The 72,089-nt window shown below is 46.1% G+C and overlaps 1 protein-coding gene across 2 annotated transcripts; it reads left to right on the top strand.

Annotated features, from left to right (window-relative positions):
- The first annotated feature begins 19,645 nt into the window (after positions 1–19,645).
- Positions 19,646–48,176, top strand: LOC109769515 (pyrophosphate--fructose 6-phosphate 1-phosphotransferase subunit beta 1-like). 2 transcript variants are annotated; one of them, XR_012203911.1, is made up of 8 exons: positions 19,646–19,765; positions 19,835–19,960; positions 20,150–20,187; positions 20,332–20,385; positions 20,513–20,619; positions 21,068–21,173; positions 21,552–21,777; positions 47,637–48,176. XR_012203911.1 is itself a non-coding variant. In XM_073509622.1 (7 exons), the coding sequence occupies exons 2-7, from the start codon at positions 19,939–19,941 to the stop codon at positions 21,603–21,605; spliced, it is 381 nt and encodes a 126-aa protein (XP_073365723.1). In that variant the 5' UTR covers positions 19,646–19,765; positions 19,835–19,938; the 3' UTR covers positions 21,606–22,648. The 2 variants fall into 2 exon arrangements, 1 of the variants encoding a protein (XP_073365723.1); XM_073509622.1 differs by lacking the exon at positions 47,637–48,176 and having other exon boundaries at positions 21,552–22,648.
- Positions 48,177–72,089: the final 23,913 nt, after the last annotated feature.

Raw genomic sequence — 72,089 nt, 5'->3', positions numbered from 1 at the left:
AAACCAAACAAAGCAAATGGAAACAAACACAACGAAAGCACAAAGACACACTCGCAACACAACGACGCAAATCCCTAAACTCTCTCCCCCTTTGGCATCGAGACACCAAAAGGGGCAAAGAGCGCTCCTACGGCTCCAGGTGAGAGCATGCTGAGGATCTCGAACATCAGTACTCCGCGTGATCATCTGCACCGCCGTCCTCGGTCGGAAACTGCTCGGCATCTGAATCGGTCCACAGACAGTCCTGCTGGATCCACTCCTCCTCAGTGATGTGACCCTCAGAGCCGCTGGTGACTATCGCACCTAACTGACGCATAAGCTCCTTGTGGCGTCCCCTGGCATTCTTCTCAGCCACATGTGTCATGTACTGACCGTGAGACTCCATGCAGAACAGCTTCTTCATCTTGAGCTTGAGCTTCTTTGCCCAAGAGGGCTCTGCCTCAGAAGGCACATAGTCATGGTCAACACCAGTATCAGCCTCGCCCTCGGTCTCCATGGCAGCAGCAGAAGAAGGAGCCCCAGATTTAGGAACGGAGGTGCCCCAATTGTCCTTCTTCCTCAGACGCTTGATCTCATGAGAAACCAACTCTCCAGTTTCCAGCAATTCCTCGGGATAGGTACGTCTCCAGGCCTTCTCAATGAGCAACATGATAAACGGAGCATAAATCGGGCACTTGCGCTCAGAAACAGCAGACAGAAGTTCAGACCACATAACATGAGAGATGTCCAGGGACTCGCCAGTGTTTGCTTCCTTCTCACGCTGGCAGAAGAGAAGCATGTCCACGAGATAGGAGTGAACCATGTCCAGATTCCCGATACGAGGGAAGAGAGTCTCGCGGAAGATACGGTGAAGGATGTCCAGAAAGGCAGACAGCTCATAGGTTTCCTTCTTGGTCTCAGGGTTGATCTTTAGAGTACAGTAGGGCCAGAGGGCTTGCTTGTGAGTGGAGGTAACATTGTGGTGAGGACGGAACCCGACTGGAGTCTCGAGCCCTTGATCTTCCACCTCAAGCAACTCCATGAAGGCCTTCCACTTGACAACTAGCAACTTCCCATTAGTCATCCAAGTCAGAGTCCTGTCTTCATCAGTTCCTAGGTGGATAGTGGCATAGAACTGAGCCACCAAATCTGCATCAAAGTCCTTGTTGAACTGCATGATCCTGAGAATGTTCAACTGAGAGCACATCTGAAGGGCATCACCAAAGTACTCCGGGTCCTTCCCCATAGCATCCGTGTTGATGGAATGAACATTGACAAAGAGGTTCTTCTTAGCCTTTATCACCTCAAAGTAGGTGGCATACTAAAACCGGTTCCAGAACGGGCGATTGACAAGGGTGGATTCTTGGTCTTCCTCATATGGGTTGCGGCGACGCCTGTCCCAGGATTCCTTGGCAGTCATCTCAGTCACCTTCTTGCCACTTGACTTCGGCCTGTTGGCAGTCTTCTTCTTGAGATGAGGATTAGCACTTGAGGAAGCACCCACTGGCGGCGGGGGAGCACTGGAAGAACCACCTGCAGACTCAGATGAGCGGTACCGCTTTGACGTTGAACGCCCGGGGTTGACACGGCGGACTTGCTGCTCAGGATGTTCATCACCTGGAACCAAACACACGGACACACGAAACAACCGGAAGGAACAATCAAAACCAAATAAACACAACAAACATGGATCAACATGTGGTAGGGAATGATGGAACTGGGCATCCGGCGGTAGTACCGCGCCTGCACAGCGGCAGTACTGCTCCAGCGGTAGTACCGCGCCATATGGGCGGTAGTACCGCTTAGTGCCGCTCGCGCGGTAGTACCGCGCAGGAGGGGCGGTAGTACCGCCCGAGACGGGGCACGGAGGATCCCTACTTCCGTGGACAGATCCGGCACTACCGGGGATGCCAAATTCAAAAATAAACCTACCAAACATCAATCCAAAGAGTCTAGTTGCCTTCTCCAACCTACTCAAGCCTAGATTTGGCCAAAAATCTGGAGATGCAACCACTATTGCCCCTAAAACACGAGATCTGAAAACTAGACAAGAAGAGAAGAGGAACGGGGGCAATACCGACATCCATGGCAAGAGGGCGAGGTGGGGATCGACTCCACCGAGGGAAAAGGAGAGAAACGGTCCGGAGACGGAGGGCTGCCGGAGCCCTCCCGCGGCGAGATGGCGCTGGAGAGACGAAGAGGAACGAGGGGACGAAGCAAATGGGTATGGGGGGAGGAAACCACCCCTGCCCACGACTTAACCCCTGGTCCCGCCCCTTAGCGGTAGTACCGCGGTGATGGGCGGTAGTACCGCTTATGCACCTAAGCGGTAGTACCGCGCAGCAACAGCGGTAGTACCGCCCAGCGCAACTCAAAACTAGACTCAACAAGCATGGCACAAAAGAAAAGAAAAGAAAACGACGGCAAGAAGAGAAAACCAAGAGGCACCCAAAGAACACTAGGAAGAGGTCAGAAGACACACCCCTTCAAGAAAGGGGCGGTGGCCGAGGCCACCTATGTTTGAGTCAATTGGTATGGCACCGCGAAGAATTATCCTTGGGCCCATGACCAAAACTCGTCTTTGAAGCACAAGTACCATCAAAAATGGCTAATGTGAAAGAGTGAGATTAGTTTATGCATTATGGGGGGAGGAAGAGTTCATTTAGAGAACAACACTCCCCCTATGTCCATGCCTACACCTAGACAAGAATGCATGATGAATGTGAGGGGTGTGCAAAGGTTCAAACCACATTGCTCGAATCAATGATATTTAGCTCATGCCTTAACTCGCGAAATCTTGCTTCATCCAATGGCTTCATGAAAATATCTGCAAGGTTATCATGAGTGTTGACATAGTTGAGCTCGATCTCCCCTCGCCTAATATGATCTCGGATGAAGTGATACCGAATCTCAATATGCTTCGTCTTGAAGTGTTGCACCGGGTTGAGAGAAATCTTGATGGCACTTTCATTGTCACACCAAAGAGGCACTTTGTCACAAATGACACCGTAATCCTTTAAAGTTTGCCTCATCCATAAGAGTTGTGCACAACAACTCCCGGCCGCCACATACTCCGCTTCGGTGGACGAGAGAGACACACAACTTTGCTTTTTAGAAGACCAACTTACCAAAGAGCAACCTAAAAATTGGCACCCTCCGGAAGTGGACTTCTTGTCCACTTTGTCTCCCGCCCAATCGGAGTCCGAATAACCTACAAGCTTGAAGTTTGCTCCTCTTGGGTACCATAAGCCAAAGTTTGGGGTATGAGCCAAATATCGAAAGATTCGCTTGACCGCCACAAAGTGGCTTTCCTTAGGTGCGGCTTGAAACCGTGCACAAATTCCCACACTCAACATGATATCCGGTCTAGATGCACAAAGGTAAAGCAAGGATCCAATCATGGAGCGATATACCTTTAGATCCACCGCTTTACCATTGGGATCGATGTCAAGTTGGCACTTGGTGGGCATTGGAGTGCAAGCTGGCTTGACATCACTTAGCTTGAATCTCTTTAGCATGTCTTGAGTGTATTTGGCTTGGTTGATGAAGATTCCTTCTCTTCTTTGTTTGATTTCGAACCCGAGAAAGAACTTCAACTCTCCCATCATAGACATCTTGAACTTTGAGGTCATGAGAGCGGCAAATTCTTCATTGAAAGCTTTGTTAGGGGAACCAAAAATAATATCATCAACATATAGTTGGCATACAAACAACTCCCCTTTGACCTTCTTAGTAAAAAGAGTGGGGTCGATTTTCCCGATTTCGAATCCACGATCTTGTAACAACTCCGTAAGATGCCCATACCACGCACGTGGGGCTTGTTTAAGGCCATAGAGCGCCTTATGGAGTTGATACACATGATCGGGGAAATAGGGATCTTCGAACCCGGGGGGTTGTTTGACATACACCAACTCATTTATGGGACCATTAAGAAAAGCACTCTTCACATCCATTTGTTGCAACGTGAAATTATGATGAGAAGCATAAGCAATCAACAAACGAATAGATTCAAGGCGAGCGACGGGAGCAAAGGTTTCACCGTAGTCGATACCCTCGACTTGGGAGTAGCCTTGTGCCACTAAACGAGCCTTCTTGCGAACAATGATCCCATGAGCATCTTGCTTGTTCTTGAATATCCACTTGGTTCCAATGACATTATGGTTCCCGGTTGGCCTTGGCACTAATTTCCACACTTGGTTATGCTCGAAGTTGTTGAGTTCTTCATGCATGGCATTGAGCCAATCCGGGTCCTCGAGCGCTGCATACACCTTTTGGGGTTCGACACAAGAAACAAACACATGATGTTCACAATAGTTTGCTAATTGTCTACGAGTGCTTACCCCCTTTCTTAGGCTTCCAACCACATTCTCCATGAGATGACCTTTGGTGGAGAGCTTGGAAGCGATCTTAGCTGCACGACGCTCCAATTCCTCCTCGGAAGTGAAACGAGGAGGGGTTACTTGATCATCTTGAGCGTCGTCTTGAGCTTGTTCTTGATCTAGAGCTTGCTCGTGATCTTGAACATGCTCGAGGGGGAGAACTCGACCTTGGGCATCATTTGGTGGATCACCACCATCTTGAGGTTGATCTTGCCCTTGATCTTGTTCATGGGGTTGAGGGCCTTCATTTTGTTCTTCGGAAGTGTGTGGGTCTTGGGTTGGTGATGGCTCCACTTGAGTGGAACATTGTGCTTCTCCTTCGGCCACAAGGGGTTCCTCAATGGATAGGATATAACCAACACCCATTCTTCTTATAGCTTGGGGAGGAATTTCATCACCTACATCACAAGTACCACTTTGCTCCACTTGGGAGCCGTTATTCTCATCAAACTCCACGTTACATGTCTCCTCAATAAGTCCTGTGGACTTATTGAGAACACGGTAAGCATGGGAGTTTGTAGCATAACCAACAAATATGCCCTCATGAGCTCTAGCCTCAAATTTAGACAAACGAACACCTTTCTTGAGAATGCAACACTTACACCCGAACACCCGAAAGTACTTGAGGTTGGGCTTGTTACCGGTGAGTATCTCATATGGAGTCTTGTTCAAGCCTTTGCGGAGATAGAGCCGATTTGAGGCATGACACGCGGTGTTGATGGCTTCAGCCCAAAAGTTGTATGGAGACTTGAACTCCGCCATCATGGTCCTTGCCGCATCCATCAACGTCCGGTTCTTCCTCTCTGCAACACCATTTTGTTGAGGGGTGTAAGGTGCGGAATATTGATGCTTGATCCCTTCATCACTAAGGAACTCATCCAAGGTGTAGTTCTTGAACTCGGTGCCGTTGTCACTCCTTATTGTCAAGATCTTTGTATTGTGTTGACGTTGGGCTTCATTCGCAAAGTCAATGACAGTTTGTTGGGTCTCGCTCTTCCTCTTGAAGAAGTACACCCAAGTGTATCTTGAATAGTCATCCACAATCACCAAGCAATACTTCCTACCCCAAGACTATCAAAGGATGGAGGCCCAAAGAGATCCAAATGAAGGAGCTCCAAAGGCCTTTTCGAGTAAATGATAGTTGTGGGAGGGTGAGCCATCTCATGTAGCTTTCCTTCGATACAAGCACTGCAAGCACGATCTTTAGCTAAACTAACATTCGTTAGTCCACGCACATGGTCCCCCTTGAGAAGACTTTGCAAAGATCTCATATTGACATGGGCTAACCGGCGATGCCAAAGCCATCCCACGTCAACTTTAGCCATTAGGCATGTCGCGGTCCTAGTGGGTCGCTCCGAAAAGTTAATCACATAGAGACCGTTTTCGACATGCCCAACAAAGGCTACTTTAAGAGTCTTGCTCCACAAGAGGGCCACGGTATCAATATCAAAGAAAGTGGCAAAGCCCATGATAGCAAGTTGACGAACGGAAAGTAAATTGTATGCAAGGGACTCAACTAGCATGACCTTCTCGATCGTGAGATCATGAGAAATGACAACTTTGCCGAGTCCCAATACCTTAGAAGACGAGGCATCACCCCACTCGACATTGGTGGGCATAGATGGAATCTTGTGCACGTCCACCACCAAGTCCTTGCTTCCGGTCATATGATTTGTAGCTCCACTATCGAGCAACCATGATCCCCCACCGGAAGCAAACACCTACAAGAGATCAATGCTTGGTTTTAGGTACCCATTTTGTAATGGGTCCTTTGATGTTAGTAACAAGGGTCTTAGGAACCCAAATAGACCATTCAATATACTCATGAGGAGAACCAACAAATTTGGCATAAACATGCCCATCACTAGCCCGGCATAGCACATAAGAAGGATTAAAGTCGCCGGCTTTGTTGGAAGGGGTGGCATTGCCCTTCTTGACACCGCCACCCTTCGCATTGTTCTTCTTCTCCTTGGAAGCACCCTCTCCCTCCTTCACAAAAGTTTGCTTGAGAGGAGGAGGTCGTTTGGTCTTGTCATTCTTCTTCTTGTTCTTGGGCTTGGGTGCAAACCCAATCCCCTCCTTGGCCACAACTTCCTTTTGATTGCTCAAAAGGTCGTTGAGGTTCTTCTCACCTTGTATGCATGACACAAGGCCTTTCTCAAGTTGCTCCTTCAACTTAGCATTCTCCTCAACAAGATGCACATGCTCACAACAAGGATTAGTAGCACTTGAATTATCAACTAACACCATATGAGGAAAGGTGGCTTTCTCCTTAGTTGGCTTCACTTGGAGTTGATCATGAGACTCCTTGAGGATAGCATGAACACCCTTCAAGACTTTGTGAGCCTTGTCAAGAATGTCAAACTCCTCTTTGAGTCTAGCAAGATCAACCCCAAGCTTTGCCTTCTCGGAGTTTAGCACACGAGACACAACAAGAGCATGATCGAGATCTTTCTTTAACTTAGCATGATCATCGTTGTATGACTCCTCAAGAGCCAAACGAAGACCACGCTCTTTGTCAAGAGCATTGGAAAGATCCGAAATCTCATCGGCATAGTCACGACTATGCCCCTCCATCTTAGAGATGGTGTCTTCGTGAGCCTCGATCATTTCATTGGCTTCACCAAGTTGTTCCAAGAGAGCAACGAAGTGCTTCTTGGATTTACCCTTGAGTTTACCCATAAAGGTCTCAAACTCATTTTCCTCCACATTAGTCCCCTCATGTTCATCAATGCTACCCGTCGAAGAAGGATGATTAATGATGGTAGTTTTGATGTTGGGGGTTACCTTGTTGGTGGCTTTAGCCATGAGGCACTTGGCGGCGATGTTCTCATTGGGTGAGTCGAAGAGAGATATCCGTGGAGTCATCGCAATGGCCACAAAGGCCATGGCAACCGACTCACCGTCTTCATCATCGTCATCATCCTCGTTGTACTCTTCTTGTACGACTAATGCCTTGGAAGGAGTCTTCTTGGTGAAGTTGCTCTTGTTGGGGAACGACTTGGCCTTGTCCTTTCAGATGAGCTTGCCACCATTGTCTTCCCTCTTCTCGTAAGGGCAATCCGCAACAAAGTGGCTCACATTGCCACAATTGAAGCAAGTCCTCGCCCGTTGCTTGCCCTTTGCGCCACTTGAATTGTTCTTGTTGAAGTTTGGCCTTGAGTTCTTCTTGCTCCAAAATTGCCTTGAAGCAAGAGCCATGTGTTCATTATAGGCATACTTCGTATCTTCGAGGTTGCCCTCCTCTTCTTCCTCTTCGTCCTCTTCCTCCATACTAACCTTGGCCTTTAGAGCAAGGTTAGGCTTCTTTACTCTTTGAGAGCGAAGAACCGCATTGTCGGCGGTCTTGTCCAAGATGCTCATAGCAACGAACTCATCCAACACTTCACTTAAGGACAAGGTGTGGAAGTCCGGCCTTTGACGAATGACGGAGGACATGGCTTTGTGGTAGGGCATCATTGCCTTGAGTAATTTGCGCTTGATCCAATTGTCATCCGTGTATTTACTTTCATGATCCCGGAGAGAGACCGCGAGTTTGATTACTCTCCGAAAAAGCTCACGAGGTTCTTCATCTTCTTTCATTGCAAACTCATCGGCTTCATCTTGCACCACTTCATAGTTGGAGCGTTGAATGCTTGCGCTTCCCCGATAGAGGGAAACAACTTGGAGCCAAGCATCTTTGGCCACGGTGTAGGGCCGGAGATGAGGAAGATCTTCGGGTGGGATTGCTTCTTGGATGATGAAGAGAGCATTCTCATTGAATTGATGATCCACAACTTCTCTAGAAGTGAAGTTACTTCGGTCATGCGGATAAAAACCTTCTTCAATGATTCTCCAAAGGTTAGTGTTCACATGATTTAAATGATGCTTAAAACGATAGACCCAAGAATCAAAATCTACATTCTTCTCAATCTTAGGGGCCGGGCCGGCATGATTCAAATGAGTGGAAGGGAGCGGTCCACCATAGACAGGTGGAGGTTCCACATGGGCAAAGATGCCGGTCCCATTTTTACCACTAGAAGAAGGAGCTTTCTCGCTAGTAGCTTCCCCCTTGTCGGAGGTAGCATCCGTCACCTTGTTAGCGGGATCACCCACTTTCAACGGTGCGGTGGAAAGTTTAAGCCCTTCTAAGAATTTATTAAACATGCTTTCGACCTCGGTCGTCATGGAGGTTTTCAATGTGTCCAACGCCACATTGAATTCCTCACGAGAGACCGCGGTTCCCCCATCTCCCGTAGACGAGACCGGATTCACACCGGAGTGCTCCTCCACACCGTCTACGACGTCAACCATACTCTTCGGACGGTAAAGTCCTTAATAAAGAGACGAGGCTCTGATACCAATTGAAAGGATCGATATAGTTGACTAGAGGGGAGGTGAATAGGCAACTAACAATTTTTAGCTTTTCTTTACCAATTTAAACTTTGCATCAAAGTAGGTTGTCTAGATATGCAACTAGGTGAGCAACCTATATGATGCAACAACAACAAGCGCACAAGCAAGAAAGGGATACAACACAATATAAGCATGCACAAGTAAAGGTAAGAGATAACCAAGAGTGGAGCCGGTGGAGACAAGGATGTGTTACCGAAGTTCCTTCCTTTTGAGGGGAAGTACGTCTCCGTTAGAGCGGTGTGGAGGCACAATGCTCCCCAAGAAGCCACTAGGGCTACCATATTCTCCTCACGCCCTCACACAATGCGAGATGCCGTGATTCCACTATTGGTGCCCTTGAAGGCGGCGACCGAACCTTTACAAACAAGGTTGGGGCAATCTCCACAACTTAATTGGAGGCTCCCAACAACACCACGAAACTTCACCACAATAGACTATGGCTCCGCGGTGACCTCAACCGTCTAGGGTGCTCACACACCCAAGAGTAACAAGATCCGCTAGGGATTAGTGGGGGGAATCAAATTTCTCTTGGTGGAAGTGTAGATCGGGGCCTTCTCAACCAATCCTGAGCAAATCAACAAGTTTGATTGGCTAGGGAGAGAGATCGGGCGAAAATGGAGCTTGGAGCAACAATGGAGATTTTGGGGGAAGAGGTAGGTCAACTTTGGGGAAGAAGACCCCCTTTTATAGTGGGGGGAGCAATCCAACCGTTACCCCCCACTTCAGCCCCGCAGAGAGCGGTACTACCGCTTGGCCAGCGGTACTACCGCTTGGCCATATAAGCGGTACTACCGCTCCCCCTCGCGGTACTGCCGCTGGGCCCAGAGCGGTACTACCGCGGTGGTCAGGGCGGTACTACCGCACACGAGCGGTAGTACCGCCCCCACTGCCGCGGCTAGTACCGTAAAACCCAACACGGAAAAAGACCCCTCGAATCGAGGCGGTACTAGCACGAAGCCGCAGCGGTACTACGGCTGGGGCTACAAGCGGTACTACCGCTGTGGAGCGGTACTGCCGCTTGTAGCACCCAAGCGGTACTACCGCTCCGGCCCGCGGTACTACCGCTGGGACCAGAGAGGGCATATTGAGAGAGGGGAACGAGCTCATCATCGAAGCGGAAAGGCTCGGAGGGTGTGCAAAGGAAGTGTACGTGATGATTCCACCCTAGCCTTTCCAAAGCGGACCTCCTCTTGATAGTACGGTGATCCCTACGAAACTAGTCCACCAAACTAATTCGAAAGGACTACACCGTCTTCGCTTCAAAATCCGAGGGGAGGGAATCGTCTTGTGCCAAAGGATGAATCTCTGGAAAACTCAATGCACACGATTAGTCCGCAAAAGCATTGTCATCAATCACCAAAACATCTTAGGAATAAAAATGCTCTTACACTCTCTACACATCATCAGAAGGAGAGTAACAGCATCATCATCGCTCTTCAGTCTCGTCCCCATGCACAGCTTGAAAGGATCAACCGGGGTCTGGCCACATCAGCATAGGAGGATCTCTGGCAAGCTTCTCGAGGTTTTTTACCATCGCAGTAACCTGGATTTTTGCATCGCTTGAGAACAGCACCTCCCATGCTGCCAGCTCCATGGCCACCTGTCTCCATAATTCCTGCATTCCAGACCACACAGAGCGATTGAAACACAGGTTATTCCTGACTTTCCAGAGAGACCACACTGCAGCGGCATGCAAAGCATTCAGATGGAGTATTTTATTGCTAGGCGATATTTCATTGGGGTAAATAGTTGCTAGTTTCCCAATTTTTTAGATTTGGCAGCGGCCTCACGACGTTCCAGCACTAGCGTCGGTGCCAAAGCCAAATTTCACATTTGGCAGCGTTATTAGCACACATTTTTTTGGTGCTCTAAGACTATATCAACAGGTTGCAAACGTCGAGGTACTACTTCTTAACTCTAATCATAAGCTCAGAAGTTGTATGTAACAACGGTATGCAAGTCGAACATAGATTTGTATGAAAGTGGGACGTCACCTCAGATTATGTGGAAGTCGATCTACGTAGATTTTTTATGACAGTGAGATGTCACCTCGGGTTACCAGATAGACGCAAGGTACGAGTTTTACCAAGGTTCCCCCCCCCCCCCCCCCCCCCCAACCCTGTATGTGAGGAACAACAAAACTTGTGCTTTAGAGGGTTTATATCAAAGGGAAAATGGAAGTGTACAAGATGTATACGGTGGGTTGGATATCAACTCACCAAAATAGGAGGTGGACGGTCGAGATCGGGTCTACTAAATACTAGTAATTGTGATGATTTAAGCTAGGGCTTTTGGAAATGTTGAACGTATCCCCTCTGTCTTGGGGTGGACACCTATATATAGTTGTATTGGTCGGTGTCCAGCTGCACTCTGTCTTGATCATCTTGTCCTTCTTTGGTAGGAACACATCTCCTTTTGGCAAACATAACCTGCAGGCCAAGAATGATGCCTTACTTAGTAAATGATTGTTCAAACTACTTACTGAGTATGACGTTTGGCAAACCCTCCTACACAACAAGTACCTGGGCCGAAAGGTTGTGTCTCAAGCATATTGGAAACCTCGTGACTCGCACTTTTGGGCTGGTCTAATGGCGGCAAAGAAACATCTTTTCCTCCTTCGCGATTAAAGATGGGTCGGAAATTTGTTTCTTGGAGGACATCTGGCTAGGCAATGCTAGCCTCCGGGAACAATCCTGCGGTGTACCGCATTGTTCGCGATAAGAATGATATTCTTGCGCAGGTGCTCAGTTCATTCCTGCCGGATATTTCTTTCAGACGAGATCTGATTGGCCCCCGTCTTATGTCATGGCAAAATCTTCTATCGGTTTCGGTTCGATTAACCTGACACAAGGATGGGATGCGTTTCGTTGGAATCTCACTACATCTGGGTCCTTCACAGTCGACTCTATGTATCATGCCCTCATGCAGCATTCATAGCTCTCAGTGGAAAATAATAAGAAAATTTGGAAGTCTAAGATTCCACTAAAAGTCAAAATATTTATGTGGTATCTTTGGAGGGGAGTTGTGCTTACCAAAGACAACATCCCCCGTCGCAATTGGCAAGGAAGTAAGAAGTGTGGCTTTTGTACTCACGACGAGACAATCAAACACCACTTTTTCCAGTGCACATTTACGCATTCGACATGGTCAGTCATCCAAATAGAGTGCAATTTGTATCCGTCCGCAAGTGTTGCCAATATTTTTGGTCACTGCTTGGACAGTATTCCTGTATGTTTAGAACGCTAGCATCGGTGGGAGCGTATGCCTTATTACGGTCGCTTTGGTTGGGTAGAAATGATTTGATTTTTAATGAAAAATCTCGTCTTCTATGCAGGTTATTTTTCAATGTATGCACTCGCTTTGTACGTGGCGTACGCTACACTGAACGGAGTACCAAACACTGTTTAAGGCGGTGTGTATATGGTTGGAGCAGGTGGTCAGGGAGGTTTTTACCCAACATGAATGGCAACATAATCTCCGAATCGGTCCACCGCCTCCTTCGACATAGACATAGTGTCGGTCCTATCTGATTTGCTGTTGTCGATATGGCGGTTTCTTATTTTATTTTTGTCAGACTTTTGGTGTTTGGCTGTGTGCATCTCAATTATACAGAGGCTGGATGTGGCTCATCATGTTATTGTATCCGTTTGATGGTACATTTTGAGTTAATAAAAGTGCCCATTATCAGAAAAGAACACTATGTCTATTCAAGAAGATAAGGAGGCGATCATACTGACAAAGTAGTATGTATTACGTTGATGATACATGCAACACACAAAGGAACCAACATAAACTGAAGAGAAATACAGATACACACGCTCATTAAGGAACATGGACATGGGCGAAAAGCCAGTGTTTTTCTTCCGGGTGGTGCTAGCTACACAAATCTAAAACCACAATTAAGTTCAGCTTCAGCTTGTATGTATGTAAGCCAGCACATGAACTAGAGATGATCACGGGTGAGCAGGGATCCCCGGAATCACCACCAGCGGGCCGTTAATGGTACTGGTACCGGTAGTGGTTCCCACAACCGGCAAGTCTGGCAACCCCAAAATCTTCGACTCCCCGACGCCAGCACCGGCACCGGCACCGCGTGTCGCTGCAAGTGCGCCGTCCTTCTGGTTCAACTCCCTACCGTTGCAGTACGCGAGCACCACCAGTAGCAGTAGCGCGACAGCGAGGCACTTTGCCATTGCTAGCTGGGAGGCTCTGGTAGTACTACTGAGGAGATGGTCCTTGTGTGGCTGTGTTTGAGGAGGTAATTTCTTAGCATCGTGTACGTTGCTTCTTATAGGCGAGCTGCACGGGGTGGCGGTGCGATATGCGGGGAGAGAGCCAGAGGCAAACACGGCTGCATGTGCTCATTGCTTGATTGGAATGGGGCGGATGGATTCTTACTGTCCGTGAATCCGTGCCGACTTATCGCAGTCGAGAAGGCCAAGTAGCGAGTCGAGGTGCAGCTGTCCAACTAGAGCTTATTGGTTTGGCTTTCTCCACTATAGATATTTTCCCGATCAAGGACCGGAGACTATGGATCTGTGCCTGATCTTCGGGTGATGGGGCTGACTGTAGGATCTTTGTGATCTGCAAGTGGGTGCTGGAGGTAAGCTCCGATAGGTACGTTTCATTGCATATTTGGCCATCTCTGACAGCAGTGCCATCAAAAGCAACTGTGTGCTCCCCGCAAAAAAAAAAAAAATGTGTGCAATGTATATACTTAAAAAATATGTAAGGTTATGTTTTACTTCTCTTTTCTGCTCACTTCATCTCCATCCTACATCCCCTACTTTTGGTTTTGCCGAATTTTTCCAACCAGTTTTCATTGAAAACCACCTCAACTATCACGTCTTATTGACTTACAAAATAATATCATATCTGGTTAAACCAATAAGTATTGATCCAACTGGCAATTAAAGTCCATTTTTGTATGTAATCACACTAACAATAACATGGCAGGTAGATCACGGTGATTATGCCTCGGCGTGGAGCGTCTCATCGCCCGATTGAAGGCCAAGTGTGCTGAGCTGCGACGGTTCGGATAGAGGGACTGCAACGGCAGGCGTGCCGACCTCATCCGAACCCCATACCGCTCCAGGAGCGGCTCCCCCTTGCCCGCGACCGGCGCTGCGTCGCTGTTTTGGGCCTGTGCGCCTTGTATCTCTGCTTGTAATTGAGTACTTTCTCATGACCTTGTACTGTGCTGAATCTTGTGTACTCTAAGGGCCTCATTATTAAGTCCGGGCAAGCGCCTCCTATCTAGAAAAAAGTAGATCCTGCTAATGTGGTTAGCTTCAGTGATATGGGTATTGGATTAGGAGGAACTCCTCTCGTGGCATCTTGGTTACATGGGGAGAGCGGGGCTCAACAGGTATTGGAATACTGTTGATGTCAGTCCTCCTAATGCCATGGCTACTTTATTTGGGACGTGGCCAAATAGGGTAGAGCTTAAAATAGCAGCACATATTCGAGTCTGAAGTGTATGCATTACTTTGGGCTATATGAAACTGTCAAAATGACGTAATTTGTAACAAACAAAACATCACAATTTTTTTTGCAGGTCATCTACAGAGCAACCGGCTTGATTCGTATGTGATCGTTACTCGGCCGTGCGGAAGTCAAGGAGCATATGGCTTATGGGTGCAACCGTTGGGAGACGGTAACACGGAATACCTACAACCGGTTTGGATGGCGGTCCAACAATAGGATAGGTATATAGTCATCTAGTCATATTTATGCCGGCTACGGCGTTTATTTTTTCAACCTATTTTAAGGTCTTGTATTGAACTGCATACTTTGAGAAAAAGGGTTTTCCCCCGCTTTAGACTATAAAGCAACATCCAACCGATACAACCAGCTTACTGGGGCGCAGCACAAACAAGCCCAAAAGAAAAAGAAGAAAAAGAAAAAAGAAACAAATGCCAACACCGGCAGTTCAACTAAGTAAAGATGGCCGACACCCGCTGCACTCTCCGGAGAAGTACCACCGCCCGCCAAGCACTCTGAAGCCTCGCGTACCAAGCAACATCTTCAGGAAGAAATGCGACGACGACGCCGCTGCTGCCCGGACAAGTCCTAGGGTTTCCCCGGTACACGGATGGCAGTGGGGAAGGGGTATCACCGACGCCCCTCAGGAGGGTCCGGCAACGCCCACGGGCGCAGCCGAGACGGTGGCGAACGAGCCGCCAAAGATTTCTCCCACCCCGAAACCACCACCGCCACCTCAGACAATCGGACGCGCACCGCCCAACAAGCCGCCCACCAGCCTCTGCCACCACGGATACCACTCCATCTTCACCGTCTCACTGAGGTCGCCAACACGAGGCCTGGAGGAAGGACGAGAAGACACCGGGCTCAGGGGCAACCGCACCACAGCCAACAGGAGGGAACAACCTCCGCCGCCGCGCGGAGCCGACCGAACGTAGCGACAGGGACTTGCCAGGCCACACCGGCCGGACCCAAACGGGTCCGGACAGACCCTGCAGCCACGCTGCAGCACGCCGGCCACCGGAGCCACCACCACCCCAGCCACCGCCGCCTCGCCACACCACCAGGGAGCCACGCCATCGCGCCCGGACCCGCAGGCCCGCCCCAGCCCAGATGGGGCCCGAAAGGGCCCAGATCAGGACCGAGCGGGCGCCGCCGGCCAGCAGCCCATAGCGCCGCCCCGCAGCCAACGACCACGCCGCCGCGTTGAGGACACCCGAGGCCCGCCGGACTCCGCCGTCGAGCCCCACCGCCGTCAGCCGAAGAGCACCGCCGCCGGGCAGGAGGGAGCCCCGACTCCCCCTCCAGCCGAAAGGGCTCCGACTCCCCCACCGTTGAACTGCATACTTTGGTTAATAATATGGTTGCATGCATCATTTTGATGCAAAAGCCGGGGGCAATCCTCCTTTCAGAAAAAATATATGTGGTAACATACAAAAAATTGTACCGTTGGGTGATGGTCCATCATTCATGAGTCATGACGTGGGTGATGCTTGGCGGTTGTGAGGCCTCGGCATGATGACAAAACTAAGCCGACGGTCTGTGCGACGCTATTGACTTGCTTCTCCAAGGCGAAAGGGGCACGACATTGCCCCTGGTTCGATTCCCTATTTCGTGATGGGGGTTTGGTAAGTTCAGTGTGTCATGTGTATATGTGTTGATGACATCTTAGCCAGGGTTTGTGTGGTGGCATCGGTTGTATTGTTGTCTCGTGATTGTTGGTCATGATCATGTCTAGTGTTTAGTTGTTCGGTCTAGATGCTACACTTTCTATCAATGTATTGAGCTGTTGTTTTGCATTTTCTCGAAAGAAAAAAATGTGCTTAGTTATTCAGAGGTTTTGTACTTAATTACTATGCAATGTAGAAACAGTATGTAGTAAAAACTAAGAATTTTCTTATAAAACCCATTTACGGTTTCATCTTAGATCAAAATATGTTAAAAATTTATGGTTTCATCTTAGATCAACTTTAACAAAATCAAAATGTTGTATACGGTTGCTCCAAGCATCAGGTGCATTTTGTTGCACATTTGGCCATCTCTGACATGTACTCGGATTACGTTGCATTCCGTTCAAGGCTTGGTTCAGCAGCTTCAGCTAGGAATAGATGCAATGCTGTCAACATCTCATGGGGTGGAAAACAAGTGTACTTGTGGAGAATCACATTACGAGTTCACCTGCAAAATTTCATTGAAATTAGTGAAATAGGTGGAGACAAAACCAAGTATCCATGGGTATGGTACACACAAGGCATTTACAGGTATAACTTCAAACATCAGCATTATTATACAATGGTACAATATACTAAAAAATATCTACAAGAAACATACAACATTTAATGTCCATGCCAGATTTTGGCAATTTTAAAAGTATTTGCCATTTTATGGAATTAAATGAATTTCTAGCTATTTTTTTATATAATTCAACTTTGAACTACATGTAGCTCCAACAAGGTCTGTAGAATCAAACGAAATACATATTTAAGTAATTTTGTAAAAGTTAATCTTCTATCCAGAAACTTTACAAAAAAATCAAATAATTCCTTGGGGAAATTTAAACCCTTAATTGCACCTTATTGTTTTATTATATATGAAGTATATGAGTTTTCCACAAATTATATGAAAATTAGCCTCGGCTCATGTTGTGGCCTCATAAATTTGCTTTCAAACTTTTCAAAGATTTGACAAAACTTGGTGTACATTACTTTATAACTAAGATGATGCATGTCCTTCAAGGAAAACTATGAAGTTTGTACTCCACAAAATAATATGTTTCCTTATTTTCACTTCGAATGTAAACTACAACTTCCTTTTATTAGGATTTACAAACATACCTTCATGCCCCATCATGTTGTGTAATATTCTTTTTCTATTTTTTAACACCAAGTTAACGTATCTTGTGCAATATTTTTCAAAAATATTTAATTGGAATATGCCAATTTTTCTCTACAAGTAACATAGTACTGCTATTATGTTGCTAATTTAAAAAGTTAGGAATCTATTTGAAATTATTCACCATTTATGTAGGTATTTAATGATTCTCTATCCATCTATTAGATACAATTAAAATTTGAAATACATGCATCTCAAATTAATCTCTATTTTTTAGAACATCACATTTAGGTACATTTTGGCTTGTATCCATAAATTATATTAAAAATTCAAACTAAAAATATAGGAGAAACTATTATAGAGAAATAATTCATCCTCACAAATATATTAATTTCAAGGAAATATGTACTAATACTATCTTCACTGAAATATATTTTTATTGTATTCATTAGAATTTAATTTTGATTATTATTTCACATGTCATTTCTGTCTACGTGATTTAATATGATTTTGTATTTTATTTATTGGAAAATCATCTCGAGAATTTTGTGCTGAATTCCTCATGCCTCTCTCTCTCTCTCTCTCTCTCTCTCTCTCTCTCTCTTCCAGGTCCACTTAGCTGTAGCTTATGGCTGATTGACTCGGTGGCTTATTAGGCCCTGGCCTATAAGTGATTAAATTAGTTGATAATTAGTGGGAAGACAAGATGGGCCTGGTATATTTTGATAGACGCCTGAATATAGAATACAATAATTTCATCTTGTATTACAAACGGACTCCTATAGCAGGTGATCACATACATTGTCACTGCGAGCACGAGATGACCGCACGTCTCGGAAACGCTATTTCCTATCTGTACGCCATGGTTTTGGAAGGGGGTGCGCATGACTTCCTCCTGTATCTTTCATGTTATGGGGGGGGGGGGGGGGGGGGGGGGGGGGGGGGGGGGGGGGGGGGGGGACATATGATTTTTCCTGCAAACATTTTAAAATTTTAAAATTGCAAACTTTTGAAACTTGATTTTTTTGAAAGTCCGTAATTTTGAACTTGAAAGTTCCAAATTCAAATTACTAATGTTCATAGAAGTTGATTTTTTGGAAGTTCAAAACTTTGAAAGCTTCAAAAAATTGCAAAAGTTTCAAATTTAGAAAGTCGTGCCTAGAATTTTGAAAAGTTGGTACTGTAATTTTGGGAAGTTGCCAAAAAAGGAAAGTGCCAAAAAGGAATTTTTCCAAAAAGAATAAAAACAATAATCAATCAAGCATGGCCAAGGGCGTGGGTGACCGCCTATTAGCCATCCCGGTGGATTTGTTAGCTCCTACCAAGGCACGTAGCACTTCTTTTGTTACAATTGTTAGACCCAACGAGAGCGGAAATCCTAATCGGCTCCCGGGAGCACATGCTTGAGCGTGCCAAAAATGTTTTTTGAATGCCAAAATATGTGAAAAAACTAGATGTGTTCATGATCACATCCAAATGCTACCTGCAAATTTTAGGGGAAAATATTAAGAATTTTGACCCGTGGAAAATGAAAATCAAGTCAAACACCAAATGTTACACTTAATTCATTTTTTTCACTAACAAAGCATTGCTATCCTGTTTTACATGGAAATTGTCAAGCACAGTTGTTACACTAACAAAAATGTCTACAAAAAAACAGAAATTTAAATTGTATTTACTATTTATTTTGAATTCACTGCTCATCCAGGAGCATATGTTCCCCAATGCTAAAACGACCCTCAACAACGAGTGGATCCCACTTGTTGGTTGTCATATACATTGGGTCACATAAAAGCCATTGAACCCACACATCAGATGGGTTCTTACGAGGTAGTAAGTTGGTTTTGCTCATTAGTGTGTTTTGCACTTGCTCAGTTTCGGATACATCGACAACATCGGCACGCAAAACACAACATATGCTCGACGAGTTGATCCCACACACGTTCGCTGTCTCCTGCGTCATTGAGGGTGTTGAACCCACACCACGGATGGGTGGGTGGGTCCCATCTGTTAGTCCGTTATACACTTGGTGGGTTCTAGAAAAAAGATAATTAGGTCTAGTGAGTGGGCCCCACATGTTGGTTGTGAAGGAAATATGCCCTATAGGCAATAATAAAGTTGTTATTTATATTTCCTTATATCATGATAAATGTTTAGTATTTATGCTAGAATTGTATTAACCGAAAACTTAGTACATGTGTGAATACATAGATAAAACAGAGTGTCCCTAGTATGCCTCTACACTACTAGGAAAATGCTTATACGTAGAAGTTTACCAGTAGCGTCTGTTTAGGACCCCATGCTACTGGTAAATACCAGTAGCGCTTGGTACAAAACGCGTTGCTGGTATTACTTAGCAGCAGCGTGGATTTTTTTGGCAGCACTACTAGTAAGTGTGCCACACCACACCCCCAGGTTAATACATAGTAGCAGCGTGGGTGATCAACCGAGCGCTACTGCTAAAGAGCGCCTGGTGTGCAAAACGCGCTACTGCTATTTCTTCTGCGTGTAAGCATTTAGTAGTAGGGGGTGTTTGCTAAGCCACGCTACCGCTCACGGGCACCCCCATCCGTCTATCTCGCACCGCTCGGAGAAAATCCCCCCTCCTCTCTCTCTCTCTCTCTCTCTACTGCAACCAGCAACGGGATCCGCCGCAACCAGCAACGGCGAGGTGAGAGGTGGCCAGATCCGCACAGGTTGGTCTCTCCCCTCCTTCTTCGCCCACCCTCTCCTCCTCACCTTATCTTGTCTCCTTTTTTCTGCAGGTCGCCATGGCGTAGACGGCGACGATGACAGGAGTGGCGCACATCCGTGGGGCAGGCCGCCGCCATGGAGATGGAGCTCCTTCTCCCCACGACGCAGAGGCCCCATGGGGCCTCCCTCCTTCTCCGGTGATTTCTTCTCAGGCCCCACCCCCTACCTCTGCCACCCTCTCCTCTGCTTTGAGCCGTGACATGTTCTGTTTCAGATCCATCCACCTATGGATGATATATGGCAAATTAGCTTGGTAGACAGTTAGTGGTCCAGGGTCCAAGTTTATGCATTTCTATCATGTAACTTATCTGCATTTTGTATTTCAGGCTTCAGTTCTAGCAACCATTTTGCATCGATGGATATTGTAAGTCATGTACAGCTTCTTTTTGCTATAGATACCTTACAATTTGCTTTAGGCTATTTCCTTAATTAAGGCATGTACCAATAATTCTAAAGCTTGTTACTCTGATGATGCATTATAATTAAGTATGTATAACCTTTTCAATAGGGCGGATTTGATATGATCTGTAGTGGAAGGGACAAGATTGAAACACCAAAGCAGGTGTGTGTTTTGAGTGCCAAATGCGTGCTGGATCTTTCCATCCCCTTTCTGGATTTGATGCTGCTTTGACTAACCAGCACTTCACTAGTTTTATCTTTATTTGTAACTCTGTTTGATATTTTTGCAGTTCCAGCAAGCTGAAGACACAGTCAACAGACTTGATTTGGATGGACTTGTTGTCATCGGTGGTGATGATTCAAACACTAACGCATGCCTCCTCGGTGAATACTTTAGGTTGGCTGCTAAAACGACAACTCACTCTTTTGCTCACCTAAAGGACTTTTTGGTTGCTGTTAATGTCTGAAGCTTTACACTGTTAAATCCTTTTATTTTCGTTCTACAATGGTGTAGCTTCTAATTAAGATTATTTATGTATTCTGTCTTGGAATTATTTTATCACAAGTAAATGATCAATCCAGATTTCACCCTTTCTGTGCCATATTGATAGTTACTCCTGCCTTTTGTAAATTGTAAGCCATATTCTGAGTGGCCACAAAGATTAAGAAGCTTATAAAACCAAGAGACATATAAGAGCAAATGACAATGGTACCTATTATACTTAAATACACTGGAAACATATTAAGTATTTGTTTGTGAGAGTAGTACATATAAATGCAGGAGAGAGAAGTTGTGTGATAAATAAGGGCAAAGATGATTCTGAGTCATGTTTTTTGCATCCCAGGGGAAGGAACTTGAAGACTCGCGTTATTGGTTGCCCAAAGACTATTGATGGAGATCTGAAATGCAAGGAGGTCCCAACAAGCTTTGGATTTGACACTGCTTGCAAGGTATTGGGTTTTTTCCCTTAGGCATCAATTAGCTAGTTGTCTGCTAGTGTAGTCTAGTTTGTAGGGATTTAGCTTGTACGGAAACACTCATATTGCACCGATACGATGATAAAGTATGTATGGATTAGATATAAAGCACACTGCGTTGACTATTTGAGAATGGGAAGATATAAATGACTAAATCTCAAGCACATACTATTCTTAACATCTTGGGGGCATGAGTAAAATAGTGAAAGAACGTTGACTAAATTAGAAATCACTCAATCAGTAAACTACTTTCTATGATAACATTTGAACAAATCAGTTGTGTCATCTTCAGTTGAAGGGGGTTTGACCTAGAACTATGTGGTTTGAAAACCAAAATATCTCGATGCTTAGGCGAAGCCCTGCGCAGATCACATCACCAACACCGTCGCCACACCATCGTGCTGACGGAACTCTCCCTCGACCCTCTACTGGATCAAGAGTTTGAGGGACGTCATCGAGCTGAACGTGTGCTGAACACGGAGGTGCCGTACGTTCGGTACTTGGATCGGTTGGATCGTGAAGACGTTCGACTACATGAATCGCGTTAACATAACGCTTCCGCTTTCGGTCTACGAGGGTACGTGGACACACTCTCTCCCTCTCATTGCTATGCATCTCCTAGATAGATCTTGCGTGATCGTAGCAATTTTTTTGAAATTGCATGCTACGTTCCCCAACAGTGATATTAGAGCCAGGTCTATGCATAGATGATTTGCATGAGTAGAACATAAAGAGTTGTGGGTGATAATAGTCATACTGCTTACCACCAACGTCTTACTTTGATTCGGCGGTATTGTTGGATGAAGCGGCCCGGACCGACATTACATGACCGCGTTCATGAGACTGGTTCTACCGACGTGCTTCACACACAGGTGGCTGGCGGGTGTCTATTTCTCCAACTTTAGTTGAATCAAGTTTGACTATGGTCGGTCCTTGTTGAAGGTTAAAACAGCACACTTGACGAAAAAAACGTTGTGGTTTTGATGCGTAGGTATAGGTAAGAACGGTTCTTGCTAGAAGCCCGTAGCAGCCACGTAAAACTTGCAACAAAAAAGTAGAGGACGTCTAACTTGTTTTTGCAGGGCATGTTGTGACATGATATGGTCAAGACGTGATGAGATATAAATTGTTGTATGAGATGATCATGTTTTGTAAAAAGTTATCGGCAACTGGCAGGAGCCTTATGGTTGTCGCTTTATTGTATGAAGTGCAATCGCCATGTAATTGCTTTACTTTATCACTATGCGGCAGCGATAGTCGTAGAAGCAATAGTTGGCGAGACGGCAAGGACGCTACTATGGAGATCAAGGTGTCAAGCCGGTGACGATGGAGATCATGACGGTGCTTTGGAGATGGAGATCAAAGGCACAAGATGATGATGGCCATATCTTGTCACATATTTTGATTGCATGTGATGTTTATCCTTTATGCATCTTATTTTGCTTAGTACGGCGGTAGCATTATAAGATGATCCCTCACTAAATTTCAAGGTATAAGTGTTGTCCCTGAGTATGCACCGTTGCTATAGTTCTTTGTGCCGAGACACCACGTGATGATCGGGTGTGATAAGCTCTACGTTCACATACAACGGGTGCAAGCCAGTTTTTGCATGCGCAGAATACTCGGGTTAAACTTGACGAGCCTAGCATATGCAGATATGGCCTCGGAACACTGAGACCGAAAGGTCGAACGTGAATCATATAGTAGATATGATCAACATAGAGATGTTCACCATTGAAAACTACTCCATCTCACGTGATGATCGGACATGGTTTAGTTGATATGGACCACGTGATCATTTAGATGACTAGAAGGATGTCTATCTAAGTGGGAGTTCTTTAGTAATATGATTAATTGAACTTTAATTTATCATGAACTTAGTACCTGATAGTTTCTGCATATCTATGTTGTTGTAGATCAATGGCCCGTGCTACCGTTCCCTTGAATTTTAATGCGTTCCTAGAGAAAGCTAAGTTGAAAGATGATGGTAGCAATTACACGGACTAGGTCCGTAACTTGAGGATTATCCTCATTGCTGCTCAGAAGAATTACGTCCTGGAAGCACCGCTAGGTGCAAGACCCGTTGCAGGAGCAACTCCGGACGTTATGAACGTCTGGCAGAGCAAAGCTGATGACTACTCGATAGTTCAGTGTGCCATGCTTTACGGGTTAGAATCGGGACTTCAAAGACGTTTTGAACGTCATGGAGCATATGAGATGTTCCAGGAGTTGAAGTTAATATTTCAAGAAAATGCCCAAGTTGAGAGATATGAAGTCTCCAACAAGTTCTATAGCTGCAAGATGGAGGAGAATAGTTTTGTCAGTGAACACATACTCAGAATGTCTAGGTACCATAACCACTTGACTCAGCTGGGAGTTAATCTTCCTGATGATAGCGTCATTGACAGAGTTCTTCAATCACTGCCACCAAGCTATAAAGGCTTCGTGGTGAACTATAATATGCAAGGGATGGAAAAGACAATTCCCGAGCTCTTCGCGATGCTAAAGGTTGCGGAGGTAGAAATCAAGAAGGAGCATCAAGCGTTGATGGTTAACAAGACTACTATTTTCAAGAAAAAGGGCAAAGGGAAGAAGGGGACACTACAAAAAAAAGACACATCCGTGACATTTTGGGCCGAACGAAAAAAAATTCTGTCATACATATGACACTTCTATGACGATAATTGTGACAAAACCCGGTATCATCATAGATGTGGTGGGCTCCTACTTCTATGATAAAAAATCATGACAGAAAATGGGCTTTTCGTCCTGGGTGGGCCGGAGACGCAGCTGCATCACATTCTTTGGGCCGTCCATGATGGAAAAAACCGTGGTAGAAGCGAGGGCGAGGAAAATTTTGGGGAGTTCCCGGTTACGGTGGGAGGTCGGGGGCCGAGCGATGCGCGTTTCTCTCATACACGTACGCGCGTGTGTGCGAGGCGTTGGGCTCTAACTGAACCCGAGCGATTGCACTGCAGGCTACGCGTTACTGAACCCGAGCGATCGATCGATGGCTGTTAACTGAACCCGATCGAGCGATTCCTTCGCTACTGCTGCTAACTAAAGCCGATCGATGCTGCCTCTGGGATGAACAGTGAGCGTTGCGGGGGGGTTTGGATGAACAATGAGCGGTGGCGTTGCCTCTGGATGAACAGGACCCCGTGGTGTGGTGGAGGGCTGGATGAACAGTAGACGGTGGAGGGGTGGCCGTGGAGGGGTGGTTGAACAGGGCCCCATGGTGTGGAGGGCTGGATGAACAGTAGATGGTGGAGGAGTGCCCGTGGAGGGGTGGTTGAACAGTAGCCGGTGGAGTAGCGCGCGGTGAAGGCTGGATGAACAGGAGCCCGTGGACGCTAGAGGAGGTCGACGGTAGCCCGTGGAGGCTGGAGGAGGTCGACGGTGGAGATGAACAGTATCCCGTGGAGTCTCGTTTTCCGGTACGCCACACCCCTCCCGATGAACAGGATCCCCGTTTCGACCGTAGGAGGTCCGTTTCGTCCGTTTTGCGGTATGCCACACCCCTCCCGATCAACAGGACCCCCGTTTCGACCGTAGGATGTCCGTTTCGTCCGTTTTGCGGTACGCCACACCCCTCCCGATCAACAGGACCCCCGTTTCGACTGTAGGAGGTCTGTTTCCTCCGTTTTGCGGTACGCCACACCCCTCCCGATCAACAGGACCCCGTTCCGAATGTAGGAGGTCTGTTTCCTCCGTTGTGCGGTACGCCAGGCCTCGTTTCCATCGCCTGTTCCGTCCAAGCCCTCTCGATGAACACGACCACGCATTCCGTTCCGACCCAGCCGGTTGGCTCCCACGCGTTCCGTTGCCTCCCGATGAACACGACGCATTCCGTTGCCTCCCCATGAACACGACGCATTCCGTTGCCTCCCCATGAGCACGACGACGACGCTGTTTCTCCGTTCCGACCCAGCCATGTACACGAGCCCTGGCCGTACGTATGCGCGAGTAGGCATTCGAGACCCCGTCCGTATGTACACATACGTGGCTGTATTTTCTTTCTTGCACCCTGGCCGCTGTACGTACGTGTACATGCTACGTGCGCGCCTCTACTACGACTCGTGCGCGCCTCTACATCCACCAGTATATATGTACGTACACGTTCGCGACCAGAATGACAACGCTACGTACGCTTCGACCAGGTGGGTCCCGACTGTCAGGCAATTCCTTGCCTGCGAAGATGTAGCTGGTGGGTCCCAGCAGTCAGGGGGGCGAATCATTTTTTTTGCCCGGACGCACTTTCTTGCGTGCGAAGATGTAGCTGGTGGGTCCCAGCAGTCAGGGGGAAACGTTTTTTTCGTGAAATATAGTGGCCCGTCCGGTGGGTCCCAGCTGTCAGGTGGAGGAATCGTTATTTTCCGTGTAATAAGGAGGCACTTCCTTGCTGCGGCCGTGGACCCAGCTGTCAGCCTCTCCACGTACAGTCCACGTCCGATGGAAGTCGTTCCTTGACCACGTTGACCATGCCGCGTGGAGAGCACCACGGCGGTGGACGACGGCGAGGCCTAAGAAGGGGACGACGCGGAGCCGGGAAGACGCGGCAGTGGAAGCCCGCGCGGAGAGGAGTACGAGGGTTCACTGGATCGGCTGCGGTGTGCGGCTGCCGTCGCCGCAGGGCCTGGCCAGCGGTGGGAATAGTAGGGGGCGGTGAGACCTCCGCGGCAGCACAGCCGGCCACGGGAGGCAGGAGCATGTGGCACGACCGGCGCTGCTTTGGGCGGCTGGAGCAAGAAGACCAGAGGTTGAAGAAGCACTACGGCCGTTGGATGGACATCGTACGGTCACTGGAGCTAGAATCGTTCATATTGACTAAAGTTGACAAAGGCCCCCGTCCCAGTCAACTTAGTAGGCCCACAAGTCAGCCTCCCACCATGGTGGGTCCCAGCTAGCAGGGGGGTATTCATTTTTTTGTGTGTAATAAGGAGGCACTTCCTTGCGTGCGAAGATATAGCTGGTGGGTCCGAGCTGTCAGCGGCGGTAACGTTTTTTTCGCGAAATACAGAGGCCCTTTCGGTGGGTCCCTGATGTCAGGTGGAGGAATCATTATTTTGCGCGTAATAAGGAGGCATTTCCTTGCGTGCGGCCGTGGACCCAGCTGTCGGCCTCTCCACGTACAGTCCACTTCAGATGCATGTCGGTCGTTGACCACGTTGACCAGGCCGCGCCGAGAGCACCAGGGCGGTGGACGACGGCGAGGCCTAGGAAGGGAACGACACGGAGGCAGGGAAGACTCGGCAGTTGTTTCCCACGCGGAGGGGAGTACGACTGCACAAGGGTTTACTGGTTCGTCTGCCGTCGCCGGAGAATAACATCAGGTGTGGGTGAGTAGAGGGATGGCTAGGGCAGCGATGGGAGTACGGTGGGGCGGTGAGGCCTGCGCGGCAGCAGAGCCGGCCGCGGGGAGGAGGGAGCAGGCAGTCCCGCCGGCGCTTGTTTGAGCGGCTAGAGCAGGAAGAGCAGAGATTGAAGAAGCACGACGGCCTTTGGATGGCCATCCAAAGTCACTTCTTGTGCGTCAACCTTTTTTTTAGGAAAGCCTCAAATCTGTGAAAAACAGCATACACCCAATCTGCCATTATTTCTAATAATTTACAGCCCATTTGTTATTATTAAGGTTTTTTTGGAGCCCATATTCTTTTAGTTGGCATTACAGCCCATATTGTGGCCACGGTTAAAAAATTATACGAAATTTTGCATATTTCGGTGCGGTCTGAACTGTTTTTAATCCCGAAATTTCGACTCACATTCCAACTGATTTTAAAAATAAATGTATATCAATATAAAATCCAACAAATTCTTCACGCATAAAAATTAATGTAATTTAAAATCTCAAAATAAAAAAAAAGATATTTGACACTAATTGCCGGTTTGATGTGTTTTAAAATTGTATAGCCCGTTTCTCATTACTGATGGGCCATTTTCTCGGCCAGCCGAATGAAAGCTCTCCTTGTCTTGAAAGATTTGCAGCCCAACAGGCCTGACAAAGCGACTTACTTGGCAAATCACAAAAAAACTAGGTTGTGGCCATGGACCCAGCTGTCAGCCTCTCCACGTACAGTACTCTTCCGATGGAAGTCGTTCCTTGACCACGTTGACCACGCCGCGCGGAGAGCACCACAGCGGTGGACGACGGCGAGGCCTAGGAAGGGGACGACGCGGAGCCGGGGAAGACGCGGCTGTGGAAGCCCGCGCGGAGAGGAGTACGAGGGTTCACTGGTTCGGCTGTGGTGTGAGGCTGCCGTCGCTGCAGGGCCTGGCCAGCGGTGGGAATAGTAGGGGGCGGTGAGGCCTCCGCGGCAGCACAGCCGGCCACGGGAGGCAGGAGGATGCGGCACGACCGGCGCTGCTTTGGGCGGCTGGAGCAAGAAGACCAGAGGTTGAAGAAGCACTACGGCCGTTGGATGGACATCGTACGGTCACTGGAGCTAGAATCGTTCATATTGACTAAAGTTGACAAAGGCCCCCGTCCCAGTCAACTTAGTAGGCCCACAAGTCAGCCTCCCACCATGGTGGGTCCCAGCTAGCAGGGGGAGTATTCATTTTTTTTTTGCGTAATAAGGAGGCACTTCCTTGCATGCGAAGATATAGCTGGTGGGTCTGAGCTGTCAGCGGCGGTAATGTTTTTTTCGCGAAATACAGAGGCCCTTTCGGTGGGTCCCTGATGTCAGGTGGAGGAATCATTATTTTGCGCGTAATAAGGAGGCATTTCCTTGCGTGCGGTCGTGGACCCAGCTGTCGGCCTCTCCACGTACAGTCCACTTCAGATGCATGTCGGTCGTTGACCACGTTGACCAGGCCGCGCCGAGAGCACCAGGGCGATGGACGACGACGATGCCTAGGAAGGGAACGACACGGAGGCAGGGAAGACTCGACAGTTGTTTCCCACGCGGAGGGGAGTACGACTATACAAGGGTTTACTGGTTCGTCTGCCGTCGCCGGAGAATAACATCAGGTGTGGGTGAGTAGACGGATGGCTAGGCCAGCGATGGGAGTGCGGTGGGGCGGTGAGGCCTGCGCGGCAGCAGAGCCGGCCGCGGGGAGGAGGGAGCAGGCAGTCCCGCCGGCGCTTGTTTGAGCGGCTAGAGCAGGAAGAGCAGAGATTGAAGAAGCACGACGGCCGTTGGATGGCCATCCAAGTCACTGCTTGTGCGTCAACCTTTTTTGTAGGAAAGCCTCAAATCTGTGGAAAACAGCATACAACCAATCTGCCATTATTTCTAATAATTTACAGCCCATTTGTTATTATTAAGGTTTTTTTGGAGCCCATATTCTTTTAGTTGGCATTACAGCCCATATTGTGGCCATGGTTAAAAAATTATACGAAATTTTGCATATTTCGGTGCGGTCCGAACTGTTTTTAATCCCGAAATTTCGACTCACATTCAAACTGATTTTAAAAATAAATGTATATCAATATAAAATCCAACAAATTCTCCACGCATAAAAATTAATGTAATTTAAAATCTCGAAATAAAAAAAAGATATTTGAAACTAATTGCCGGTTTGATGTGTTTTAAAAATGTATAGCCCATTTCTCATTACTGATGGGCCATTTTCTCGGCCAGCCGAATGAAAGCTCTCCTTGTCTTGAAAGATTTGCAGCCCAACAGGCCTGACAAAGCGGCTTACTTGGCAAATCACAAAAAAACTAGGCTGTGGCCATGGACCCAGCTGTCAGCCTCTCCACGTACAGTACTCTTCCGATGGAAGTCGTTCCTTGACCACGTTGACCACGCCGCGCGGAGAGCACCACGGCGGTGGACGACGGCGAGGTCTAGGAAGGGGACAACGCGGAGCCGGGGAAGGCGCGGCAGTGGAAGCCCGCGCGGAGAGTAGTACGAGGGTTCACTGGTTCCGCTGCGGTGTGAGGCTGCCGTCGCCGCAGGGCCTGGCCAGCGGTGGGAATAGTAGGGGGCGGTGAGGCCTCCGCGGCAGCACAGCCGGCCACGGGAGGCAGGAGCATGCGGCACGACCGGCGCTGCTTTGGGCGGCTGGAGCAAGAAGACCAGAGGTTGAAGAAGCACTACGGCCGTTGGATGGACATCGTACGGTCACTGGAGCTAGAATCGTTCATATTGACTAAAGTTGACAAAGGCCCCCGTCCCAGTCAACTTAGTAGGCCCACAAGTCAGCCTCCCACCATGGTGGGTCCCAGCTAGCAGGGGGAGTATTCATTTTTTTTGTGCGTAATAAGGAGGCACTTCCTTGCATGCGAAGATATAGCTGGTGGGTCTGAGCTGTCAGCGGCGGTAACATTTTTTTCGCGAAATACAGAGGCCCTTTCGGTGGGTCCCTGATGTCAGGTGGAGGAATCATTATTTTGCGCGTAATAAGGAGGCATTTCCTTGCGTGCGGTCGTGGACCCAGCTGTCGGCCTCTCCACGTACAGTCCACTTCAGATGCATGTCGGTCGTTGACCACGTTGACCAGGCCCCGCCGAGAGCACCAGGGCGGTGGACGACGGCGAGGCCTAGGAAGGGAACGACACGGAGGCAGGGAAGACTCGGCAGTTGTTTCCCATGCGGAGGGGAGTACGACTGTACGAGGGTTTACTGGTTCGTCTGCCATCGCCGGAGAATAACATCAGGTGTGGGTGAGTAGAGGGGTGGCTAGGCCAGCGATGGGAGTACGGTGGGGCGGTGAGGCCTGCGCGGCAGCAGCGCCGGCCGCGGGGAGGAGGGAGCAGGCAGTCCCGCCGGTGCTTGTTTGAGCGGCTGGAGCAGGAAGAGCAGAGATTGAAGAAGCACCACGGCCGTTGGATGGCCATCCAACAGTCACTGCTTGTGCGTCAACCTTTTTTTAGGAAAGCCTCAAATCTGTGGAAAACAGCATACAGCCCATCTGCCATTATTTCTAATAATTTACAGCCCATTTGCTAATTATTAAGGTTTTTTTTGGAGCCCATATTCTTTTTGTTAGCATTACAGCCTTATTGTGGCCACAGTTAAAAAATTATACGAAATTTTGCATATTTCGGCTCGGTCCGAACTGTTTTTAATCCCGAAATTTCGACTCACATTCAAACTAATTTTAAAAACAAATGTATATCAATATAAAATCCAACAAATTCTCCACGCATAAAAATTAATGTAATTTAAAATCTCAAAATGAAAAAAAGATATTTGAAACTAATTGCCGGTTTGATGTGTTTTAAAAATGTACAGCCCATTTCTCATTACTGATGGGCCATTTTCTCGGCAGCCGAATGAAAGCTCTCCTCGTCTTGAAGGATTTGCAGCCCAACAGGCCTGACAAAGCGACTTACTTGGCAAATCACAAAAAAACTGGGCTGTGGCCGTGGACCCAGCTGTCAGCCTCTCCACGTACAGTACTCTTCCGATGGAAGTCGTTCCTTGACCACGTTGACCACGCCGCGCGGAGAGCACCACGTCGGTGGACGACAGCGAGGCCTAGGAAGGGGACGGCGCGGAGCCGGGGAAGACACGACAGTGGAAGCCCGCGCGGAGAGTAGTACGAGGGTTCACTGGTTCGGCTGCGGTGTGAGGCTGCCGTCGCCGCAGGGCCCGGCCAGCGGTGGGAATAGTAGGGGGCGGTGAGGCCTCCGCGGCTGCACAGCCGGCCACGGGAGGCAGGAGCATGCGGCACGACCGGCGCTGCTTTGGGCGGCTGGAGCAAGAAGACCAGAGGTTGAAGAAGCACTACGGCCGTTGGATGGACATCGTACGGTCACTGGAGCTAGAATCGTTCATATTGACTAAAGTTGACAAAGGCCCCCGTCCCAGTCAACTTAGTAGGCCCACAAGTCAGCCTCCCACCATGGTGGGTCCCAACTAGCAGGGGGAGTATTCATTTTTTTGTGCGTAATAAGGAGGCACTTCCTTGCGTGCGAAGATATAGCTGGTGGGTCTGAGCTGTCAGCGGCGGTAACATTTTTTTCGCGAAATACAGAGGCCCTTTCGGTGGGTCCCTGATGTCAGGTGGAGGAATCATTATTTTGCGCGTAATAAGGAGGCATTTCCTTGCGTGCGGTCGTGGACCCAGCTGTCGGCCTCTCCACGTACAGTCCACTTCAGATGCATGTCGGTCGTTGACCACGTTGACCAGGCCGCGCCGAGAGCACCAGGGCGGTGGACGACGGCGAGGCCTAGGAAGGGAACGACACGAAGGCAGGGAAGACTCGGCAGTTGTTTCCCACGCGGAGGGGAGTACGACTGTACGAGGGTTTACTGGTTCGTCTGTCATCGCCGGAGAATAACATCAGGTGTGGGTGAGTAGAGGGGTGGCTAGGCCAGCGATGGGAGTACGGTGGGGCGGTGAGGCCTGCGCGGCAGCAGTGCCAGCCGCGGGGAGGAGGGAGCAGGCAGTCCCGCCGGTGCTTGTTTGAGCGACTGGAGCAGGAAGAGCAGAGATTGAAGAAGCACCACGGCCGTTGGATGGCCATCCAACAGTCACTGCTTGTGCGTCAACCTTTTTTTAGGAAAGCCTCAAATCTGTGGAAAACAGCATACAGCCCATCTGCCATTATTTCTAATAATTTACAGCCCATTTGCTAATTATTAAGGTTTTTTTTGGAGCCCATATTCTTTTTGTTAGCATTACAGCCTTATTGTGGCCACAGTTAAAAAATTATACGAAATTTTGCATATTTCGGCTCGGTCCGAACTGTTTTTAATCCCGAAATTTCGACTCACATTCAAACTAATTTTAAAAATAAATGTATATCAATATAAAATCCAACAAATTCTCCACGCATAAAAATTAGTGTAATTTAAAATCTCGAAATGAAAAAAAGATATTTGAAACTAATTGCCGGTTTGATGTGTTTTAAAAATGTACAGCCCATTTCTCATTACTGATGGGCCATTTTCTCGGCCAGCCGAATGAAAGCTCTCCTCGTCTTGAAGGATTTGCAGCCCAACAGGCCTGACAAAGCGACTTACTTGGCAAATCACAAAAAAACTGGGCTGTGGCCGTGGACCCAGCTGTCAGCCTCTCCACGTACAATACTCTTTCGATGGAAGTCGTTCCTTGACCACGTTGACCACGCCGCGCGGAGAGCACCACGTCGGTGGACGACGGCGAGGCCTAGGAAGGGGACGACGCGGAGCCGGGGAAGACGCGACAGTGGAAGCCCGCGCGGAGAGGAGTACGAGGGTTCACTGGTTCGGCTGCGGTGTGAGGCTGCCGTCGCCGCAGGGCCTGGCCAGCGGTGGGAATAGTAGGGGCGGTGAGGCCTCCGCGGCTGCACAGCCGGCCACGGGAGGCAGGAGCATGCGGCACGACCGGCGCTGCTTTGGGCGGCTGGAGCAAGAAGACCAGAGGTTGAAGAAGCACTACAGCCGTTGGATGGACATCGTACGGTCACTGGAGCTAGAATCGTTCATATTGACTAAAGTTGACAAAGGCCCCCGTCCCAGTCAACTTAGTAGGCCCACAAGTCAGCCTCCCACCATGGTGGGTCCCAGCTAGCAGGGGGAGTATTCATTTTTTTGTGCGTAATAAGGAGGCACTTCCTTGCGTGCGAAGATATAGCTGGTGGGTCTGAGCTGTCAGTGGCGGCAACGTTTTTTTCGCGAAATACAGAGGCCCTTTCGGTGGGTCCCTGATGTCAGGTGGAGGAATCATTATTTTGCGGGTAATAAGGAGGCATTTCCTTGCGTGCGGCCGTGGACCCAGCTGTCGGCCTCTCCACGTATAGTCCACTTCAGATGCATGTCGGTCGTTGACCACGTTGACCAGGCCGCGCCGAGAGCACCAGGGTGGTGGACGACGGCGAGGCCTAGGAAGGGAACGACACGGAGGCAGGGAAGACTCGGCAGTTGTTTCCCACGCGGAGGGGAGTACGACTGTACGAGGGTTTACTTGTTCATCTGCCGTCGCCGGAGAATAACAGCAGGTGTGGGTGAGTAGAGGGATGGCTAGGCCAACGATGGGAGTACGGTGGGGCGGTGAGGCCTGCGCGGTAGCAGAGCCGGCCGCGGGGAGGAGGGAGCAGGCCTAGACGGGGCAGCCCAAAACCACGTCCAACACTTGCCAAAACTCCGTCCCTCGTTTTCTCTGTGTTTCGCACATTCGACTTTGTGTGGGCAATTTGACTGTGCATGATATGAAGATATGATATGTATGAATGTTGATCAGCATGATGTTAACTGGCTGGTAGTTCCATTTTCGACCATGAATAAAACTTCCAACATGATGTTAACCCTGTTTGAAAAGGCCGTGTTAATATAAATGCTCTGCCTCTGAAAGTTGCAGTTTCTTATCTGAAACTGAACTTGCAGTTTCTTATCTGAAACTGAAACTTGCAGTTTCTTCTCTGAGAATCACATTGTCTGCACTTTTATACTCCTATGAAACTACATTTTTTTAAGTGCTAAAAATAGATCTCTAGAATTCATAAAATACTTCATATGCTCAATACTGCAAATCTGAAATTCAAAAGACATTCATATCTGAAAGTACTCTCAAAATACACAACACAAAACACAATATACAACCTGCAAATACTGACAACCCTAAGCTCCTCCTGACAATTCACAACCTGCTCGACTATTGGGCTGGGGGGCAGCCCCCTCCTATTCCTCGGCGGCAGACAACCGCCCCGTGAGATGATGTGAACGGCGAGGGAGACGATGGCGGGGAAGCTTCGTCGGGCCAACTGCTTTTCTCCTCTTGCAGTTGGGTTCGGTCGACGAAGACTCCACCAGCTCGCTCTGGCAGGACACCCTCACAAACGGCACCCTGTAGATGCTCGATCCTTCAATCTCTGGTGGATGCTCCATCTGGGATCGATACTCCCACCACCGCTCCCTCACGATCGGATTCGGTGAATCTGTTTGCTCCATGGCCCAGAGGAGCAGCTCTATGTACTCCGGCGCGACTCCCTCCGGGAGTATCGCCGCCTTTTCGCTCTGTTGCAGATATTTGGCCATGGATGTCGCCGTCGCCGCTAGTTGGTCCTTGTTGTCAAACCAAGACTGTATCTCCAACATCCTAGCTAGCTTCACAGGGTCGCCGTCTGCGATCCTCACGTATCGGTTGTACTCCTCCATCGATCTACTTCTCCACAACACGTTCACTCATCGGCGGTGGTTTTTGAATGGAAGAGGAGAGGAGCAGTGCTGGTTTTGGATTAGAACGGGAGAGGAGCGACGCTGGTTTTGGACTGGAACAGGAGAGGAGGGGCGGTGGTTTTGAAATGGAAGAGGAGAGGAGCGGCGCTGCATTTAGATTGGAACAGGAGAGGAGCGGCGGTGGTTTAAGAGGAGAAGAGCGGAAGAGCGGCGCTGGTCTTGGAAGTATTTTTTTGTTGCTTTGCGTATTTTGGGTCAAAGTTTGACCACGTACTGTATTTGACAAGCAAAATGTGAATGCATGTCACCAAAAATTGTACCGTTTGGTTCGTATGTGAATGTACTTTCAAATTATATTATTTTTGCAACGTATAACATATATTTTATGTGCGAAAATCATGGTCAATTATGACCCAGAATAAAAGGGAGACTAGTTAATGTGGGGTCGCTTTCTTAATTGAAGGGTAAATTGATTTTGATTTTGATCTAGTCACAGCGCGCCGGCCCTCTCGTCCAATCCTAAATCGCTGCCGCACGCTCCTCTCCCTCTTCTCCATTGCAAAACCACCTCCTCTCCTCTCCATCATCTCCATTCCAAAACCACCGTCTCGCCTCTCCCTCTTCTGATCTTCTCCATTGCAAAACCACCTCCTCTCCTCTCCATCATCTCCATTCCAAAACCACCGTCTCGCCTCTCCCTCTTCTGATCTTCTCCATTGCAAAACCACCTCCTCTCCTCTCCATCATCTCCATTCCAAAACCACTGTCTCGCCTCTCCCTCTTCTCTATTGCAAGACCACCGTCTCTCCTCCCATCTTCCAAAGCTAGCACCGGACCACTCAGAAGGACATCTATGGAGAGGATGCAGCAGCGAATCAGGCAGATCGCCGGCGGCGACCAGGCAAAGTTAGCCAGGTTGAAGGAGATCCTTAGTTGGTTTGACAATGAGTGGGAGATTTCGAGGACGGTGCGGGCCATGTGGCAATGTATGCGAAAGAGCGAGACGACGGCGATGAGGGCGGCGATGTACATGTACTCCTCGGCGGCAGTCACACCGCAGTCCTCTGAGTTCATCGAGTATCTCCTCTGGGCGATGGAACAGACAGATTCGCCCGAGGCGACAGTCAGGCGGAGGTGGTGGGCGTACAGGTCGAAGGTCGAGCACCCAGAGGATAACGAATTGATCGAGTATGGTGTGCCGTTCGTGAGGGTGCAGAGCCAGCCGGAGCCACAGGAGTATTCATTCTCCCACCGCAAGAGGAGGCCGGATGGCGCGACGTCGCTTCCCCGCCGTTCTCCATGGTTCCCTCGACGCTCGCCTCGTTTCAACGGCGGCGGTAGGGTTTAAGGTGAGCTTCACACTAACCTAATCTTCCACCTGCTCATGCTTACAATCAGTGTGACAGCTAATGAAAATCATGCTTACAATCAGTCTCCGAGTACTACGCCAATCACCCTAAAATAGCTCTGGACCTTTGGGTCAAAGTTGTGACACAGTGTACAAATAAAGAAAAATAGATTGGTGCTTCTTTCAGAAAAGAGTACTCCCTAGAAAACTGCCAATATGAGCTACTAGTATTTGGTTAGATGATTTGCTGCCGAGAAAGATCCGTCCACAGAGAGCGCCACACATCCCACTGGTGGTGGTGGATGCCAATGCGTGCATGCAACATGGTTGGTGTCGGTAATTTTTACTTGGCACACCTCGCACTCTGCATATATGCCAGTTCCATACGTACATTTGTGCAGTTCCACCAAAATGCAGCTGAATAACCCTGTTTGCACAGATAATGAAAAAGTGTGATTACATTATAGTGGCACTAGTTGATGAAACACACAAAATAAATAGAAGAAAATATTGCGATAGTATCATAGTATGCCATGCTGCGAGGGCGAGATGGGTCGTGCGACGCCTCATACGGTACGCCTCATACTGGACATCGTCCCAAGTCTCCCAGATACACCTTCTGCCAGTGATGAACATCAGTGTACAGCGGTAGTACAAGGAGGCGCCTTGAGACATTCAAATCTCTATTTTTGTACATATCAACTAAAATTAAGCACCCCAGTTTGCAGAAACGCTTAAACATTAACAATGGGACTAGTTGATGAAACATACATTAACAAAGAGAAGCACTTTCTTTATCTACATTGGAAATGAAATGATAGAGATGACACTCGCTCTATTTTAACTGTATTATTACTTCATTTTATCAGTGACACTAGGGTCGAGCAGGTGGCAAACGAGGTGTACTGTGCGTCGCAAGGATGGAGGCCGGGGGTGCTTAGACTGGGATGCTGAAGCTGGCTCTTTCAGTCACCAACATGGATGATTCAATTCATGGGACCTTTTGGTGCAGTTCACCTAAAATGAAGCAATGTCCCGTGAGCTAGAAGCTTCTTCTTCAAAAAAAATTAAGAAAAGGGCTCCAGCCCCGGTTCCATTTCCATCAGAAAATGAAACCCACAGAGCTTCTTCTTCATTAGTTGCAATAAAATTGAGCAACATCAAGGTTGGTTGTGAAGCTCCTAGAATGCTCAACTATAATTTGGATATCATTTGTGTAGTTCAACTAAGATCGAGCGTGAAATGTATATCTCTGTTTGCACAAAAAAGGTGGAAAGGAGGGTGACTAACAAGTGATGAAACATGCATCAAATGAAAAGAAGCATGTTCCTTATCTGAATGGCAATCCTACAAGGACAGGCAATTTCTAAAGCACTGGCATTGCTAGATATTAGTGTGGGCATTAGGATTAACTATGACAACCGTTAAATACGACATTACTTTGGGCACGGGAGAGTAGGCGGACCAGGACAGTTGCATTTCTAACGAAAAGAACCAACTTATCTTAATGGGAAATTTTAGCAGGACATGTAAAGAAGTGCCATTGATTCATATTACTGGAGGCATTACATTGAAAACAACATTGGTTTAATGTGTCCTTACTTTTAATAGTGCGACTGCTACATTTTACCAGTGGCATTACATAAGAGTGGCTCGGGGCAACAAACATCAGAACAGGATATCTGGGTTGGTCCCATTTTTGTTCGGTATAGCCACCTTATACTGTGTGAGGCTAGCAAATCTAGTGCTGGACTTACTCTGTTGACTTGTCCCCCAGTCCCCACTTTCTTTCCTTTTTCAACCAATAGATCGGGTTTATATTGAGTTTGTACTGCGTTTCCCTTTATTTCCCTATTAGACCTAGAGACCAGTTGGATAGCCAGTCTCTGCTACTTTTCGCCCCCATTATTTCCTCTTTCGACCAAGTCCTAGATTCAGGTAACAAATCCTCCCCACCCCCACCCCCTTTCTTCCTTGTTTGAACCAAGTAGTACTAGATTCGAGTGCATGAACTAGTTTTACCTCTTAAACGTAAAAAAAATTAGGTGGTTTTCGAATAGCCGATCGATCCTATCTACGAGAGGGCCTGAGAAATAGTAAAAGATACAAATGCAGTGACGTCAGGAGCTCGGGAAGTAGAGCAAGGCCGGTTTTGAAGGAAGTTATACCTGATGGTCACCGGGATGTCGCTAGGTGGGCGGCGGGAGGCCGGATCTGCCCACACTACGGCAGCAAGGAAGAAGGGGTCGGAGGCCCTCCCTCGCCGGCGGTGCTTGGGAGAGAACGGCAAGGCAGGCTGATGGGGACGTGCCCAGCAGTGGGTAAGAGCCGTCGCCGAGGACGACCGTGTGAAGGTTGCACCTTCTCACCTTCCCCGGCGGAGAGGATCTGGCTGGATCTGTGACCAGCGGTGAGCAGAGAGAGAGAGTGTGTGTGTGGCCACCGCTGTCGTGTTTAGATCTGGAGAGGCCGAGACAGTGTGAAGAGAGCAACACTAGCAAGCAAGCGCGGAGGCTCCTGCCTATATAGTGGAGTAGTACTAGTTTTCTTTTGTCTACCAGAGCCGGCTTGACCTCGTCAATGACTGTCGAGAAGTCTTCATGCACGTGGCCCGGAGGCGCAGTTGTCGTCATTTTGATCTGAAGCGCCGGATTATAACATATAACACGAAAAAATGCCACATGACAAGAAATCATAACCTCACTGCCCAAAGGAGACAACATGAATCCCGACGGACAAACTAGACGAGGACCAAAGCTCAAATTAAAGATAAACTCATAGAAAAGGGGTCTGTCGATAGATGTCCTAATTAACATAGCCGGCTTGACCTAGATGGCAGCCGAGTAGTCACTGTTCGTGCATGTGCCCCCAATGACTAGCCCAACTCAGTTGTCGCTGTTTAACCCTCGCAGTGATCTGAAGCACTTGGCACCTAATTTTGCGAGATGACAAGAAACCTTTTTTTAGATTTCTCACCACAACTACAGCCATGTACAACACAGCCTGCACGATATGTAGACGATAGCCAATCCAGGCGTGTCTGCTCGAGTCTGGTCACATGCATGGACGAACTGATCTTCTGTGTCTTGCAGGGATCGTCCAGGCACCAACGTAGTACAACACTTCTCTAGTACTATCGCTCGTCTCCCTCTTCTATTAAGTCACCCGACTTGCGGGGCCGGGAAGTGTGCCTATGGTCGGTTCTCAATTGCCGTCCCACATGTGTGTGCAAACGCAATATGACGCGCGTTCCATTCGGAGAGCAGCGTGCCAGACCGACCGACCGTCCGGGGTGCGACGCGAACGCGACGGGCGTGCTGTATACTCCGTACATGTGTACCGCCGTTTTCTAGACGCTTTGCTCCATGGCGCGGGTGCAATCCATGGATACAAAATTAGTATACTATATACTATTTAAAAGTCGAGGGCGGGGCTTTTCCTGCGCGGTAGGTGGGGCAGTTCCGCCTAGTCGGTTCGACAGAGACGCGAGAAGACGAGGGAGTAGGCTGCTGCAAACATAGGGCTGTGTGATTTGACAGCGAGTTACTGCTGGACAGGTGGGGCCCCGTGATTTGACTTGCCATTATCATTTTAACTGCGGCGCTACGACCGGCGTGAGTCTCCCGATTCCTGACCACCTCCATACAGGTGCCTCTCCCAATGCTCCACCATGTAGTAGAGGCTGGCTCTTGCATGAGAGCCCACTTCCCACTTTTTCCTTGCCTCTCTTTCCTCCACATATGCAAAAATGCCATGTAAAGCGCACTATTGTACTTACTTTTACTTGCTCCTACAGGTGCTTAAGCTTGCCACATAGGCATAAAGTCTGATGTGGCAAGTTAATCAAGAAGAGAGAGACTAGTTTGGTGACCCAAGGAAGAAACGGTGCTAAGCGCGTGTACCTAGGTGAAAAGACAATTTTGAGTCTATAGCTAATTAAATGAAGCAAACTTAGCAACACCATTTCATTGGAAGAGGTCACTCCTTGGAAAATGCAATAAATACTAGTACTCCCTGTGTCCCATAATATAAGAACGTTTTTGGCACTACACTAGTGTCAAAAACGTTCTTATATTATGGGACAGAGGGAGTACGAAGAAAGAGATAGAGAGGAGTAAAAAAATTACACTTATAGCCAACCTTATAGCCAACCTTGTTGTAGTATGAGTGACTAAGTGATGACTATGTATGATATGCCAACATCAGATAGCCTAACGCACCATGTTAAATCTCCAAGGGCGCGACCACGCGAACGACGCGACGGTCGTGGTAGGCACGACCATGATACGGGCTGCTGGCAGCCCTTGGATCTAAGATCAAACGGTCGCATGCTAAGTTGCTGAAAATTTGTAGAATAACCCTCCAGGATAGGATATTCACCCATAGGTCTAGAATCACGCCATGCAACCGTTCGGTCTCAGATCCAAGGGCTCTCGGAAGCCCCTATCATGGGAGAATGGAAAGCCACTACCCTGCCGTTCGCACGCTGGCAGTTCGCTCCTACTCCTCCCCGCACGTCCTTCAATACTACGGCGGTTCACTCCTAGTCGTCCCGTCCATTCACATTACGGCAGTTCCACTAATCCTAACCCTCCTCCCAAATCCATGGCGTCCCAAATCTCCATGATCGGCGGTGAGTACAAGGTTAGAACCATCACCGGCAATGAGTTCGACGTCATCTACACCCGTTCTTCCGCGACGGTGAAAGGATGCCTTTCTCGCTTCAGACGCATGTTCGAAGACTCAGATGATGAGTGGGTCGCTAGGCTAGATGTTGAGTACACCACAGTCCTAGGACGAGAGAAGGATCTAAAGGACGAGGAGAGTAAGAAGCCCGCCGTGATCCAGGTTTGCGTGCATGACTTATGCTTGGTCTACCACATATGCCATGCCGACGTTGAGTGCCAGGATTTTAAGGACTTCCTCGAGAGCAACCTAGTCAAATTCGTTACTGTAGACTTTGGTAACGACAAAGAAGTCCTGCGTCGGATAGGCCTCGTTGTAGGCAACACCTTCGACCTCCAGAAGAATCGGCTGGTGTCCTCTCGTCAGCCTTCAATGCTGACCCTGGCAGGAGCCATGTTTCATCCTTCGTACGGTAAACTGGAGAAACCTCCATACACGTTTCATCGTCATGCATGGCAGCGGAATGTACTAGATATAGACCACATCCACTACGCTGCAATGGATGGCTACCTTTGCTTCAATATCTACAAGGGTTGGATGAAGAGCAATAGCCAAGTGTGCGGTTCAAGCAAAGAAGTATCGGCCAAGAGGAAGAGGGACAAGGACGAAGTCGAGGACGTGGACGAGGACTCCGAGTAAGGTGGCAGTGTCGTTGCTCATGGTGGTTCTAATGCAGTGTCTACCGGAATAGTTGCAAAGTTTAATTTCAGGTGTGCTTAATTTAATTTGAGGGGTGTGTTGTGCTGAGCCCCCAGCAGAACTATGTTATGTTTCTTCTCGTTACTTTAACTCTTCAGTACGTACATACTAGTATTTCTTACATTTCATCTTTTAGTTGGTATAGTACTACCACTCGTTTCTTCACATTATATACGTACAATATATATGGCCAACATCATATAGCCAGCAGTTTAGTTGTCAAAGAATTTCAGGGTGCTTAGTTTTGTCAAAGAATTCCAGGATGTTTAGAGGGTGCTTGGATCCAAGGGACTTATTTTAGTCTGACTAAAAATAGTCTCTTTAAGAGGCTAAAGTTCCAAGCACCCCTGACTAAAGAGCGGCTAAAACTAGTCTTGAGACTAAAAAATTTTAGTCAGGGGTACGCCTACTAAAATGTGGATTAGTCCTCTCTCTAATCATTTAAGTCCTCTCCTTTAACACAGGCGAGTTCTGGATTGGAGGGTTTGGAGGATAATAAATGCTCATTAACTTGATTTTAGCCTTTTTAGTATTTGGATCCAAGCATGGGTGAGGCTAGCATGTTTTAGTCCCACTACTTTTAGTCATGGGACTAAAACGTATCCAAGCACCCTCTTAGTTTTATTTGAGGGGTGGGTTGTGCTGGACACCATTATTGTGACTAGCCTTTTTAATAGTACTATATGCATAATTTGGCGACGAGCGCTCTCTATATGTACCACCTTTTTTTAATTTCAAGTTTTGCTCCATGGTGCAATCCATCGATACTACTGCTGTACAAAAGTATACATTTTTAAAAAGGCTAGAGGGCGGGGCAGTCTAGCTTGGTCGGTTTCACGAGAGGTGAGGGCCTTTGTGATTTGACGGCTCATTACTGCTGGAAGGCGGGGCCTTGTGATTTGACTGCTCGTATAAATGCGCCGATGACCTGATCGAGGAGGAGCAATGAACCGTGCGGTATACTCAAGTTTTCCACTGGAGTAGTACTGCGACGGAGGAGCACGAAACACGGCAGCCCAGTGCCATATGGCGATAAAAAATGATCTAATTTGCTAGTCATCTCATTGTTAGCATTGTTCTATTCATTCCCTCAAAAAAACATTGTTCTATTCATGCCTCGCAGAGAACGTGACACGTGCGGCGAAACACCCGAAGCAAAAGATGAAACACAGGAGCAAAAGAAGAAGGAAGATTATCACCCCAAATGATCTAATTCGCTGCGGAGTCGTAACTGCTTCTTCATCGCCTCCACGACCTCCATCTCCTTGCGCGTCTCCTCCGCCATCTTCTTCATTTTGTCCATGACGCGGGATTTCTCGACGCGAGCCTTCATCATCTGTTCCACGGCCGCATTACGTACCTTGACAACAGCCGGGTGCTCGATGCGGAGCTTCGCCAACTCCTCCTTCTGTTCCATGACGAGGGCCTGCAACATCTTCATCGAGGAACTACTATTCTCATGCAGCTTCTTCCAGCCGGCGTTCTTCTCCTTCAACAGGTCGATCTCGTGGCAGAGCTTCGCCTTGTCCTCCTGAAGTCGCAGGATTTCGCCGGTCGCCTTCTTCTCCGAGGCAATGCTCTTCTTCAGCAGCATCACCAAGCCGGCGGTCAACTCCCCCTGCTGATTGAGCTCAGCGGGCATGTCGTCGAGGCTCTCCTTCAGCAACTCCATCAAGCCTTGGATGAACTCCTTCTGCTTATTGAGCTGATCGGGCATGACGTCGAGGGATAACGACTCCAGCTCCGCCGGTTCGGCATGTTCGCCTCCGCGGCTAGGGCGCTCCTGGGAGCCATCGCGTGCCCGTGAGAGATCTTTCGAGGTCTCTGCGTGGCGGCGAGCCCTCTCTTTTTTTCCGCAGCCTTGGTTGCCGCTCCCTTGTTATGAGTAGTTCTTGACCTAGAGCTCTGCTCACCGGCCATGGCAACGACGGACGAAGAAGAAGCATTTATGAGGAGGAAAGGTAGAGTAATTTTCGGTTAGGTAGTTCCCCTTTTTATAACCTAAGTACTAGCACTAGTACTAATACCTGCATAGTGGGAACACGTTCAGGTTTGGTACGTACTAGTACGTGTGAGCAGGCTTTCGAATGTGATGGGAACAAGGTAAAGATTAATTGATGGTTTTGGTTTCGAGGCCCAAAACGGCTCCCGGTGAGTTTAGCGGAACATAAATTTCAAGTACTACACTGCTCAAATGCGTAAATATTAGTATGTTACGATCAAAAGTTGGCACAAAATACGAAGGAGACCAATGGAAGTACTACTAGCAACCCACGATTTAACTACTCGCATGCGCGCAGTGGAGTAATAATGTCTTTCTTCCGCCCTCACGTCCACTCAATTTGCATGCGCTGTATTAATTGACCATCAATGAAGTGAACGACTTTACACGCGTCAAATTATCACATGGGGTGGATCTTGGTACAAAATTACGTCCGCCCGTGTACCCGCGTGTGCGTGCGAGGGAATGAGTGCGTGCGTGGCGTGCGTGCACATCTACGCTTCGTGCATGTACCGCCAGTATGGCTCAGGGAGGACGAGTACATTCTTCTGGAACCAGCAGCACGTCACTGTGATCAATCCACGCAAGGAGGTCGCGACAACGCCTCCACATGTGCCACGTGGCTTCATGAACTGTAAGAGAGAGACTGTGTAGCATGCCATTGGTATTCTAATTTACGTGTTTTGCACATACTCGAAGTACTAGTAAGGTACACGTGCATTGCACGCATCAGATTTTGCAACCAAATTATGAATAAATACCACACTATAGCATGTAAGCTCTGAGTCATATATGCCTGATGTAGCCCTTCGTTTAATTCTTATAGTTCATCTCATTCAAAATAAATTAGTTTTTATAAAAAAGCTAAGAACGCGGGAATAGGAAAAACATGGGATTATAGTGGAATGTCGTCTTGAATCCTACAGGATTGTACGAGTGTTTGATTGTGCATAGAAAAGACGCATAATTCTTTCAAAGAGGTTTGAGTGGATGGGATGTTTCCTATGAAATCTAGTGCAAATGAATCATATGGAAAAATTCCTATGGTTTACAATCCTACGAATCAAACAACCAAGATAGGAAAAATTCCTAATGATTAGAATCCTCCAAAATTCCTTTGAGAATCCTTTGAATCAAAGAAGCCCTTAATCTATTTTATGATTCATGGAATTGTGCATTGTAAAGCATAAAGTAAAAAACAAATAATGGCAATTCAACTAGAAAAAAAGTTTGGGCAGTTATGATACGGAAGATTCTAGAACAAAAGTGAACCACTATTGTTTTGAGGTTTGTGCATTATGCTTAAGTTCAACCATGGAGTCTGCTAGATTGTACATGTGGCAAAATCCGGTGGGGGCTAGAAGATGGTGCGAGGGGCCGAGTGGAGGGAGACTATGAAGGAATGCACAAGTGCGAGATCGATATTTAGAGAGAGGGGGCAAACACGTGCGCTATTGCGCGTAGTGGCGGAGCCATGAAAAATAAATGAGCTAGGGGGCCAAGCATTGCTAATCCTTTACGAGGAGGGTCAATTCATGAACTTAAACTATTTTTAGCAGCAATTGTCTAATGATCACATTCATATTAGCCTCGATATATAGTGATGTTAGGGGGGGAGGGGGCAGGGCCCTTACTGCCCCCTGTCTTCGCCATTGTGCACACGTCTGAGAGATGAAGCGGAAGGCATGGATGATGAGAGGGGGACGTTGGATATATAATTAATGTGGGTGTATTAGCTATATATGTTAATCCTATATAGAGAGGTATAGATTGATCGATGTGGACGTGGGAAAGAGGGTGAGACCTCACTGGATATATCGATTGATCAGTTTGTGTGGAAAACTATGAAAGACCTATCTATATACACACATACATGGAGGAACGTCGATCGTTGCGCATGCACGCGTGAGAGATAAAGAATGCCCGATATGATGGAGAGGGGGATGTGTGTGGGTGTGTGCCTTCATGGGAGACCGACCTGAAGAAAAAGATTGTATGCGTGCGATGGATAATGCCGACTGGTAGTGTGTGTGCATGCATGCACGAGAGAAAGTTAGTGGTACAATTATAAAGAGAAGACTACTGTGTGGGTGTAAAAGAATAGGTGAGGTCATAATCAATGTAAAGTTGAATTCAAATATTTGAATAAGAGATCCTGATGTTTGAAACCCATGCATGCATGAATATAACGGAGATCTGCGCGGTGTGGTTTGGAAACGAGCATGTTGTAATGTATACACATTGAACAAGGTCAGACTGATTTGAATTTGAGATACCGATGGCAGACATCATTTGGCCACGTCGCATCCGTGCATGGACACACTATTCTAATTGGAGATGATGGGCGGCTTTCGCATCACATATCTATATCTATACCCCTATATATATTATATTTTATATGTTTTTATATTGTGTGCGGGTAACTTTAACTTTGAAAGATGGTCGTTGGATGAGGCGAATCCGATGGTCCAAAGATGGCAAATTTGAGCACTACTGGCCGTTGGATATCATCTAGATTCCACCAGATTTCGCCACATCTATAATCTAGAAGACTCCATGGTTGAACTTAAGCATAATGCACAAACATCAAAACACAAGCACTTCTTATTTATTCTAGAATCTTCCGTATCAGAATTGCCCAAATGTTTTTCTACATGATTTGCCATTATTTGTTTTTACTTTATGTCTTATGATGCACAATTCCATGATCTTAAAATAGATTAGCTTTCTTATAAAAACTAGATGATTTTGAATGAAATGAACTATAAGAATTAAACAAACATCTACATCATGCATATATGACTCAAAGCTTGCATGCTATGATGTGGTATTTATTCATAATTTGGTTGCCAAATCTCATGCGTGCAATGCACGTGTACCTTACTCTAGTCTAAATGGTGTTTGTGTGTGTTGTGCGTGTCGAGGTGCAAATTGTCTTTTTTTGGTACACGTTAAGCTTGTTCTTCCGAAATTTCAAGCTGCGCCTTGTTATGCCGAAAATTCAAGCTAGCGTCTTTGTCTATCGTGCTGCGAAACTCCTGCCTCTTCAACCCGCGCCTTGTTAGCCCGAAATATTTAAGATATATCTTTGTCTCGTTGTGCTCTGACAACTCCCTCCATCTCAACCCGCGCCTTGCTATTCCGAAATTACAACGCGCGCGAAAACTCCCACCTCCTGTGAAATCCCGACACGCGAAATGCCCGTGGTACCCCTGAACCGAAAGAACCGCCTCAAATTGGTGGGGGTACTTTCGTAACTTACCCCATATTTCGGACAAGCGCGTCTCTAAGCCATGGTTCCCCACTGCCATCCCATCCGCCCACACATTCGTACACCGAGGCTGCGAAAACCCGCGATGAAACCCCACACCCTGCTCCGTCCGCCACCCAGCCGGAGCCTCTTCCCCGACGACGTCGTCCACAGCAACACCTCGACGTCCCTCATCCACCGTACCGGATGAGGATCCGTCGTCGAACTCATCGTCCCGCCGGTTCAGCCACCCCGTCCTCCACCTCCAAGGAGCTGCCCCGACGTTCCCCTCGTCTTTCGCGCCACCTCCATTCCCACACCGCCGTCTTCACCTGCACCACCGGAAGAGCATCATCATCACCGTTTCCTCGGATGAAGCTGCGGCCTAATCGGCGCCACCAAAGAGGTTGTACACTAATCACCGCATTTTCTTCTTGATTCGATCTCACGGTGCTGCCGGCGCTCGGTCCCGAGCCGACACGGCGCGGCTCCATCCACGGCGGCGTCGCCGGCCACTTCCTCCACGGCGTCGCTCCCTCGGCGGCAACGTCCACATCAATAGGAGCTGCTGCTGCTTTAGCTCTCGCTCGCGCTGCTGCTCTGCTCTTGCTCTCGGTCCCCTGCCTGGTCTGCTCTTGCTATTGCTCTTGCTCGCGCTGCTGCTCTCGCTCTTCCTCTTGCTTGCGATGCTCCTCCGATTTAGCTACACTTCAGTCGACTAAATCGACTTTTGGGTCAGTCGATTTTCAGGGGGTGGGGGGCTCGCCGGGGTGAAGGAAGAACCGGCCGCAGCAGGGAGGGGGGCTCGCCGGAGAGGTACCCCACTATCTATCTTAGGGTTCAGGATGGGGGCGGTGGTCGCCGGCGGTGGCGGGGCGTTGGCGGGGCGGTGGCGTGGGGATCGCTGGAGAAAAAGCTCGGCACGGGGGGCCTAGAGGGATGGCCGGGGCGGCGGCGGACCGGCGTTGGGGAGTGTTTTCGGGGCAGGCGGGGCGGCGCACCGCGGCCGCGGGCGGCGGGGGGCTGCTGTTTGGCCGGTGGTGGCTGGCGGCTCAGGGGGGGAGGTTGAAGATGAACCGCATGCCCTTGATTTCGTATCCAACGGCTGCAAAATCGACTGACCAGAGATGAAAAAGTCAGTCGACCGACGTGTAGCCTCACCTTGCTAGTGCGTTCAGTTTCGACAACAAAATTCAGTTTCGACAGCAAAATTCAGTTTCGACAGTTAAGTTCAGTTTCGATAGTTAAATTCAGTTTCGACAGTTAAGTTCAGAGATGAGCGGCTGATGTATTTTACATCTAGCACTTTGTGGTTATGTATTTTACGTCATGTATTGGAGATGCTATTAGAATTCCACTCAGGTTAACGTTGTTCATTGTCTCTCTTGTCCTGCTTCAGCCTCGGCGTCGTACAACTCACCAGAGCTGCTCCAACGACGAAACCCTCCATCACAGCGGAGCAGTACCTCGGGCTCCATCTCCAGACGCCTAAGATCTTCTTCCCCTCCTTCGACAGCCAAGTCAGCCAGAGCATCCTCACCGGCCAACCCAATCACGCTGAGATCGACATGGCTTCGCCAAAGAGGTTGTACACTTGTTGCATCTCTTTTTTACTCTACGTGTTATATATATTGTCCACTGAGCACTCGTTGTAATGGGAAATACGATTATTTTATCCTACTATATGACAAGCAGTGAGGTACCAGGCAACTTAGCTATCCGTGATGGACTCTCTTGAACGCCATCATTATTTATCTCTGCGCGTTTGAGCTGTGCATTTGTCGATGGGCCTGGGAGTTGAGCTAGTATGGCAGTGGCCTGGGTCCAAAGTAATAGAAGTAGCACAAAAACATTTTTTAGTGTAGGATTTTCCTTGCTCAAGCCTGCCTACTAGAATCGCCAGTGCTTGAAAGGAAAAGTGAATGAAAAACATCGGAATTGGAAAGTTTCCTATGGTACTACTTTTCATGAATTTGCTGCAAAGGAATGGAGCAAAGGAAAACTGTAGAATTTGTTCCTTTAGTGTCTCCTTGAAAGAAAAACCGTAGGAATTCTAATTTCCACTTCTCCTCCTTTTCATATTCCTATTCATCAAGCACAAGAATAAGAGATAGTAGCATAATAGCATTATAACCGTACATTTTCTTGTGGTTTGACTTAATCTCACCATGCTTTTTTGCATCCTGTGATCTTCCAATTGTTGTGAATCAAACACCCAGATTGGCAGAAATCCTGTGTTTTTAAATTCTCTGTTTTGCACGTGCATTCCTATCCTATTCCTGTCTATTTCCTATCCCTGCATTGTTAGAATCCTCAAATTCAAACAAGCCCTTACTCAATTACTTCTGTTACTGATATGTGTCAAAGAAAACCTTGTGTGGTTTGTCCTGCTCCTGCGGCGCTGTGTTCCACCCCAGCTCAGCTGCTCCAACGATGGAAGGGTTCACCACAGCAGGGATCCGCTCTCCAGACTGTCTTTCGCCACCTTAGATCTTCTTCCCCGCCGCCGGCAGCCACGGCAACTGCATTACCATCATCAACTGAACAGATGACCTTGAGGACTACACGGGTCCGCAAGAGAGGTCGCACTCTTCCGTGTCTGCTTACGTTATGCGTCGCTTAATATGATGACATGCTACATTATCGTCGTGTTCACCTATTAGACTCCGAGTCAGGTCCAAACTAATGCTGAAAGTTGAGTTTCTAAATGGTTGTGGGGTACATATTGGGGCAGCAATCAGTACTATCTGTCTACTATCTGGTTAATCTCCGGTGTCTACTATGAGTTTCATGTTGGGTGCAAACAAACATTAAAGGAGCTATTATCTGTATTTTTAACTAAAGCTATTATCTTCCTGCTATCATTGGTTTTGGGTCTATCCACAGTTTTCTACCATCACTCTGGATTTGTGCATGCACTCCTTACATAATCTCACTATGTTTTATTCCTACGCATGCCAGTTATTGTACACAATGGAACTGATCATGTAGAGCAAAAGAGACGAACCTTGCGTGGCAATAAAATTTCATGCAGACGTCGTTCCATGGTGGGTGCAAAGGCAGCCCCCCCCCCCCTCCACCCATTTCGGATCGTAATCAAGAGGAAGATAACTGTTCTGAGGGGGATTCAGAAGGAGAAGACCACTCCTATTTACCCCATGAGGTCTTCGCTCTAACTTGGCATGCTGATGTTGGTAATATCATGCATATGGTGCCTTGCATTGCTTACTGTATACATTAAAGATGTCATCTGCTTAGTTTAGACATGCTTTGTGTCAATGCCATCTGTTTAGTTTCTTTATCGTATATGTGGATCATGCAATGCCATCTTGTCTAGCCAGGCATCATATATGTGAATTTTGCAATGCCACCCTGGTTAGCCAGTCATCTTATATGTGAATTATATCATGCCATCATTATTTTTATTACGTGTTAAATTTGTCAACAATTTTAGTACATTCAATTACTCTTCCTGTGCATCAGCCATTCAGCACGGTCATGGAAAAATCTGGAGTGGAAACAAGGTCTTCAGAGCAGACAATGCTATCTGACGAAGCGCATGTCTTGCTGGTTACCGATAGCTCCTCAGAGGAGGATTCAGAGACAGATGACCAGTCATATCCCCCCCCCTAGGTGCATGCCCTAACTTGGCAGGGTTATGTTGCTCATATCGTGCGTATGGTATCTTGCATTGCTATGTCATTTGCTTAGTTTAGACATGCTTTGTGTGAATGCCACCTGTTTAGTGTCTAATTACCATATATGTGAATTATGCAATGCCATCTTGTTGCAAGACATTATATATGTGAATTATGCAATGTTATCTTGTTGCAAGGCATTATGTATGTGAATTATGCAATGCCATGCTGTTTAGGCAAGCGTCATATATGTGAATTATATCATGCCATCCTTTTTTTGTATTTCTCATTGCTTTTGTCGACAATGTTTATATATTCAACTGCTCTTCCTGTGCATCAGCCATTTGAATTGGTGATGGAGAAATCTGGAGTGAAAACAAGGTCTTCAGAGCAGACAATGCTACCTGCTGAAGCAGATATCTTGCTAGTTACAGATAGCTCTTCAGAGGAGGATTCAGAGGCAGATGACCAGTCCTATTATCCCCCTGAGGTGTATGCTCAAACTTGGCAGGGTTATATTACTCATATAATGCATATGTTGTATTGCAATGCTTAGTTTTTACATCATATACACAATATTGAATGCCATCTCCTTAGTTGACACATCATATATGCGATTGCCCTCTGCTCACTTCCTTAGTATATAAATCATATATTTGAATTATGTCATGCCATGATGTTTACATAGACAACATGTATCTGAATTATGGCATGCCAACCCATTTTCTAAAGACATAATATAGTTATATCATCTCATCCTGTTTACATAGTCATCATATTTTAAATTATGTCATTCTATCCGTGAATTATATCATGCCATCATGTTTCCATCGACGGCATGTTTGTGATTTATGGCATGCCAACCACTTTAATAGACACATCGTATAGTTATATCATGTCATCCTGTTTACATAGTCATCATATTTTGAAGTATGTCATTCTATCCTGTTTAGTTAGCCATCATACATGTGAAATTGTGTCATGCTATCCTGTTTAATTAGCCATCATATATGTGAAATTATGTCCTACTATTCTGTTTGCTTAGACAACATAAATGTGAATTATTTCATGCCCTGTTTTCTTCCCTACTATCCACTGCACCTGTCTATCTTACAATGTCTGTACATTCAATTACTTTTCTTGTTTATCAGCCATTTCAATTGGAGGGAGTGATGGCAGTATCTGTGGGAGTAAAAACACGGTCTTCAGAAAAGATCGTGCTACCTGTCGATGCAGATAGAACCACGGTTGTACTTGCCCAAAAAACAGCCCCGCCACACATAACCCACACTCATGCAGATTGTACCCCTACCCAGTTGGACAGAGAACCAGCTACACCCCTTCTAACCCCAACCCCAGCAGATAGACACCCAGTTCCCGTTGACACAGCACCGTCTCCACCACAGAGCACCCAAACACGAGCAGTTAGTAAGGCAACTGCAGTGCCCAAATCACGAGGACCACCACTCCGAACCCGAAGTCAACACTTAAAGCAGAAGAAGAATTGTTCTCAGGTCAGGTTCCGTAGCTATGGTTCATACTACTTTGCTCTTGCATCACTGTATTTACTGATACCAACTAATTTCAAATTTGAAGGAGGCAATTGAAACTCCAATGGCGCAACAGGTATGTTTTAAACCTGTTTCTTCAACGTGTTTGGCTGTTTGCTGTTGTAACTTGCTCTATGTTGATTTCAGTTTCAATTGAATAAACAGTTATGTTCTCATGCCATGCACATTACAAGTGTTGTTATTGCTGTGTAGTTTCCCACACTTATATTCTGTCTATGCTGCTTTGTCTTAAATAGATATGATTCGAACTGTATCTATGTTGATTTGGCAACATAAACTAGAATGATATAGACCATACAGTGACCATACTACATAGATATATGTTTGTTCCATGCTGTTATCCTGTCCACCTTACTACTGAACTGGTTTACCAAAATGAGTTTCATATACTACATTGTAAACCTGAGATGTGTTTGTTTGTTTCTCTTTTAGAACGCGGATAAAATATTGGAGAAGAGTACCCTATTATGCAATGGTAAAGGAAGTAATGCAGATAAGGTTCAAGATAGTGAGACATCCCTGTTGGTCTCCAAGAAAGCTGATAAAAACTATATTGAAGACACTGAGACAACCCCAAAGTCCTGTCTTGATGTAGTGTTCGAGTTACTGGCTACCACTGCTGGCACTAGCTCTTCAAACTCGTTGCCTGGATCAGTTCGGCTTCTTGAGTCTCAACTTCAAGTTGAAAGACATCGATCAGATGTTATGCGACAGGAAACCGAAGGACTGAGGAAGTCCCTGCTGAATTCAGATGCATACTTTCTGGTGCAACAGCAAGCGCTGGAGGACTTAAGCGCCAAACAAGAGAAAGTTAATAAGCTTGCTAAGCATCTTGCCAGCATTATGGGTACCCAGGATATTGTTTCTTGAGCTCTTCTGAAGTGGTTTCAGTTCTGGACTTGTTTTGTTGCGGCGTTTATATGCTTATGTGTTCCCTATATTTGCACTGGTGGCGAACTTTGATGCCCAGTGGATGTAATATGTGTAATAGCCGTGATAGCCTAGTGTAAGTTGCTTGCTTATTTATTTCCTTGTTGTCTTGTTTATTTGTTTGCTTGTAGTCAGTGAAGTTCTTTTTCTGCGGTTTGCTAGTGGCTGCAATACCTATTTTTTAAAACTAGGCCACAATAACCATGGGCTAATATTTACTGTAGTGACACTGGGCCTCCTACGGGCCGTAGAAACAGTGGGCCTTCTACGGGCCGTAGAAATAGTGGGCCTTCTATGGGCCGTAGAAACAGTGGGCCTTCTACGGGCCGTAGAAACAATGGGCCTTCTACGGGTCGTCTCATCAATGGGCCTTATACGGGCCGTATGACCGACTGGCCAAACATGGGCCAAACAGACCGCATTCTGGCCGTAAACGGGCTAGAGTTGGAATCATCCGTTCATGGGCCGACCATAACGGGCCATCGTTAATAGGCCGTATTTGATGACGCTATGAAAACGGCCCAACGTATTAACGGACCACAAACGGGCCGACTGTAACCACGGGCTGAATTTGGCCCACAAGCAGAAAATGACAGTAACGGGCCGTAAGTAAACGAATGCTGGAAAATAGCCCAAGAATAAATGGGCTCTGAGAAGGCCGAAAGATAACATGGGCTGGAAACGGCCCAACGGAATAACGGGCCGTTAATGGGTATAAAGTGATACACTATTCTTTACGGGCCAGTTTCACCACGGGCCGTTAATGGGTGTAAAGTGATACACTGTTCATTACGGGCCAGTTTCACCACGGGCCGTTAATAGGCCAAGAGTTACATAGGGCCTCATATGGGCCGAAAGACGTCATGGGCCATACATGGGCCAGAAGTGAAAACGGGCTGGAATCATATTGGATGGCCCAGATGACGCTACTGTGCCTAATTCAAATAGGGCGTAACGGGCCTTGGGTTAGCGGGCTGTAAATGGGCTATATGCGAACAGGCCGTTAACAGGCTTTCCATGGGCCGGCCCGCCACCTTTTAACCAAGTCAAACGGGCCGGCCTTTTCACAGGAATGGGCCTCTGTTGGGCCGTGCCATGTGTCAACGTATCATATGCGCCTTCTGTCCAATGAGTGGATGACATCTGTCCCAGGGATGAGCCGTCATGTGTTTCCTCCAGCCAATGATGATTTTACACGTGGAAAATCCCCATTGGTCGGGGCTGTTAACGGGTTATCGGATCCAAAACCCGACCCGATAGCTTAACGGCGTTCTGTTACGGTGGATGCCACGTGTCGGTCACCCTTGACGAAAGCACTTCTGTGACGCGCGATTTATCGTCATGGAAGTGGACACTTCCGTGATGATAATTTTGGTAATGTCATGGAACACTTCTACGACAGCACAGGTATGACTATCTTGATTCTGTCATAAATTTGTCATGGATGTACATGCATGACAAAAAACGCGACCTACTGTGACAAACATGTATCATCACGGAAGTGTATTTTTTGTAGTGGGAACTTCAAGAAGAATAGCAAGCAAGTTGCTACTCCCGGGAAGAAGCCCAAGTCTGGAACTAAGCCTGAAACTGAGTGCTTCTACTGCAAAGGGACTGGTCACTAGAAGCAGAACTGCCCCAAGTATTTGGCGGATAAGAAGGATGGCAAAGTGAAAGGTATATTTGATATACATGTTATTGATGTGTACCTTACTAATGCTCGTAGTAGCACTTGGGTATTTGATACTGGTTCTCTTGCTCATATTTGCAACCCGAAACAAGGGCTACGGATTAAACGAAGATTGGCTAAGGACGAGGTGACGATGCGCGTCGGAAATGGTTCCAAAGTCGATGTGATCGCCGTCGGCACGCTACCTCTATATCTACCGTCGGGATTAGTTTTAGACCTGAATAATTCTTATTTGGTGCCGGCGTTGAGCATGAACATTATATCTGGATCTTGTTTAATGCGAGACGGTTATTCATTTAAATCAGAGAATAATGGTTGTTCTATTTATATGAGTAATATCTTTTATGGTCATGCACCCTTGATGAGTGGTCTGTTTTTATTGAATCTCCATTGTAGTGATACACATATTCATAATATTGAAGCCAAAAGATGCCAAGTTAATAATGATAGTGCAACTTATTTGTGGTACTGCCATTTAGGTTATATTGGTGTAAAGCGCATGAAGAAACTCCATGCTGATGGGCTTTTGGAATCACTTGATTATGAATCACTTGATGCTTGCACACCATGCCTCATGGGCAAGATGACTAAGACTCCGTTCTCCGGAACAATGGAGCGAGCAACTGACTTATTGGAAATAATACATACCGATGTATGCGGTCCGATGAGTGTTGAGGCTCGCGGCGGGTATCGTTATTTTCTAACCTTCACAGATGATTTGAGCAGATATGGGTATATCTTCTTGATGAAACATAAGTCTGAAACATTTGAAAAGTTCAAAGAATTTCAAAGTGAAGTGGAAAATCATCGTAACAAGAAAATAAAGTTTCTACGATCTGATCGTGGAGGTGAATATTTGAGTTATGAGTTTGGTCTCCATTTGAAACAATGTGGAATAGTTTCGCAACTCACGCCACCTGGAACACCACAGCGTAATGGTGTGTTCGAACGTCGTAACCGTACTTTATTACATATGGTGCGATGTATGATGTCTCTTACCGATTTACCGCTATCGTTTTGGGGTTAAGCTTTAGAGACGGCTGCATTCACGTTAAATAGGGGACCATCTAAATCCGTTGAGACGACACCATATGAACTATGGTTTGGCAAGAAACCTAAGTTGTCGTTTCTTAAAGTTTGGGGCTGCGATGCTTATGTGAAAAAGCTTCAACCTAATAAGCTCGAACCCAAATCGGAGAAATGTGTCTTTATAGGATACCCAAAGGAGACTGTTGGGTACACCTTCTATCACAGATCCGAAGGCAAGACATTCGTCGCCAAGAATGGATCCTTTCTGGAGAAGGAGTTTCTCTCGAAAGATGTGAGTGGGAGGAAAGTAGAACTTGATAAGGTAATTGTACCTTCTTCCGAATTAGAAAGTAGTTCATCACAGAAATCAGTTCCAGTGATTACTACACCAATTAGTGAGGAAGCTAATAATGATGATCATGAAACTTCAAATCAAGTTACTACCGAACCTCGTAGGTCAACTAGAGTACGATCCGCACCAGAGTGGTACGGTAATCATGTTCTGGAAGTCATGTTACTAGACCATGACAAACCTACGAACTATGAGGAAGCGATGATGAGCCCAGATTCCGCAAAATGGCTTGAGGCCATGAAATCTGAGATGGGATCCATGTATGAGAACAAAGTGTGGACTTTGGTTGACTTGCCCGATGATCGGCAAGCCATAGAGAATAAATGGATCTTCAAGAAGAAGACTGACGCTGTCGGTAATGTTACTGTCTACAAAGCTCAACTTGTTGCGAAAGGTTTTCGAAAAGTTCTAGGAGTTGACTACGATGAGACCTTCTCACCCGTAGCGATGCTTAAGTCTGTCTGAATCATGTTAGCAATTGCCGCATTTTATGATTATGAAATCTGGCAAATGGATGTCAAAACTGCATTCCTTAATGGATATATTAAAGAAGAGTTGTATATGATGCAACCATAAGGTTTTGTCGACCCTAAAGGTGCTAACAAAGTGTGCAAGCTCCAGCGATCCATTTATGGACTGGTGCAAGCCTCTCGGAGTTGGAATATACACTTTGATAGTGTGATCAAAGCATATGGTTTTATATAGACTTTTGGAGAAGCCTGTATTTACAAGAAAGTGAGTGAGTGCTTTGAAGCATTTCTAATATTATATGTGGATGACATATTGTTGATTGGAAATAATACATAATTTCTGGATAGCATAAAAGGATATTTGAATAAGAATTTTTCAATGAAAGACCTGGGTGAAGCTGCTTATATATTGGGCGTCAAGATCTATAGAGATAGATCAAGATGCTTAATTAGCTTTCACAAAGCACATACCTTGATAAAGTTTGGAAGAAATTCAAAATGGATCAGTCAAAGAAAGGGTTCTTGCGTGTGTTACAAGGTGTGAAGTTGAGTCAGACTCAATGCCCGACCACTGCAGAAGATAGAGAGAAAATGAAGGTCATTCCCTATGCCTCAGCCATAGGTTCTATCATGTATGCAATGCTATGTACCAGACCTGATGTGTGCCTTGCTATAAGTTTAGCAGGGAGGTACCAAAGTAATCCAGGAGTGGATCACTGGACAGCGGTCAAGAACATCCTGAAATACCTGAAAAGGACTAAGGATATGTTTCTCGTTTATGGAGGTGACAAAGAGCTCGTCGTAAATGGTTACATCGATGCAAGCTTTGACACTGATCCGGATGACTCTAAGTCACAAAACGGATACGTATTTATATTGAATGGTGGACCTGTAAGTTGGTGCAGTTCCAAGTAGAGCGTCGTGGGAGGATCTACGTGTGAAGCAGAGTACATAGCTGCTTCGGAAGCAGCAAATGAAGGAGTCTGGATGAAGGAGTTCATATCCGATCTAGGTGTAATACCTAGTGCATCGGGTCCAATGAAAATCTTTTGTGACAATACGGGAGCAATAGCCTTGGCGAAGGAATCCAGATTTCACAAGAGAACCAAACACATCAAGAGACGCTTCAATTACATCCGCGATCAAGTCAAGGAAGGAGACATAGAGATTTGCAAAAGACATACGGATCTGAATGTTGCAGACCCGTTGACTAAGCCTCTCTCACGAGCAAAACATGATCAGCACCAAGACTCCATGGGTGTTAGAATCATTACTATGAAATCTAGATTATTGACTCTAGTGCAAGTGGGAGACTAAAGAAAATATGCCCTAGAGGTAATAATAAAGTTGTTATTTATATTTCCTTATATCATGATAAATGTTTATTATTCATGCTAGAATTGTATTAACCGGAAACTTAGTACATGTGTGAATACATAGATAAAACAGAGTGTCCCTAGTATGCCTCTACTTAACTAGCTCGTTGATCAAAGATGGTTATGTTTCCTAACCATAGACATGTGTTGTCATTTGATGAACGGGATCACATCATTAGAGAATGATGTGATGGACAAGACCCATCCGTTAGCTTAACATAATGATCGTTTAGTTTTATTGCTATTGCTTTCTTCATGACTTATACATGTTCCTCTGACTATGAGATTATGCAACTCCCGAATACCGGAGGAACACCTTGTGTGCTATCAAACGTCACAACGTAACTGCGTGTATCCGAAGGTGTTTGTTGGGTTGGCATAGATCAAGATTAGGATTTGTCACTCCGTGTATCGGAGAGGTATCTCTGGGCCCTCTCGGTAATGCACATCACTATAAGCCTTGCAAGCAATGTGAATAATGAGTTAGTTGCGGGATGATGCATTAAGGAACGAGTAAAGAGACTTGCCAGTAACGAGATTGAACTAGGTATGATGATACCGACGATCGAATCTCGGGCAAGTAACATACCGATGACAAAGGGAACAACGTATGTTGTTGTGCGGTTTGACCGATAAAAGTCTTCGTAGAATATGTAGGTGCCAATATGAGCATCCAGGTTCCGCTATTGGTTATTGACCAGAGATGTGTATCGGTCATGTCTACATATTTCTCGAACCCGTAGGGTCCGCACGCTTAACGTTCGATGACGATTTGTATTATGAGTTATGTGTTTTGGTGACCGAAGTTTATTCGGAGTCCCGGATGAGAACACGGACATGACGGGGAGTCTCGAAATGGTTGAGAGGTAAAGATTGATATATTGGAATGTTATATACGGACACCGGAATGGTTCCGATAAGGTTCGGAGATTTTTCGGAGTACCGGGAGGCTACCGGAACCCCCCGGGAAAGTTAATGGGCCTATTGGGCCATAGTGGAGAGAGGGAGGCTGCCACAAGAGGAGGTGCCCCCCCCCCCAAGCCCAATCCGAATTGGACAAGGGGTGGGGGTGTGATGATAATCCCCAAGTGCAGGGAATGATCGTAGCAATTTCCAATGGTGGAAGTGATAAGTATTGAGTGTCGAACCCACAAGGAGCTAAAGGTAAGATCAATATTCTCTCAAGCCCTATCTTCCACTAATATGACTCTACGTACACCGAACGTTTGCTTCCAACTAGAAACGAGAAATAAAACTACGTTGTGGGTATGAAGAGGATAAACTTTGTATGATATCGGAGAGCTAAAATATAAAAGTAGGTGATGTTATCATAAAGTTAGAATATATTACTAAATATTATAAATAGCGAGTGTGGAATAATGATGCATTGGTGTGCGGAATTGTCCTAGGCAATCGTTAACAAGACCCACTACAGGAATCAGCTACTTTGCCGTCTGCCAGACGGCAAAGGCAAGGATGGCGGACGGCAAAGGACTTTGTTGTCTGCCGCAGACGGCAAAAGGCTCCGGCAAAGTAGGCATCGGTAAAGAGCTTCTTTGCCGTCTGCTTTTTGAAGCGGACGGCAAAGGGGCCTTTGCTATCAGCGGCTGACGGCAAAGAAAGCCGATGGCAATAAATGCGTTGTTAGTCCGTTAGGCACTAACGGTAGCCTTTGCCGTCCGCCGAATGACGTCAGTTGGACGTCACTGCGGGACAAGCCTTTGTCGTCTGCTGCTGTAGGCAAATGTGGGCATTCTTTGCCGTCTGCCACTGTAGGCAAAGCCTTTGCCGTCCGCCGCTGTAGGCAAACTGACCAAATGGGTCAGCTCCCAGGGAGCACAGGTGGCCGCCGCGTGGCTTGTTTGCCGTCCGCGGCAGACGGCAAAGGAGCCTTTGCCATCAGCGGCTGACGACAAAGGTGCCTCTTTTTTCTGTTTTTTTTAAATCCAGCAATTTTCATAGCAAATATATGACACACACACACATATATATATATATATATTTCACAGGGCTATTTAACAGCAAACATATGACATATCCAGCACATAAGTTTCATCGTGCATACATATATAGTTCCATCCATTCATACATAGCAAGTTGCACATACACATTGTTCCATCCATACAAAGTTTCATCAAGATAGCAAGTTCCATCATAGCAAGCTAGAAGAATACTAGAGGAGAATAAAAGAAAAAACAAGCACTCCATCATAGCAAGCTAGCTTCCGTGAAATGAATGAAATCTGCAAAATGGCAAATAAGAAAGTTAGAAAAAGGTGACTAGAAGAAGAAGTATATGCCATTTATGAGCTAACTTAGGTGAAATGGATCATTTATGAGCTAACTTAGTTGAAATGGATCGTTTATGAGCTAACCTAGGTGAAATAGATCGTTTATGAGCTAACTTAGGTATAATGCATCATTTTAGAGCTAACCTAGGTAAGATGGGTCATTTTGGAGCTAACCTTGGTGAAATGTATCGTTTTTGAGCTAAGTTAGGTGAAATGGATCGTTTATAAGCTAACCTAGGTGAAATAGATCATTTATGAGCTAACTTAGGTAAAATGCATCATTTTAGAGCTAACCTGGGTGTGATGGGTCATTTTGGAGCTAAACTAGGTAAAATGGATCGTTTGTGAGCTAACCTAGGTAAGATGGGTCATTTTAGAGCTAACTTGGGTAAAATGCATCATTTTGGAGCTAACCTAGGTAAGATGGGTCATTTTGGAGCTAACCTATGTAAAATGGGTCATTTTAGAGCTAACATAGGTAAAATGGATCATTTTGGAGCTAGTCTAGGTAAAATGGGTCATTTTAGAGCTAACTTGGGTAAAATGGTTCATTTATGAGCTAACTAAGGTAGAATGGGTCATTTTAGAGCTAACTTAGGTAAAATGGATTGTTTATGAGCTAACTAAGCTAATTATGCCATTTTGACATAAGTAAGCTAAGTACATGTCATTATTGAGCAAACCTAGTTAACTAAGCATATTAGAGCTAACTTAGGTCATTTTGGAGGAAACAAAGCTAAGTATAGATCGTTTTAGAGCTAACTTAGGTAAAATGGATGGTTTTGGAGGTCAGTAAGCTTATTAAGTCATTTTGGAGGAAAAGAAGCTAACTCTAGGTCATTGTTGTAAGCATATTGGAGGAAATAAGGCTAAGTCTAGGTCTTTATGCATTTGTTAAGCAAAACACTAGAGAAACTTACCATGATCATGGAGGTGTAGGAGCGGGCTGGCTCATGCCGGTAGCTGGAGAAGGATCGTGCGATGCTTGTCTGGAGTTACACTGCACCAAAGATGATTTCCAATGTCTCGTTAGCATGATGACACTCAAATGTTAAGACTAGCAAGTAATGTCCATTCAAATTAAACTCACCGTGGTCCCAGGAGCAATCACTGGCATCGACGGAGCAGTCTGACCGGTCTTCTCGCACACAGACTGCACATTTGGTTTTGACGACTCAGTCATACTAGTTAGTAATGAGACAAACACTACATGAATGTTTTGGCTAATCTACAGAAGAAACTTACCACAAGGAGCTTGTACATGGCCCTTGCCTGCATGTCATTCCGTGCCCTCTCCTCCTCCAACATCGTTGTTGTCCTCTCCTCCAACTCCCGCTGCCTCTCCGCCGCCTCCGCCAAAAGTCTCTCCGTTCTATCTCTCTCACTCTGTATAGTAGCCTGCAACACCACTCCTCGTTACCATTTGTAATCATTGATGGAAGCACAGACAATTTAATGGAGAAAGATAGCTGAGTACGTATAACTAACCTTGATGGCGAGTTGGACTGGCCGTTCACGAGGCCTTATCTCAGGAGCGGAGCTCGACTGGCGCGCCTTGATCTCCGGGAGAGTGCTAGGACAACGGATAAGTCCATCTCCAATGGCTATGGAGCCATGGGACCTCCCGCCACCAGATATCATCACCAGCTGTGGATCAATGGGACCCTGGCTCGGGTTAAAGTCCTCCCCTTTCCTCGCCTTCCCCTCATCTCTATATTTCACGAGCTTGTCGTGGGAGGAGATGTTGGTGAAGTTGTTTGCATCATCGAGGTCATACGGAGAGAATGCCTTGACTTTCTTGAAAGAGGCAGTGTGGGCCATGGCATATAGGTCGTACACCTCTGGCACCTTATCCGCCTTATTGTAGCGTGCCTGAAAGAGAGAAACAAAGTAAATTAGTAATTAAAGGGCTCAAGCTAGCATGATGAATGAATTGCATGAATCATGAAGCAAACCACATACCCAGTTCCGCCCGAACTGATATAAGTTGGAGCTGCCTTGATGGTGTGGCACACCTTCCATTTGGGCACCTTTGTCCTTGGCCGCGTTGCGGACGGCTACCATTCTTTTGAGCACCACTCATTGACCAACACCTCCCAACAATCCATCTGATCCGCACACCATCTCGGAGGACACCATCTCGGGGTATGGTGTCGGGGTCAGGGGTCGGGGTGTCGAGGTGTCGTGTCGGGGTCGGTGTGTTTCCTTCTATCCTTCTTCTTCTTTCCTTTCTTCTTCTTCTTCTTTCCTTCTCTTCTTCTTCCCCTTCTACATATTCTTCTTTTCTTCTTCTTCTTTTTTCATCTTTTTCTACTTCTTTTAATAATATAACTAATTATCTAAAACCCATGCACTAAATCTAACACTAACACATATCTAGCACTAAATCTAACACTAACACTAACACATATCTAGACCTAAATCTAACACAAACAATTAAACATCAAAAAAAGAAAAAACATAAAAAAATAACTCGCCGGAGCTCGGGGGTGGCGGTGGCGACGGGGGTGGCAGGGCTCCGGGGCGGTGGAGCTCCGGGGCGGTGGAGCTCAGGGGTAGCCGGCAGGGAGGCGGGGCCGATGGGGCCGCGGTGGCACCGGGGGCGACGGTGGCGCCGGGGTGGTGGGCGGGTGGTGGGGGCGGCGGGGCGCCGGGGCAGTGGGACGGTCGGGCAGCGACGTGGTGGGGCGCCGGGGCGGCGGGATGGTGGGGCGATGGGGCGTCGGCGGGTGGGGGCGGTGGGGTGGTGGGGCGACGGTGCAGGCGGCGGCGGGTGCTGGGGGCGGCGGCGGGTGGGGGGGCGGCGCCGGGCGGCGGGGGGCGGCGGGGGGTCGATCTGGTCATGGAGAGAAACAGAGAGGAAGGGGGTGGGGGGCTCGGCCGTTAGTTAGGTTAGTGAAGTTAGGTCTTTGCCATCCGCCGTGCTTTGTCGTCCGCTAGCGGACGGCAAAGAGGGGAGCCGTTAAGTTTTATCTAATCAGCTCATAAGTGGGGCCACCTCTCTCTTTGCCGTCAGCTAGCGGACGGCAAAGAACTGGCTGATGGCAAAATCCTTCTTTGCCATCAGCCATTTCTTTGTCGTCCGTTTTTCGTAAGCGGACGGCAAAGACATTCTTTGCCGTCAGCTAGCAGACGGCAAAGAACTGGCAGACGGAAAATAAGCTAATTCCAGTAGTGATCGGTAATCACTATTGCAATTTCATATGAGGGAGAGGCATAAGCTAACATACTTTCTCTTCTTGGATCATATGCACTTATGATTGGAACTCTAGCAAGCATCCGCAAGATCATTAAGGTAAAACCCAACCATGGCATTAAAGTATCAAGTCCTCTTTATTCCCATACGCAATGTCCCGCTTATCCGTGTTTGTGCTTCAGTCACTCACGCAACGCAGACAATAAGCAAACCATGGACATATTGCAACACCCTACAGCAGGAATCCCTCACACTTGCGCGACACGGAGGGTACCATAGGATAGCACCAAAATAAAACATACAACTCATACCAATCTAGATCATCGATCAACCCAAAGACAAAGGATATCTACTCAAAACATCATAGGATGGCAACACATCATTGGATCATAATATGTGGCATAAAGCACCATGTTCAAGTAGGGATTACAGCGGGGTGCGGGGGAGTGGACCGCGTAAAAGAGATGAGGATGGTGATGATGATGGTGATGTTGATGAAGACGATCACTGTCGTGGATTTGTCACGGCAGATGTCCTAGTGTGAGGACTTAGTCGTGAGGCCAACGCATCTATGCGGTAGCTTGAAGGGGTTGGTCGGAATCTAGAGACGCGCGGCGGATCAACACACAAGACAAGGATTTAGACAGCTTCGGGTCCCGGGAAACATCATCCGGTAATAGCCCTACATGCTGTTTGTGGCTAGGTCTTATTATGCTCATGAGGGAGTCGCCGTAAACCGGCTCTCCTAGTTATGTCTAGCCTAGAGATTGTTTCCTCTTACCTGTCCCTCTTTGGGAGCCCTGCCCCTCCTTATATAAGTTGAAGGGGCGGATTACATGACTAGTCCTGGTAGGATTAGAATTATTCTATTACAAGTGGAGTCCTAGTCTTGCTTCCTTTATAAGGGAATATTCCTTATGCATTTCCTTGTAAACTGGCCCACCATAGTATGAACCGGCATGTTGGGCCTTGGGCCTTGTCGTCCGTCTGACTCGCCCGCCGGGTTACTAATGAACCGCCAAGATCAGGCGGGTTACCCGTGAATCGCCAAGCTCCGGGTGGGTCACCAGTGAGTCGCCATGCTCCAGCCGGGTCATACATCCGGCGGGTTACACTGCGGGGTATATCCCCGACATTAGCCCCCAGTTTAATTTGGATTTATCCATGTTAAACCGACCTGCAAAATAACTCAAGAACAAATTTGGCGGGTTGTGCTCCGGTTGAATATTCTTATAAACCGGCACTTGATCATCCTTAAAGTCCTTGTCACTTCTTCCTTCTGAAAAATCCGAGTCAATAGACTAGCTTCATAATCAATTTGCTTGCAGAAGATATTTTGTAAATAAAGAATCCATTTGAATCGGCCTTCAATGCTCTGATTTGACAAAAATATTGGTCCTCAAATATTCGACTAATATCAGCCGGTTTGAAAATGTAGAACTTGCCAGTTTATCATTGCCAAAATTGTCGGGTTATAAAAACTGATGATCCCGGGTCATGACCGTTTATAGACGCCGGGTTATGATTGTTGCCAACACCGGGTCACACAATTAATCTTCCTGATTTGTCCAAAACTGAGAATTTGAAGATGTTCCTCCTTTATATGCGTATTACCTGTAGCCCCCAAGTCTTAAGAGGAGAACATAGTGATAGCTTAAGACTTGTTTCAATATAAATGTTGCAACCTTGAAGAAACCCAGATTGTTCATCTCAGTCACTAGTCACAACTGAATATTCGACATATGTAGCCCCCAAGTGTCGGGTTGTTATGCTTGCAGCAACCTGGGACTTGTAATTGCCTTATACTGATAAAAACTTCAACCAATGTAGCCCCCAAGGGCCGGGTCAATAAGATAATATTGAGCTGGGACTTTATATAACATCATATGATGTAACCCTCATCATGGGGCTTGAACCCACGTCCACAAGGTTAAGAGCCTTGTGCTCAACCAACTGAGCAATAAACCTTTCAATATAATGGATTAAAGCTTGTGTACCTTAAATTTTTTGACAGAAGCAATTGGTAGCCCCCAAGGGTCGGCTCATTATGATATGATGAGTCGGGTCTTCAATAAGGCCGGTAAAAATGACTTTGCATTAGCCCCCAAGTGTCATGGTGCATGCTGGCAGTGACATGGAACTTGCATATTTGATGTAATCTCAACTTGAATAATGTAGCCCCCAAGTGTTGGGTCGTAAGCCTGCAGCGACTCGAGACTATTCCTTCAATTGTAGAATAAATCATATCCATTGATAATATAATAGCCATTGCGCTAAAGCGACTTTGAAAACCTTAATCATAATAGTGGTTACTGATAACCATAATAAAATCCAGCCATGTTGGCTATTTGAAGATTTGAATAATATAATCCAATGATTTATGAGCGCATGATTCCAATGACGCAATCCAAATATATACTGGCGACCTATAATCCCAAGCCAGTCCGGGTTAATAAACACTGGATAATTTATCATCATACTGGCGACTTATAGTCGAAAGTGAGGCCGGGTTAATAAACGCCGGTGATTTATAATCATGCTTTATTCAACCTGTTTCTGCATACAACAAGTTTAAAGTGTCCTGGCGGTTTACCGCCGGACGGGTCATAATGCCCAACATATAACCCGGGTTTATAACCAAGGCTGCACTTAATGAATAATCAAATATGAAATGTATCATACCTGTGACATTGAATCACATCGTTGGTTTACCAACTTTTTGTAGTAAGGGTGATAACCCAAATCTTGAGTACTGATAACTCCTCCCATATTTTGTCGGTTTATAATAAAACTGTACCGGGTTGTAATAAACACCGGATCATCCATATATAATACTAGCGACTTGTAGTCGAAACCAGACCGGGTCAATAAGCACCGGATTATAACTGATCATGTACTGACAACTTGTAGTTGAAAACCAAGTCGGGTCAATAAACGCCGGTTTATCATAAAATGTTATAAACCTCATCAAAGGAGAAAAAACTTGGCAAATAAAAGCATAAAAAGAACATGCGAGGCTTTTCATGGGCTGCCAGGCCCAAAATCGAGGCTTTTCATGGGCTGCCAGGCCACTGAGTTAAACCATTTTACAAAGCCTTTTAAGATGGACCTTACATTAACCGATCGTCGTTTTAACTTTGACAAGTTCAGGGTCTATGCAATTGACTTGTCAAACGTTCGGCGAGTCATACCAGGATTACCTGGACGGAGTGGCTTACTTAAAAAGGCAGGATAACTCGGGGTTTTAGGTGAATACACCTAGCTTCCAAGCCTGGCTTGATAGCCTATTACAAGGGTGTAGAATCTTTGTTCTTTGAGAAGCAAAGAGCCCCCGAGCAATATTTTGAGCTGTGCTCAGTGGGTGCCTATGTTTGAGTTGTGCTTTTGCAACACTCTCTTTGTCCTCCAAGTGATTTCCCTGGTGGCCTTACGCCGATCAAGAGGTGTAGCTATGCGATACGTCTCCAACGTATCTATAATTTATGAAGTATTCATGCTATTATATTATCTGTTTTGGATGTTTATGGGCTTTATTAAACACTTTTATATTACTTTTGAGACTAACCTATTAACCCAGAGCCCAGTGCCAGTTTCTGTTTTCCCCTTGTTTCAGTGTTTCGAAGAAAAGGAATATCAAACGGAGTCCAAACGGAATGAAACCTTCGGGAGAGTTATTTTTGGAATGGAAGCAATCCGGGAGACTTGGAGTGCACGTCAGGGGATCAACGAGGAGAGCACAAGGCAGGGGGCGCACCCACCCCCCTGGGCGCGCCCTCCACCCTCGTGGGCCCCTCGTGGCTCCCCTTACCGACTTCTTTCGCCTATATATCTCCATATACCCTAAAACTATCGAAGGACAGAATAGATCGGGAGTTCCGCCGCCGCAAGCCTCTGTAGCCACCAAAAACCAATCGGGACACTGTTCCGGCACCCTGCCGGAGCGGGGGAACCCTCACCAGTGGCCATCTTCATCATCCCGGTGATCTCCATGACGAGGAGGGAGTAGTTCACCCTCGGGGTTGAGGGTATGTACCAGTAGCTATGTGCTTGATCTCTCTCTCTCTCTCATGTTCTTGAGGTGGTACGATCTTGATGTATCGCGAGCTTTGCTATTATAGTTGGATCTTATGATGTTTCTCCCCCTCTACTCTCTTGTAATGGATTGAGTTTTCCCTTTGAAGTTATCTTATCGGATTGAGTCTTTAAGGATTTGAGAACACTTGATGTATGTCTTGCCGTACTTATCTGTGGTGACAATGGGATATTCACGTGATCTACTTGATGTATGTTTTGGTGATCAACTTGCGGGTTCAATGAACTTATGCATAGGGGTTGGCACACGTTTTCGTCTTGACTCTCCGGTAGAAACTTTGGGGCACTCTTTGAAGTTCTCTGCGTTGGTTGAATAGATGAATCTGAGATTGTCTGATGCATATCGTATAATCATACCCACGGATACTTGAGGTGACATTGGAGTATCTAGGTGACATTAGGGTTTTGGTTGATATGTGTCTTAAGGTGTTATTCTAGTACGAACTCTTGAATAGATCGATCTGAAAGAATAACTTTGAGGTGGTTTCGTACCCTACAATAATCTCTTCGTTTGTTCTCTGCTATTAGTGACTTTGGAGTGACTCCTTGTTGCATGTTGAGGGATAGTTATATGATCCAATTATGTTATTATTGTTGAGAGAACTTGCACCAGTGAAAGTATGAACCCTAGGCCTTGTTTCAACGCATTGCAATATCGTTTGTGCTCACTTTTACCACTTGTTACCTTGCTGTTTTTATATTTTCAGATTACAAAAACCTATATCTACCATCCATATTGCACTTGTATCACCATCTCTTTGCCGAACTAGTGCACCTATACAATTTACCATTGTATTGGGTGTGTTGGGGACACAAGAGACTCTTTGTTATTTGGTTGCAGGGTTGTTTGAGAGAGACCATCTTCATCCTACGCCTCCCACGGATTGATAAACCTTAGGTCATCCACTTGAGGGAAATTTGCTACTGTCCTACAAACCTCTGCACTTGGAGGCCCAACAGCGTCTACAAGAAGAAGGTTGCGTAGTAGACATCAAGCTCTTTTCTGGCGCCGTTGCCGGGGAAGCTAGGTAAGCGGCACTCACACCTCGTCAACTAAGCTCTTTTCTGGCGCCGTTGCCGGGGAGGTGAGTGCTTGAAGGTATATCTTTAGATCTTGCAATCGAATCTCTTAGTTTCTTGTTTTGTCACTAGTTTAGTCTATAAAAGAAAACTACAAAAAAATGGAATTGAGTTTGCCTCATACGCTTCATCTTTTTAATATCTTTCGTGAGTACGATGGAAAGGAAAATTGTGCCAAAGTGTTAGAAGAAGAATGCATTAAAATGTTTGGCACTAAATCTTTGAATGATGAGCATGATTGCAATGTTGTTAGTATGAACTCCTTGAATATCCATAGTACTAATGATGATTGCAATAGTTATGATGAAAATGTCTCCTATAAACATGTCAATTTTTGTGGAGTGCATTGGGTTTGCAAGTACACACCAAATAGGGAAGATAGATATTGCAAGAGGCATAAGCATTTAGAAACTAAATGTTTGCAAGAAAGGCTAAATGTTAGTGCTGAAAATTTAAAATTTCTTAGCCATACTTGTGAACTTTGCAATGAACATGGTCATTTAAATATAAAATGCAAATTGTTTCATGATCGAATCGTGTCCAAAAATTGTGATGACTTGATTTCCCTTGCACATTATAGTGAACTTAGTTTGCTTTTGGGTTATGAAGAAATGAAACGTCAAACTAAGATTATTCCAGAATATAACCTCGAGAAATTCCTCGATATTGATCTAGAAGAAATTTATATGTATTGTGCGGTGAATTGCATTGAAAATCCTTATATTGCCAATTATATAAAGAAAATAAAACAAATAGAAGATGAAGAGAATACTAACGAAAGGGAAGAGACTTCCCAATATTCTCCTATTATTTCTTATGATGAATCAGGTAACGAGGAGGAGCCTTCTATTCAACCAATCTCATTAATAAGGAGCTCCAAAAAGAGGATTGAACCCACACATGATGTGGTGAAGAATAAGAAAAGAAAAAGGAAGAGAGGTAAAAATATATCTCTCCCAAATAATGTTGCTCCTATTATTGTTGTGCCTCATGAAAATGAATCAAAAATAATTGTGGAAGATGATGCACTTGATGATGATCTCGTTATGCCTTTTGCTTGTTGTGATGATTATGATTGGGAAGATAATGATACTTCTTATGATCTTGAAAATCTTTTTGGCACTTGCTTGGAAGAATATGATAATTGCTATACTATTGGTGCTATCCATACTATTAATGATGAGAGTGATTATGCTTATGATATGAAAAGGCCCAAGCTTGGGGATGCTATGTTTGAAGAAGATGATGTTTTTTAGAATATATTTGCTGAAATTAATGTTTGTCCCAAGCTTGGGGATGCTATGTTTAATGAAGATGATATTTTTAGCCTCCCATGTTTTGATATGCAAAATTTTTATGATGATAGCATGCCTCCCACTTATGATGATTATATTGATGAAAGTGGGTTTGGAAGAGTGTCAACTTTAGGAAGTAATGATCCCACTATTTTGGAGGGTGTTGAATCTTATTGTTACAATTATGAAAGTGGATTTGGAGAGGTCATGACTTTATTTAGTAATGATTCCACTATCTTGGAAGAGGTTTCAATCGATTATGATCAGAACAAAGTTGCTACTTATGACGATTATTGTGATGAAACTTATGCTATAAAAAGTAGTGATGATTATATTTATAAAACTTGTAATGATTATGATTACCCTTTTTCTGAACATTACTCTTTTAATGTGGAAACAATTTATAGTATTCAAGTTTCATATGATACTCCCACTATCCCGAATGAGAAGAATTTTGCTTATGTGGAGAGTAATAAAATTTCTATGCTTGAGCATCATGAAAATAATGCTTTAGGTGCTGGTTATATTGTTGAATTCATTCATGATGCTACTGAAAATTATTATGAGTGAGGAATGTATGCTTGTAGGAATTGCAATAATATCAAGTTTCCTCTCTATGTGCATAAATTCTTGAAGTTATGCTTGTTTTTACCTTCCTATGCAAGTTCATTCTTATTCCCATAAGTTGTTTGCTCACAAAATCCCTATGCATAGGAAGTGGGTTAGACTTAAATGTGCTAGTCATATTCTTCATGATGCTCTCTTTGTGTTTCAATTCTTATCTTTTATGCGAGCATCATTGAAATCATCATGCCTAGCTAGGGGCGTTAAACGTTAGCGCTTGTTGGGAGGCAACCCAATTTTTATTTTTGTTTCTTGCTTTTTGGTTCTGTTTAGTAATAAATAATTTATCTAGCCTCTGGTTAGGTGTGGTTTTATGTTTTAATTAGTGTTTGTGCCAAGTAAGACCTATAGGATCTTCTTGGAGGATAGTTATTTGATCTTGCTGCAAATTCCAGAAACTTTCTGTTCACAAAAACAATTGTTAAAAATCACCAGAACGTGATAAAATACTGATTCCAATTGCAGCAGATCAATAATCAAATTATCTAGGTTTTCCTATTTTGGTAGAATTTTTGGAGTTCCAGAAGTTTGCGTTAGTTACAGATTACTACAGACTGTTCTGTTTTTTACAGATTCTGTTTTTCGTGTGTTGTTTGCTTATTTTAATGAATCTATGGCTAGTAAAAGGGTATGAACCATAGAGAAGTTGGAATACAGTAGATATTACACCAATATGAATTTAGAATGAGATCACAACAGCACCTAAGTGGTGATTTATTTTCTTATATTAACGGAGCTTACGAGTTTTCTGTTGAGTTTTCTGTTGTGAAGTTTTCAAGTTTTGGGTAAAGATTCGATGGACTATGGAATAAGGAGTGGCAAGAGGCTAAGCTTGGGGATGCCCAAGGAACCCCAAGGTAATATTCAAGGACAACCAAAAGCCTAAGCTTGGGGATGCCCCGGATGGCATCCCCTCTTTCGTCTTCGTTCATCTGTAACTTTACTTGGAGCTATATTTTTATTCACCACATGATATGTGTTTTGCTTGGAGCGTCGTTTTATTTTCTTTAGCTTTGATTGCTGTTTGAATAAAATACCAAGATCTGAAATTCTTAAATGAGAGAGAGTCCTCACATAGCTAAATAATTATTTAACTACTCATTGATCTTCACTTATATCTTTTTGGAGTAGTTTGTCATTTACTCGTGTGCTTCACTTATATCCTATGAGTAAATAGTTGAATGATTTGAATATCATAAATCTGAAATTATATATGTTTCATATGCTTATCCCATGGGGAGTAATGACTTCACATATAAGAAGTAGAGGTGGTAAATTTATTGAAGGTTAGCAAACATTGTATTGGTCACTTGAACAATTCATGAAAGAATATTGAAGGAAGAGAGATTTCACATATAAATATACTATCTTGGACATCTTCTATGATTGTGAGCCCCATTAATTATTTTCAAACCTGAGCAAATTAGTTGAAGTTGGACAAGGAAGACAACATAATGAGTTATGCTTGGGTATATTTGTATAGAAGTTATATTGTTATGGATCCTCTAACATGTGGTGCTTATTTAGAACCCTTTGCTAGCCAAAATATATGTACTAAGCGGGAACACTGCTTGCGCATCCAAATTCCTTGAACCAAGTTTCTTCCATGAGTGTCCACCATATCTACCTATATGCGGTATTTACCTGTCGTTCCAAGTAAATTTGCATGTGCCAAACTCTAAACCTTCAAATAATAATCTGTTTTGTATGCCCGAATCGCTCATGTAGCGACTAGGGGCTATCAATATCTTCCATGCTAGGTGGGTTATTCTCATGATGAGTGGACTCCGCTCATCATTCACGAGAAAATGGCTGGTAACTGGGATGCCCAGTCCTATGATCAAAAGATCAAAAACAAAATCGCAAATAATTTAAACAAAACTCCCCCAGGATTGTCGATAGTGGGACGGCACCCGTTGTTTCAGACAAGCCGTGGAGTGTGATTGTTGGTGGAGGGGGACTAAAATCTTTACCTTTCTATTTGGGAACCGCCTATAATGTATCTAGTATGGAAGATATTGGGAACTCTTAGTCGTTATGTTGACAATGAAATCATACCTCTCAAAATTATTTTCATCTCTGTTTTAGCTTCGAGCTCTGGCACCTCTGCAAATCCCTGCTTCCCTCTGCGAAGGGTCTATCTTTTACTTTTATGCAAGAGTCCATAGTATTCCTTCTCATTCCAACCTACTCTTTAGTTGGCAAGCATCATGTGATGG

This window comes from Aegilops tauschii, chromosome 2 (assembly GCF_002575655.3).
Source record: "Aegilops tauschii subsp. strangulata cultivar AL8/78 chromosome 2, Aet v6.0, whole genome shotgun sequence".
NCBI classification, from domain to species: Eukaryota; Viridiplantae; Streptophyta; class Magnoliopsida; order Poales; family Poaceae; genus Aegilops; species Aegilops tauschii.
Note: the sequence above shows the minus strand (reverse complement) of the source record. Positions and strands in the feature narration are given on the sequence as shown.

Excerpts from the sequence above, each read along its gene's own strand:
- LOC109769515 (XM_073509622.1), top strand. The coding sequence starts at position 19,939 with ATGGGGCCTCCCTCCTTCTCCG. Across the intron at positions 19,961-20,149 it reads GGGGCCTCCCTCCTTCTCCG|GCTTCAGTTCTAGCAACCAT; the intron begins GTGATTTCTTCT and ends TTTGTATTTCAG. Across the intron at positions 20,386-20,512 it reads AGATTGAAACACCAAAGCAG|TTCCAGCAAGCTGAAGACAC; the intron begins GTGTGTGTTTTG and ends ATATTTTTGCAG.